The sequence below is a fragment of the Simochromis diagramma genome, unplaced genomic scaffold, assembly GCF_900408965.1.
Source record: "Simochromis diagramma unplaced genomic scaffold, fSimDia1.1 OVJJ01000596.1, whole genome shotgun sequence".
In the NCBI taxonomy this organism is placed as follows: Eukaryota; Metazoa; Chordata; class Actinopteri; order Cichliformes; family Cichlidae; genus Simochromis; species Simochromis diagramma.
In genome coordinates, this window is record NW_024387245.1 from 10,699,861 (window position 1) to 10,771,949 (window position 72,089).

General features: G+C 38.9%; 2 protein-coding genes across 3 annotated transcripts; both read left to right on the top strand.

Annotated features, from left to right (window-relative positions):
- The first annotated feature begins 4,867 nt into the window (after positions 1–4,867).
- On the top strand, positions 4,868–13,532 carry tbx3a (T-box transcription factor 3a). 2 transcript variants are annotated; one of them, XM_040000648.1, is made up of 7 exons: positions 4,868–5,984; positions 7,166–7,448; positions 7,827–7,973; positions 8,966–9,042; positions 9,336–9,493; positions 10,045–10,688; positions 11,631–13,532. In XM_040000648.1, the coding sequence occupies exons 1-7, from the start codon at positions 5,593–5,595 to the stop codon at positions 12,075–12,077; spliced, it is 2,148 nt and encodes a 715-aa protein (XP_039856582.1). In that variant the 5' UTR covers positions 4,868–5,592; the 3' UTR covers positions 12,078–13,532. The 2 variants fall into 2 exon arrangements, with proteins under 2 accessions (XP_039856582.1, XP_039856583.1); XM_040000649.1 differs by having other exon boundaries at positions 7,166–7,433.
- Positions 13,533–36,208: 22,676 nt separating this feature from the next.
- Positions 36,209–53,553, top strand: tbx5a (T-box transcription factor 5a). The gene is made up of 9 exons (XM_040000981.1): positions 36,209–36,698; positions 37,404–37,577; positions 38,375–38,469; positions 39,815–39,934; positions 40,876–41,023; positions 46,566–46,718; positions 49,527–49,618; positions 51,062–51,294; positions 52,925–53,553. The coding sequence occupies exons 2-9, from the start codon at positions 37,434–37,436 to the stop codon at positions 53,515–53,517; spliced, it is 1,578 nt and encodes a 525-aa protein (XP_039856915.1). The 5' UTR covers positions 36,209–36,698; positions 37,404–37,433; the 3' UTR covers positions 53,518–53,553.
- Positions 53,554–72,089: the final 18,536 nt, after the last annotated feature.

Here is a 72,089-nt window from a genome sequence, read left to right on the forward strand (position 1 = left end):
CCTATGGTTTTCCATTTCAAAGCCCTGTGTCTCCATGTAAATACAAAAACACAGTAATCCAATCTGACCCCATTGCAAATTTTCCAGAAACTATTGGGGGGTAGTGGGGTTGACATGAGCCACACACTTATCCCACTTAACCTCTAGAGAGAAGCCACCCTAACCCCTTAGTCCAAGATTCCCTTGGTTGAGGAATGCACTGCTTTATACCACTCTGCTCTTAAAAGCACTATGTCTCGAGGTTGCACTCAATGGCAAAACCTTCTAACTTTGTGAGACCATAAACCCAAAGCAGCAGAGAATGGATGCCAATGGTGGGGAAGCTAAATGGACAGCAGATACCAACATTGGGGCCTTCCCTGGCCACCGTTGTGCCCAAACCCAAATACTTTTTGATTTAAACCCAAAATAGTCCCTAACAGTTACATCTCATGAACATAGAAGGAGCATATTTATACTGTGCTAACTTGATGACAAATAACCTGAGGAATTTTCTGTTCCCCATTTACTATTGTTTGCTTTTTAGCATGCAAAACTAGTTCCAGTAGAATTCCCATTGCTCAGGATACAGCGGGAAAGATGCTTATCTCCCACGTTGGCGAGTGGTGGCACGTAAAGCAAGCTGAAGACTTTTGACACATGGTCCACATCTGAGGCATTTGCCATGAGTGTCTTGATCACACAGCGTGTAGCTACAGAGAAAGCCTGACGGCTGTTTATGGGGTTGAGCAGACAAATCCCCCGCATTATACTTTACAGGTGATGCATGCCACTGGACTGGTTTTGTTCTAATAGCGTTGTGTACATTGCACTTTCAAAACGCAGCTGTCAGTTCTTACTCTTTTCTGCAGCAACAGGAATAATAGGCATGGCCTGGTTTATGTAAATAGGAAACATTTCACAAACTTTTTTTGTGGGCTCCTTTGGAAAACGCAAGCCATTTTAAACAAAACACAAACTCCTGTGATTTCTTGATCTAAACACGATTATACTGAAATGTTTGCATGTAAAGTTTCTCAATATCTAAACTGGCGACACTGATTTCATTCCTTTCACGTAATCAATAAATGTATAAATTAATCCGTTTGTTTTGTATACCTTGTGTCAGATTTGTTTGGGTTTTTTGCTTTGTTTTTTTTTTTTTTGCACCCCAGAGGTCTTTAAAGCATGCCCTGTTTAAATTATGAATATAAAGCTTTATGCTTCCCCCCCATCTTCCAGCTGCTTCATCGTTAACTGTGTGGCAATAAGGTAAATGTTATGAGCCTGCATCACTGCTGATTAACAACCTTAACCAAAAACAGCAAATATCTCCCTAAGATAAAATTTCAAAAATAACATTTTCCTTAGTCAGCCTGTAGTAAATGCTTTGCTATCAATAGGCACATCTTCTAATTAACTAAAATAGTATTCAATCAATACCCATAACTGGCCATTGCAAGAATTGATGAGAGCAAGGGTTGACTTGACAAAAAATGATTGACATGGACATTTCATCAACAGGTAAAGAGCTTATCAATCTTCCAGCCAATTGACTAAAACATTTGTGTTATTCTGGCTATGCAATTTAGAGTCTGCACTCTTTTTGGGAGGCAATATGGTCTTGGTTAATCAATTTTAGCCCCACCTAAATGTCTGAGGTAAATGGTTTGTATTCAGAAAGTCATTATGCTGTTAATTGACCCCCCCTCTGCTTCTTGTTGGGGTGTACATAATGAAGTTTGGGGTCATTATACTTCTTGGATATACCAATCTTGTGATGTTTCCTTTTCCTATCATGTTCTGTTAAGGCTGATGATTCTCACCAGACAATCTCCTCTATCCAGGAGTGGTGCCACCAAGTCTGTCCTTGCTTATCATTAACAATCTGCAAATAAACAGGACAGCATACATTACATCACTTGCAGCTCCATGATCAATTCCAGGAATGTCTTTGAAGCTTTGCTTAATGAACCTACACAGTGTACTGCTCTGTGTAGTTAAGCAATGAAAGCTTCATAACCCATGACATCAGTGCAGGTTTTTTCATCCCTGATAATATTTTAAGGCTTGCAAAGGAATATAAACAAAAATAAAATAAAGTAATAAAAACACAGAGTGGTTGTAGTTTTCTCTTCTTCTTCTCTACCTTTTTTCCAAGAATCTTAAGTCACATCGTTCAAGGATCATTTCCGTAAACTGTGTGGACAGTACAGCATGACAGCTTTAAAACACAAGCCATCCCCGAAGCTTCCCAAAATCAGGCAAACCACACACCCACCCACACACGTGGAGTGAGAAATTTTAGAGGCTGTCCAGTCAAATATACTACCCCTTCTGATTTTGATATGCATGATCTCTGTACAAAAGGGAAGCGCTGACAAAGTTGGCTTCATCAATCAGTTGTGTCAGCTCAGTCCTTTTTATAGCCTCCTGAAGTCCCTGAGAGCCCTAACCCTGTAAAAGTTTATAAGTATTGACCATTCCCTACTTGCTTAGCTAATGAAGGCAGCTTGGCCACATAGCCTGGAAGGCTGCCACAGTGTCAACACTGCTTCCTATTTGATGACACCCTGCGCTAAATTGAAATGTGCCGCTAATGGGGGCGAGTGTTTAAAGAAGAATAAGCCCCAGTAAATGACACAGACCTGACCTCTCTTACACAAAGAGATGACTGCAAGCTCTCATATAGAAAACAGCACCTTAATGCTGGACATTGCACGCACTGTTTAGCTACTTAGCTCCAGGTGTTCTGTAAGATCTCCATTCAGTCAGAAGTTGCTGGAGCTTATCAATAGTGGCGCATTTGTTTTCTATAGCAAATCAATAACAGAGAAAATACGCCACATCCGAGTACATCTCCTGGGGGTATATATGCATGCACTCCAGTTTACGTACTTGTATACAGTATCTACACAGGCAAGAGGGGCAGGTTTCTAAGACAGCACCTAACAATATTTATGATGAAAAGGACATCCGACCGACAATAAACAAAAACCTGCACAACATGCGCGCGGTGGTCTCACACTGATACTTGCGAGCACGAGCGCTTTTTGCTGGCTCCCACAATAAGTCCCTGAGCACTTGTTTTCAATTCAGTGCAAGCTTTTACAAATTCTAACAACCAGTGTGCGACAAACAGGCCACATTTCCACGTTGTCAAAATATTCAGAATGGTGCATGCAGAATCATCATAATTCACTACATCCCTGTTGATTTTTGTAAGAATTTGCTCATTCCCTCAAGGACTCTCAGATCCACGCGGTCCCCGCCTGGATCCATGGAGACAGACAAATGACTGAGAATTGATGGTCAATGTTTGCCCAAGGCTGCTGACTGGCCACTGCACTCTAGTTTACTTGTGAATTAGTGGTTAAATTGCATTTTGGAGAGCACTAGCGTGGCTTTGTCTTGGGTTCACTTCGACGCTGTGCAGAAAAAACTGTCACTGCACCGACTAATGAGCTGCTTCTAATTGACGTTTTAAGCATCTTATAAGTATATCAGCATTGTTAATAGGCGCATACTGCATGTTACCGTTATGGAAGTGCACTGTGGACCTTAGGCTATAGCGGTTATGGAAAATAGGTTATGACAGCTTGTACGGGTGTAACAGGAACAACACTGGCTCAGATAGCTTAAAACAATACCCGTGCATTATCAATAACACCTAGTTGGTTATCCAGCGTGAGCAACTGTCATTTTGCAGAGGCAGGCTATAACGGAATTGTTTCCCAGAGACAGTTGTGCCGGGAAAGTGTGCTATATTTAACAAGAGAATTGATTGGTAGGCTATGATTCAAAACATAGACGTTTTGTTGGGGAAGTGATAATGCAGTAGCACAAGTGAGCACATCCTCCCCGAACTGTGCTCCTCTGGGTATTTGTGCGCAAACTTGTGATACGGGATGAGCCTCAGCAAAGATGAACTTGGCTGTTAAATAAAACCCTTTTCAAGTCGAAATGAAAATATTTATATTCACTGGCTCATCAAAATAATGTATTTCCACATCATATGTACAGCAGGCTTCTCCCACACCGAGTCAAATCCAAACATGGCTTGATGAGGAAAAGTGGAAGTGAAGACCTCATTGTAGGCAGTATAATCTAGGAAGATAATAAATGGGGAAAAAAATGAACACACCTTACACCCGTGAGCTTTCAAATTTTTAAAAATCAAAATAAAATAAATAGCCTAATAAGCCAATTCAAGTTAAAATAACTGTTAGCGAAAGCCTCAAAGGTGTCATAATATTCGCCTAACGTTACATTACTGTCAGGAGCTTATCATAGAGCGCTTCATCCGTAACTCGGTCATATTTTCCTGAACTTTGATTTCAAAGGAGGTCGTTACTGGAAATGTTCCTCTGTTTTCCGGTGCTGATAAATCTGTGCTCGCAGACTCTGTAAACTGCGAAGTGAAAAAATTAAATTGTTATATTAAATTATGACATAAATCTGATTATAACCCAGCAGGACAGTCTTCGTGGTATTCAAACCAAAAAGAAAAAAGAAAACACGGTGATACGGTGGGGAATGGGACAGAGAAGGAATTCAGCAGCGCAACACAACAGCCGGCCGACAAAGCGAGCCGGTCTCCCGGCTTGGCTTGTCTGCTCTCTCCCTTTCGCTGGGTCTCACACACCGACCAATAGCGCAAGTTCTATAACGATGTTGACATATTCACACAACACTGGCTGAGCAGGGTGGTGTTTCACGGCAAAGCCCTTTTTAGTTTCCAAACACCTTTTTATAAGTCTGAAGTCTGTCCCCTCCACCCGACCTGTTAAAACCACGCCCACGCAGCCACACAATTGGTCCGAAAGCGTCAAAGAGCCAATCAAACCGAGCGCTGCTACTCTCTGTTGCATACACATCCATACAGTATGAAGCCCTATGGGCCACAGAGGCGCTAGGAAAATCACGGAGCTGGGACCTTACCACCTCTCTTTCTCTCTCTCTCTCTCTCGCTGGCCGTCAGCGGACTCCTTTCTTTTGCACACGTCTTTCCCTGAAATGTGTGTGTGCGTGAAAGGGAGAGGAGGAATAAAGTGTGTGCGCGCGTGTGAGGGTACATGTCCGGAGCGAGTAAAGGCAGGGGGATTATTCGGCGCTATCGAAATATTTCAACACGTCGCTTTCGCTGCAGGACTGAAGCCAATAAGAAGGAACCCATTTTAACAGGAATGCCGATATTGTAAACAGCAGCAGAAGAGAAGGAATGCACCGCAGTCAATTAAGTGACTCACCTCACTCGGTTTAATTCGACTAATGTCCGAAAGACGCAGAAAGTTGTCCGATGCGCGTTAACCTCCGAAGAAAATCGGCCTGGCAGCACTCTTGAAGATTAATGGAGAGCACTTATACATTTCACTTTGCAGACTTTTGACCAACGATTCGGCAAATGACTGCAGAGATTTCCCGGCAACTTGGGAAAAAATAGTGGATGCTTGTTCCCGTCGAGTTCAAGGAGGAATTTCCAAAAAGCTTTCCAACTCCAGATTTGTTTTGATTTTTGCTTCTTGTTTTGCCATCATTTGGCTCTGTCATACGCGAGCCTTAGTGTTCTAAGAAGTATCCAGCCAGTCGTCTACGTTTGTTGCCTGCTCTTGGATGAACTTCCTGATGAGAGATCCAGTCATACAAGGATCAAGTATGGCATATCATCCGTTTATACCTCACCGGGGTCCGGAATTTGCCATGAGTGCGATGCTGGGTCACCAGCCTCCCTTCTTCCCGGCCCTGGCTCTCCCTCCCAGCGGCTCCCTCTCTCTGCCGGGCGCCCTTGGAAAGCCGATCATGGACCAGCTGATGGGAGCCGCGGAGACCGGCCTCCACTTCTCCTCGCTGGGACATCAGGCTGCTGCCGCCCACCTCAGGCCTCTGAAGACTTTGGAGCCTGAGGAAGAGGTGGAGGACGACCCAAAAGTTCACTTGGAAGCCAAGGAGCTTTGGGAACTCTTCCACAAGAAGGGCACTGAGATGGTGATCACAAAATCCGGAAGGTGAAACATGTTTTTGTGTTTATTCAAATAATTTAAAAAACAACAACAACGCAGAATCCTGTTGTGTGTGATCAAAATGTGGGATGTTATGTCATAGTCTGCACACATACAGATACATTACAATTACTACAATTGCTTTAGAAGAACAAGTATAGAATAATCCTTTAATTGTCCCACAAGGGGAAATTTGGTTGTAACAGCAGCCAAAAAGACACATATACAAGCAAACAGTACACAGGACACAGAACAGAAACATACACAATTTTTCTTACATATTTACATTAAGGACAATGGTTACTATATACAGAGAGTACTGTACAGTTATTACATTAAATAAAAAAGCCTTTACATTCCTCTAAGTTCAACTGGTTACGTTGACATTTCAGTCTAAATATGCCACAAATATAACGCTGAAACTGCATTTTTTAGTTATAGAGTAAAACAGCAAAGATCGGCCATTTCTGATATCTATTTCTCTCTTGGAAAATAAAGAGACCATCTGTAGCTACAGTGTAAATTTTCGTGTTCACACAGCCTGCAAAGACACTTTACTAGGACGTCTTTATTGGTGGAAAACAGCATACACTCGCATAAAATAAAAGGGATTATGCATGCAACTCATGAATTATTAATATTAAACCTTGTCTTTCATTAGTTTTCACTTCAAAGATCTATACACAGCTTATGATATAAAATATGGCTTGATAATATTTTTTTTACCCACTGCCCTTTTTATCTAAATTTTCTGTTGTCAGAATACTCTATTAGTGTGGCTCATAGAGCTCTGACTAAATTAATTTTATCATCACGGTAATCTTATTGTGTGTGTGTGTGTGTGTGTGTGTGTGTGTGTGTGTGTGTGTGTGTGTGTGTGTGTGTGTGTGTGTGTGTGTGTGTGTGTGTGTGTAGGCCTTTCGTGACATTAAGAATCAAGACATCATTTATTTATTGGACAGTATATACTCATAATATATTTGTTTACCAACACATACTTACATTAATTAATAGCAGGCTGTCACATTGAGATTATAGCGGTGTAATACACTTCTTAAAATCTAGACCTTAGTTTATTTACGTGTACCTAAAACACATTGTGTTTTTTAAAATATCGTTGGATATTTTACCCCGTGATTTATTTTGTAACGCATTCGTGTTCATAATATATTTTTGTTCTGTCACAGGCGGATGTTCCCTCCGTTCAAAGTGAGGTGCACTGGTCTGGACAAGAAGGCAAAGTACATACTCTTGATGGATATAGTTGCAGCCGACGACTGCAGGTACAAATTTCATAACTCCCGCTGGATGGTGGCAGGAAAGGCCGACCCCGAAATGCCAAAGAGGATGTACATTCACCCGGACAGTCCGGCTACTGGTGAACAGTGGATGTCAAAAGTCGTCAATTTTCACAAGCTCAAGCTGACAAATAACATCTCTGACAAGCATGGATTTGTAAGTTCAACTAATGTATGTCAATTTCCCTATTTATCAACTTACCGCTTTAGTAAACACATGTCGTCATGATTTAAAATTGATTGTTTTATTTTAGTACAGTTTGTTTGTTTTTTAAATGAACACCTAAAAGACCCGTTTACAAAAATAAAAATGACAAACGTGGTCATGTTGAGATATTTTGCAAGAGTTATTTTTTATTTATTGCAAATATTAAGCTTGACATTTAAACTTGTTTTAGTGCAGATATGGCTCGATTTGTCTATTTTAATACGAAGAGAGCTTATGTTTTAACTAACTAGCGATCCTAAAAAGTAACACAGAATAAACAAATCTTTTTGTATTGTGAGCCTTTTATAATTGCTCATGTTTGTGACTGTGTGTGTGTTGCAGACCATTCTTAACTCGATGCACAAATATCAGCCCCGGTTTCACATTGTGAGGGCCAACGATATTCTCAAACTCCCGTACAGTACCTTCAGGACTTATGTTTTTCCTGAAACGGATTTCATTGCTGTGACCGCTTATCAAAATGACAAGGTAAGCGCAATTATTGCCCAGAGGTCTGCTAAACTTATATTCTGAATTTTTTTTCTCAAATGTAGCCTCCCTAGCCGCGCCAGACGCGCTTTCCTTTCTGCTCTGCACCTTTTTGTTGTCATAAAATATGAAAGACGTCATATTTGTTTGAGGCTGGGAGCTTGGAGTATCATAGCGTGGGTCAGGGTTTGGCGAGTGTGGGGTGGGGGGTTGCGACTAAGTGCCACATTCACCAGTCTGTGGTAGGAAAGTCATAATTCAGAGGAATGTTGTGCAGGTTATCTTTCTTTTATTTAATCACGTGGAAGGGATTTGGCTCAGACCCAGACCCGCTCTCGTTCTCCCTGTCTTTGCATTTGTGATTGCAGGCTGTGTGTGTGTGTGTGTGTGTGTGTGTGTGTGTGTGTGTGTGTGTGTGTGTGTGTGTGTGTGTGTGTGTGTGTGTGTGTAGCAGCTACAGTGTGGTGTGTACAGCTACAGTATGTGTACAGGGGGGCGAAGAAACGTAAAGGGGGAAAAGAGGGAAATTGCTTCAGACTGTAGTGCATGGTAGCGTTTTATTTTTTGTAAGAAAAAGAATAAATTAAAATAAAATCAAAATCGTCTCAGTGGCTCTTTGGAAGAGCTGGAAACCCCTTGGCACCACATCTGCCCTCCCATCTGCAGTTCTATCACTGCCAGCTGGAGGGGAAGTGGTGAGTGAATAAAGTTTTGCAAAAATCACAAACAACGCTGCATACTTCACACTCGTGGAGAAACGTGCCAATAGTAGGACTCCTGCTTCCTTTGTGTTCATGCGTCTTTTTGTTTATCGCGTGTTTTACCTCTAAAACCCCCAAAAATAAGTTCCACAAAACTTTGGCCTTTGGGACCAGTGATCATTGTGTCTTGTAAAGTTGGAACAATAACTGGCTTAAAGCGGCACTGAATGACTTTTAGGGATGTTTCCTTTCCTATTTACTGTTATTTACACACAGTTTCAATTATTTCAGATAACGCAGCTGAAAATCGACCATAATCCATTTGCTAAAGGATTCCGCGACACGGGCAATGGGAGAAGGGAAAAGAGGTAAGCTAGAGGGAAAAACGGGAATATATGTGAAAATAAAGGGCGAAAAGACTTACTGCATTTAGGCTACATGTAGACAGACAGTGATCTTGCTGGATTAAAACTACGTCTAAGCTTCCACATTAACCGCAGGGGGTCCGACTCTTCACAAGATTACTCTAAATCTATAGGCTAATTCTAAAGTCATAAATCTTTTGAATTAAAATAATCTTACTAAGCTTCTGCATTGTTTGTTATGTTTTTTAACCTGAAATGTGGCTACCACCTATAATAACCTAGCTACTTGCGCGCAGGAAACAGCTGGCCCTGCAATCCATGCGTTCGTACGAGGAGCATCAGAAAAAGGAAAACGGGGCTTCAGACGACTCCTCTGGAGAGCAGCCTTCTTTTAAGTGTTTCGGCCAGGCCTCGTCCCCTGCCGTGTCTACAGTGGGCCCCCCACACCTGAAAGGTAGGCTGACAGACCCCACCACTAGTCACAGCTCTGATCACAAGTTATGTGTCAACTCGTAAAATTTCCACTATGCCAAGACTTTTTCAGGGTAGCTGAACGTAATGTGTTCAATTAAATCTGCGAAGCCAAGCTATGAATGAATAGCTGATCATTTACATGAGGAAAATTGATAGGGAAAGTCTCTACAATTACCGTCTCGTTCAAATTAACAATAAACAATTAAACAAGGATTAGCCTCAGTATAGTTGGTGGTATACTGTTGTGTCTGCTACAGCTGTTTTGGAACAATTTGCAAAAAATACATTAAAATACTCAAAAAAGGCCATGTGAGAATGTGTAACACACCGCCATCTATTATTGGAAGCAATGCAAATAAACCTCATCGGTGTGGATTCCTATTGTGTAATAAATGTCCTGCGTGTTTGTTTTCTATTCGACCTCTGAGGGTCAGCTGTAGCGGGCTACCTCAGATAGTAGGAGTTATTATTATTGCCATGATTCACCCATGTGCGAAAGGGAAACTGATATTCTACTCCTCCTACTTACAGACTTCTGCGACAGCGATGAGGATAGCGACGACGAGAGCAAAGATGGACACAATAAAGATGGTCCGGACTCCAGCAAGATTTCCACCACCACAGAGGACGGGAAGGATCACGAAGCGAGTCCAGCTAAAGGGCATCCGTTCAGTAACAGTGACTCTACTAGTAGGACCCGCGAAAGCGGTCCCAGGACTGAGAAAAGCCAGGCAGACTCACGGCAGAGCCCCATCACTGTTATCTCCAGTACCACCCGCTCTGGAGAAGAACTCAAGAGCCCGAACCAGGACCATCCCAAAACGGACGAATGTAGGTCAATAAGCAAGGACAGTTTCATGCCTTTGACCGTTCAGACTGACAGCGCACACATAGGTCACAGCCACCTGCATAATTTTGGATTTCCTACAGGCCTAACAGGACAACAGTTTTTTAATCACCTAGGGAGCGCGCATCCGTTTCTCTTGCACCCCAGTCAGTTCAACATGGGGGGCGCATTCTCAAACATGGCCGCAGGCATGGGACCACTATTGACAGCCGTGTCCACGGGAGGGGTGAGCACCATGGACACAGCTAGTATGGCATCACCTCCGCAAAGCTTGACGGGGGCGCCAGGTCTGCCCTTTCATCTGCAGCAACACGTCTTGGCATCACAGGTAAAACCCGTTTTCTCTGGCCTGTGGGCCTACCGCCAGCTTTGCGCAAACACGTGATTGGCATTTCAACACAGCCGACTAGGCCCAGATTTAATATCGTGTGAGATAATACTATGCATTTAATGCTCATAAGTTAGCGTGAACACGATTTGAGAAAGTGTGTGTGTGGTTGTGCGTGTGCGGCTGTATTGTTCTTGCGGGGGTTTGTTTAATTTGTTTTAAGGCCAAATGGGCTAATATTCGAAGTGAAGTCATGCAGCTGTATTTTGACTGAGCACGGTGTCGTGGGCATGGTTTTACTAGATTTCACTTTGGACTCTTGTTGTTAATTCTGGAGTAACTATGTCTGGTTAAAAAAGGCTGGATTTGAGGCAACCTTACAAAAAGCTTTTTAACATTTCTTCTGCTAGTTTTGTTTTCATAAAAGGTCATTATTATTATCATTTTAGTATTTTAGAGCCACAATGGTGAGTAATAATAAGGAAAAATAACTCAAATAAGGAAAGATCATTGTGTTTTAATAGACAACAAAGTGTCTATTTCCCCCTATTTATTGTCAAAGCAAGCCTTATGGTTTCTTTAGCGGAAGCATCAGGGAACCCGATTTTTCTTAATTCTTAAACAAGTGCAAAAGGTGTTTTTAGAGTGGATCGTAAAGCTTTCCGGCTGAATATTTTGTAATGCATGGAAGTTACTACGATCTTTACAAGTCAAATCCTCGTTCTGGATCAGTGAACGTAAAATCTCCAAGCAGATTCGATGAAGTGTGATAAAATGAAGCTTTTAAATTTTGGGAAAATCATAACTCAAATGCATTTCTCTTGCCTTTCCCCCTCTTTTTTGGGAGGCTCACGTGTTGTTTTACTCTGTTAGAAGTGTTTGAATGGTGTGATCAGCGGTGTGATATGTGGCTCACTCTCAGTTTCTCCCATTTACCCGCAGGGCATTGCCATGTCTCCCTTTGGCAATTTATTCCCTTATCCGTACACGTACATGGCAGCAGCCGCGGCAGCCTCGTCTGCTGCCTCCTCCACGGTGCACCGACACCCTTTCCTGAACGCAGTCCGTCCCCGACTCAGGTACAGCCCCTACTCTCTCCCGATGACGGTACCGGACAGCACGCTGCTCACCACTGCCATGCCCTCCATGGCCAGCGGCGGGGCCGAGCTGAAAGGGGAAGGCATCGTACCAGCGAGCCCAGTGTCCGCTGTCACCCTGGATTCCACGTCGGAAGTTACCAGTCATTCGTCCACAATATCCTCCGGATCGGTCTCCATGTCCCCAAAGACTTGCACGGAGAAAGACGCGGCCAACGAGCTTCAGAGCATTCAGCGCCTGGTCAGTGGACTCGACTCAAACCAAGACAGGCCACGGAGCGGGTCCCCCTAGGATTTTTTTTGTTTGTTTTCAAATCTGCTTCTTATGGGGTGTTTTGTTGTCTTGAAAAGAGAAACACATCGACACGTTGAAGGTGATTACATCACTGACCCTCGTAGACTAATGCAGGTTTTTTTTTTTAAAGAAAAGCTCAAACCGTGAACTGTTGGACCTTTTTCGTTTCTGAAATGCACTTTGTTTAATAATCATCTGATCTGTATATTTCTTTCTCTTGCTCTTCTTTTTTTGTTAAATTAAACATCACTCGTATCCTGTCATATGAATACCGTACAAGTATTGAAACTGAATCGCTGGCATGGGTGTGACTTACAGATTTAGGAGAAGTTGCTGCTGTGTCCTGTCTCCTAACGTTATTGTACACACATGGGGGGTGAAGTGTTTTTTTTTTTCAATATGCACTCTGATTTGATTTGACTTATCTGCATTCACTACCGTTTGACCTACCTTTGAAAGACTGCTGTATTTTGTTGTACGCTCTTAATTCATTGAAAACGTTGCATGCCCTCTAAAAGAAACCGAATGTCATTTCAACACTAAAAAAAAGTTAAACGAAAAATTGTGGGAAAATATTCCATTTGAATATAATTATCACGTATTCATTTAATTTTATTTTCAATTAGGTTATGAACTGTAAAAAGAAAGAAAGAAAGAAAGAAAGAAAGAAAGAAAGAAAGAAAGAAAGAAAAGAAAAAAATTAGTTTTTCTTCATGCGTTTTTTTTAATGAGAATAGGCCGATTCTAAAATGACTGGTGCTCCGAGACAAGTGTGTGACCCAGGCATGCAGGCAAAGGGAAGCAGGAATTTAAAGTAAATATAAAAGAAAAAAGAAAAAAGAAATGAAATGAAAGGTGGTATTGATCATCGCTGTAAATAGGAATATATAAAATATTTATGTAATTATTTCATATTGTTATTGCTTGTAAATACAACTGAGTAGTTTGTTTTTAGGGATCTGTTCTTAATTTATTGTCGATATACCTGTGTAAAGATAGTTTGTGGACTATTATCCTTTTTTGTTGCCATCTGCATTTATACCCCATTTAAAATATGGAATTTACCCCCTTCCCAAATATCCACTGAGCTAGTTATTCACACTCATGTGCCATTGTATTTTCACCTGTCCTCGTGTGTGAAGTCCTACTGTTTAAGACGAATGAAAAAACGACAACGCACTGCACCAATGGCTTGAAAAAAACGTATATATTATTTTTGGAGAAGGGTTTTTAAAAGAAAAAAGTGCTGTTGAAGTGTGAAAAAAAGTGGACAATCTTTCTGTTATTAACATACTTTGCGAGTCTGATCTTAAAAGTGCCGCATACTCGAAAAAATGAAGGTTTCTTTTTGTGTTTCTTAAGTTGTCAGTGGGTTATGTTGTATTGGAGTTATGTCTAGTTTACAACATCGACATCGTGTTCTTGAAAGTTTCAATAAAATGTCGAAATGCCTTTCTTTTCTTTTCTTTTCTTTCTTCTTTTTTTCTCGTTTTATCCAATACAGCGGAAAACTATTTTAAACTACAATTCGCAATTAAATTCGCATCGTAGAAGGCTGGGATTGTGCGATACAGTCCCAAAACTTTCTGCCACCATGTTTTTGATTACTTTGTGAAGGTGAGTGAAGTCTCTCTAGGCTGTGTTCAAAAAGTCAAATTAAGATAAGTCAGAACCTGGGATGGCTACCTGGATAAGAGGCCTCACGGTGTAATTCAGCGCCGTTTTTATGGGTCTCACTTGACGTCTAATGCAAGCTAGAGTTTTACAAATGTACTATGAATGAATCTTTTTGTGGAAATCTGAAAGAAAGGTGGTGCAGTTTAAAAGAAAATCTTGAAATAATTTTACAAGCTATGAGAATTTGGGGGTTTTCAGACCAGCAATTTTTGGATTTAATATCGCATCTTGAAAAAGTTCATTTTGGCCAAACAGGTCCGCAATTTGGTTTCGGTTTAGTAAAAGAAAAGAAAAGGAAAATGACAGCATTAGAGGAGCCACATGAAACTGACACTGCTGATGAGGCAGCGTGGTGAAGGTGTGTTACTTTCGGACAGAGACTAAGACTACGACATCCCTTGATTACCCTCTATATTGCTCTTCGTGTCGTGAGTTTATCAGCGACACGATATTTGTATATTGTCTGGTTAATATGTAGCAAACCTGGCGCTAGTGAATAGGTGTAGACATCATACAAACTGTCTCAATTGGCCTGTCTTATTGCTCACCTGGCGCCTTCGATGGGCATATCTGCCATTTTATTGCACGGAAGGCGACAATGCGTCTGTAATAGTACCGAGATACGACGCCCCCAAGCGGCTACAGCGCAGGTTTATTAACTGCACACTAGGCCAAATGACAAATCTTGGGTGAGAGCTCTCTGAGGGGCCAGTGATAAAGTGATAACGATTGTTTGACTTGAACATACAACTACTGTAATTTCAATAATTTGTGACATTTAATAGCTAATAAAGGAGTGTGTAATGACTTTGTTTAATACAACAAAAGTAGCACACAAACACACTGAAATAAAAGCTGTGCGCTTGATAGCCCCATCCCACGTGAACGACCACAGATACTGTAAGGGACATATAACAATATAACAATATAACAGTGCATGATGATGAACAATAAACAGTGACAGTAACAAAAGTACCGCATGTAAACTACTATACCTGGCTACTATATATATATATATATATATATATATATATATATATATATATATATATATATATATATATATATATATATATACATATATAAGAGAGAGACAGACAGACCGACAGACAGAAGGAGGGTTTTTTTTTAATAAAGTGCAGAAATAAAAAATATTTAGGGAACACTCTATTTATGCATCTCTTTCTGGAATAAATCCCTCAAACGGTTGATGCTTTTCGTTTACATTAACCTTTGTAAAGTCATTTTGTTATTACTGAATTTGGCTGTTAATAGAACTTATTTCTAACATTTCATTCATCGCGATATGATGTATGATTTAAATGTTCCCTTATTTTTATGTATTTATTTAGTTTGTACCGGTTTGCTCAAATGCCTATATTATAGCCTGAACTTATAACAGTTTGGTATTAGAAGACGGTATTAGAAGTATTAGAAGTTTCCTAGAGTTGCCTTTAGTGAAGAGGCTCAACAGGTCGCTTTTATGTACGTGCCAGTTATGCCATCTAGTGGCAGGAAATCACGAGTCACTTGAAAACCTTCAGTGTCCACTGCCAAAGAAATATTTGAACCACACTTAAACGAAAAAACATGCTTAAGTTGAATTACAACAATAATAATTCAGAGAATGAATTTCAGCTAGATCTTTGAAATTTGCAGAATAGGTATGTTTGTGTATACAATTAGAAATTAATACAAAAAAATAGAAATGGAAATGCTAAACTCTTTGCTTTTTTATATAACATTTCATGAAAAATATTTTTTATCATATAGTACAGTTGATCAAATCTTTCACATCATGTCCAACGACTCAGTATTCACAATATCACTCTAATCATTTGTAATAATTAGCACTATAACCAGTATATTAATCTACATTTTGACTGTAAAGGTTTATAACTGCACATAATCCACACTTATGGAAGAGCAAACTGCAAATTGAATTTTTAAATCTGCATATATTTTTTCAGCAGTAAGTGGCCCAGTCACACTATAGTCTAACTTGTGGCCTACGTGGAGTTATACAAGAAAAACTAGCTTTTAAATCTTTCATTGTTGATGTTATTTGCATCATAAAGGTTTTATATCTGCGGTTGTAATTTTGGTCTTCTTTTAAAAGCCCAGGAGTCTGTTAATAACGCATTGTTCTCCACACACACACCCAGAGAGAAACAGAGAAATAGTGGCTTGCTTTGAGTTACACCTTTCTCTCGAGACTAGATTCTTGCCGTTTCACAGTTCTACATGTATTTATGAGTATATGTGTAATATGTGTATGACTTTGAGTATACATGCAAAGGGAAATTGTAAAAAGAAAAAGAAACATCACAACTAATCTAATTGCAAGTTGGTGCAGTCTAGTACCACCTGAATATTTTGCGCAAATACTAATTTTTGAAATGATAAAAATCGTGTTCACAAATGTGCTTCTATGGAAACTTGTTTCCACCACAAAAAATAAACTTCTCAGAAAATAACTTGAAATTTTGAGTTATTAAGTCAAAAATTTGAGATAATAACCCAAAGGTTTGACTTATGAATGACATGGGGAAAAAAATCAATGGTGGACAGAAGCTTCCTTTCTATTTATTTTTGCAAACACTGAAGAGTATTATTGTAGTTTGAATCCCAAAATAGTACATATATTTGATGTACTATACAACTCAGTTACATTTGATACACTTTGGTTGTTCGTCACTTCAACATTAATGAACATGATGTTAGTGGATCTACACCCTCCTCCGTGTCATTCTTGAAGCACCTCAAATGGTATGAGTGAATTGGGAAAAATGTTTAAACTTAGTAACTTGCATTTCCACGAAAAGGAAAGATCTGTGTGTTCCTCTCATGTAAAAATAACCAAAAACGTATATTTTTTTCTTTTAAATTTTCCTAAATAAGTTGATTTTTCATGTCCACTTCCCTTTTTTTTCATGTGGTGGCACTGCACTCTAGTGTCCAAGGAACGTTACTGCAGTTACAGTTTTGACACAAACAAAATTATTAAATGGTGTTTCTTTTTTCTTTTAATTTCAGATAATGCCGTTTTTCAAGAATTACTTGTAGCACTTTAGTATTTTAAGTTATCGAATACAGTGACACACTATTCTCAACCTGCAGTCTCCTGCTTGATTTCTGGCAAAACATGCAAAACAGACCTGGAGTGTGAATTTCACTTAAACATCTTTTGCTCACAATCTTGTTCTCGAGGAATAGAAATATATTTCTCCTGTGTTCACTGTATTGGTTTACATAGAGAGGTACAAATAATTTATTTCTATAGACAGCTTAAGACAAAGGGGCAACTGAGATTGGACACATTATTTTAAAATAGATGGAAAGAAAGTGCAAAAACCATTGTGGGCAATCTAGTGGCAAAGTGGTTAGATGCAGGGAAGGAAAATACCTTCAGTGGTTTGACTCTTGAAGGGTTTGGCCTTGCACGTCACACCCATATTCTATTTTCTGTCTTACGTGCAACTGAATCTGTAGATGCATGCAATTTATGGTGTCACAGAAAATGTGGACAACTACATTTGGTATAACTGATGAATAGAAAGTATTCTAGATGATCTTTGTGTGCTTATGTAAGTTGTTGCCTGAAGGAAAAAATAATAACACTGCGTGTCAGGCTTAAACAAATATTGAAAAGAAGACGATACTGAAACGTTCCAGAGCGGTTGTGGGATGAAAGACTGAGACCTAGCTGCGTGATTGCTTGTTTTAAAGGAACAAGCCCGGGAGGAGTGCACTGGACTTTTGTTGTGAGAAGGTGTTGCTCATAATCTCACCTCTGAGGATCAAGTTGCATTGATCTGAGACTTTTGCAGCTTTCTAAATTTGCCTACCTATCAGTCAGTGAAATTCTCCATGTCTATTGCCGTCTACTCCATCACAATGTGTTACCCCGGGGCTGTGGAGGTGTGTCATGGCTCGCTCAAGAACATGATAGTGCAAGAATCTGCAGTTGAATCTGGTCAGATCATATTACACAATGTGCAAGGCAACTTCCTTTTCTCGGATAATACCAGTAGGTATGCCATGTCACTGAGATTCAGTATGTTTACCTTTCACTATAAAGGCACATAGATAAGATTTTCCTGGCTTTTGTGGGATTTTGTGAAGCTATAAACAATTTTTTAAAAACTTTCTATGAAATAGTTATTCAGTTTTTGTTTACTTAAAGTAGCAAAAAGGTTTTACATAAGCCATCAAATTGTCAGAAATGTTCAATTACTGAAGTACAAGCCTGTAAGTACGTATAGAAAATAGATTAAACCAGTTGTAGGCAAATCCTCATTTGTCACATTACAAGTATATAATGCTTGCCTTAACGCAACATAATACTTTGATTAAGTCAACATTTGAAGTGAACAACTTATCATGGAATATGAGTTAATAATTATGCCCATGTTATCATCACATTCAAACGTAGTGTTCATGCAAAGGACTAAATAACTAAATATTAATCATAATAATGGTTCCTCCCGTTGGATTCTAAGTGATTCGAAACGTCTTAATGACTTAATTGTTTTTAAGTATTCAACTTAACATTAATACATTGTATTTCGATCTACTGTATTTGTGTATCATTTTAAAGCTGATTTCTTAAAGATAAATGTAAGGATGCATATAAACATTCCAAAGTATAATGTGTGCATGTTATTAAATTAAGAAGAAACTACACCATTTTTTATTCTGGCTTAATTTCCAAATTTTAAGTTTGGAAAATCCAGAAAATTATTTTTTATCAACTGAATGTTTCTAATGAACATAAATTAATTGTTGAGCATTACAAGATTTACAGATGCAGGAAATGGTTTGTAAACCTTTCCAATAGAAATAAATACCAGACTCGCTCAGTGTGTTGTGAAGTTTAGACTTTTAACAAGATTTCTGTTCTTTAGAGCACTCACTCATGCCTGATATTAATGTCATGCATTAAATGAAAATTATTTCTACCTTCAAATGAACTTAGTGTTCATAAGTAAATTGCTAATTAGTTTGATTTCTTTAACTGGTTTTACCCGGTCTTTTCCTATGATGTTTTATGTAGAAATATGAAAAATTACAAACTTTTTTTCTTTTAATTAATAACATATAAGACAAACTTTTTTACCCTGTGGTATGTGTACAGGGCATCTGCAAACCCTAAAAGTAGATTTCCAAATCAATAGGAAAACCAGGCCACATGTGTGGTACTGTATGTCGTGTGAGGCATGATACATTGTTTGCACATGCAAACCCACTGCCGCTCTCTTGTCTTTTACTAAATGGGTTCTTTACATGCTTTTCACTCATTCGAGTTTCTTAAATGGAGCCGAAATCTCGCCACAGAATCCCTCCTTCTAAGAGAAGACGTTTAATCTCCACCGTGAGATGGAAGTTTAAATGAGCTGTGGGGAACAGGAGAAGACAGAAAACTCTCCTTTCACAGACCTAATAGTCTCCACCGTCAGCAGCACTTCATACACAACCACTGGCTGGCAGATTAAAAAGAAGGTTCACCACACGCACAGACACACAGACACACACACACACACACACACACACACACACACACACACACACACACACACACACACACACTAGTAAATACAGGAGTGGAGTCACAGTATATGCACAAGCCTGAATCCCACGTATACAGAGTAAATATACAGAGTATAGCATTTAAACAAATACACATTTGCATGTGATTTTACATGTGATGACCTTCTTGTGAGTAACGCAGCTATCCACCCACACGGAAACATACCCACAAACACACATGCACTTCATTTGTGTTGAATGTTGGTGGCTGCGTGACAGCAGCTTTTTTCACTCCATCTTTGTAAATTGATATCACATGTCCAGGTTCTCCTTTTTGGATATTTGTGGCTCTTTCATATTTTTACCCATCATCTATCTATAATATGAAGGCTGTGACAGAGAAGACGTGCACATCTTCTTAAAGCAGCCACGTTGATTCTGAGTAGTAACACCAGTGATCGTTTGCATCTGAACGCTGCTGAAACCACCCAACTCTCTTTACTCTGGAAACAAGGTGAAGTGCTTTACAGCTACACATACCCAAAGATTCATTTTCTGCACTTTACTGTTTCACTTGTTCTTCTTTCTTTTTTTAGGATCTTGGGATGTTCCCCGTCTTCACTCTACAAACATGTTTGGTCTTGTCTCTGTCAGGCTTTGATGAATGTAGCTAATTTGAACACACAGGCTGCCTCCCACACATCTCTCCATTCATTCCGTTTGTTCCCAACACCAGTAAACAGCAGTGTGTCAGTTCTATTTGAATCCATATATACCCAAGCTATAAATAAACCACAGTTATCTTTGATGGATTTTTTGGTCATGTACAGGACTACCTCATTTGTCAGTTTCTAGTTTTTCTTTAAATAAACCCAATTTTTGGCCAGTCAGCAACTATTGACATTTCCCCTGTGCTAAGAGAGTTATAACCCACACACACTTAAAAAGGATGTTGTCAAACATATGGCATGTGGGCCAACTCAAAGGTCCAGTCCAGCTCTCTGGGTGGTTTTTCAAATTGTCATATTAACAGAGAAGTCCGTAATATTACATTTTTCAATAAAATAGACTCCCATTCCTCGAGGACTCCAGTGTTACTACACAGGGGTGGAAATGTATCTAAAGGTCAGCATTTTTAGATCTTGAAGAGTTGTTTGAATCGCAAGTACTTGTACTTTTATTCTGTCCTTCTCTTTTCTTTCTTTCTTTATCTTTTGGCTTTTGCAGCTTTGCTGTGATGTGAAAATTGTAATATACATGTACATATACATGTACACTGTTTAAAGTGCATTCCAATTTCTTAAGTGATCACGAGCTGTTCATCACCTGTTTCGTAAATGGGTGGTTTCATTAAACCCAAAGAAGTTTCCTTTAGGTTATTGAGCAACTGTTTTATTGACTTGGACCACATCTCTAACGTGAGTTTGACACCCCTGATTTAGGCCAACTCTAATTAAAGGTGAGACTTGGTATTTTATTTCTTATTGAGTGTGCAAAGGCTGAAAGAAAACCATGCGTGACTAGTGTGCTGGGCTGGTCTGTATATTTTATTGTATGATCTTGTAGCGCTTTGAAATGAAGTGATAGTCTAACCCACAGTTGCCTCATTCCGTATTTTTTTTGCCTGCGCAGTTGCCTCAGGGCGTATCACTGAAACCCACATCACAGAAAAATATTTCCTCAATGCTGTTTGATGGCCCGCACACTGAACAAAAAACAGGAACACCCAGCACAACTCCCTGCAACGATTCTTGATTGTAAACACATATTCATCATTAGAAACTGATCATGGCATGATCTGAGCATACTGGTAGCCAGAAATGTGTCACAGGTAAACTAGACATAAATCACACACACTTTCAGTGTGTGACAATACTGTGATGAATGTTTAATTAGGGTCTGGCATCAAACAACTCTGGCTTAAAATCAGAAGTTAAAATCGGATCTCTGCTTCGTTGGGGTTAGATGACACCGGCTGTCATGATTACAGTTGTAAATGCAATATTAATAATAAATGTTTTATCAGTCCTATTCATTAACCCAAATTTCTTGTTGTCACATTCGTGGCACTGTATCACCTTCATTTCACTTTGCCCTCTGCTTGTATTTCAGGTACTAAGCCACTAGAGTGCACTGTCACATTCCCACAACCATCATTCTGAGGGTGTTTGCAGACTGAACTGCTGCAAACAATTGCAAGCTTTTATTTAATAGATGATCTTTTATAGCTATTCCCACTTCTTATCATTTGCAGAGTTCAGTGTTTATGTGTGCTGTATGAGTGTTTCCAAAGTAATTTTTTCCCTTAATTTAAAAGATTAATTTCTTTTTTTTATTTATCATTTTATCCTAGTTATTTTTTTTAAATGTGTTTCTGTCATATCAGCATTTCAGTATCAGTTTTTTTGACACATGGGTTCATTTGTATTTTCTTTTTGCCAGGGTGCGTGTCATCTTTTACAAGACTGAGACACCACACCTATAGTGGAACTGTTCTTTATTTTTGGTAATATTTTAAAATCTATGTGCCTGCACACATAAAAAGCAAAAACCACAGTGGAATTAAATTCAGGCCGCTCATTTGATGTAGTCTCCTTCTTTGCACAAATACACAGCTCCCAGTGCTCCTCCCACACTTGGAACATTCCCTGGAAGTTCTGTTTTGTGAGCATTTGCAATGCATGCTCAATCTCTTTCACATGTTAAAATAGCAATTCTTCAACTTGAATTTCCCTTTAATGAAGAAGGTGAAGTTGCCTGGACCCAAAACTGCAAAATAAAGTTGGTAGGAGCCACCATTATGTTGGAGGAACAAAAGAAACTTGCATGTTTTCAACATACTGTGAAAGAGCAAGTTTTTATGATGGAGGTTTTGTGCACTGAGCAATTCAGGCTTTTTTACTGAATTTTCTTCCTCGGATGTCTAAAGGCATTACTTAGTGCTGGCAGTCTGTCCTTTGGGAGTGCATTCACTTTGCACAAACTCTGTGAATGCCAAACAAAACAAGAGCAATGCTCCTGGTAACACTCCTAACCTGACCCATCTTCTAAGGTCTTGGAGACTATAGAGGCTCTTCCACTGTAAAAATCAGCTTTTCGGTCTCTTGGATAGAGTTGTAAACACAACACTCATCACCAGTGATCCTTGACAGAAAGGTTGGACATCACAAGCCTGTTGGTAGAGATGCACACAGACTTTTGCTTCAGCTTCATTCTGTAAGAAGGTAACACAGATCTTGATGCTGAGTGTGGAATTTAATATAAAAACTCAATGAGCAAAACTTTATTCTAGCACCTGTTACGTCTTTGCGAACACTTGTCATACACCCAGAAACTGCGTGTGCAACAGTGGCATAGATTTTTTTTTGTTCTCACCTTGCTTATGACAACATTTCCTTGTTAGTTAAAAAGGAATGCAGAATGAGTCTTCTCTGCTATGCCTCCATAAAGTTTAACATGCAGCACTTCCAAAATAGACTTGGGTTCTTTGTCAGCACTGCAAACCCATCCATTACCTACAGTGTAATGATGGAAGACAAAAAAAAGAAGCTTGCACTGTCTCCTGTTTGCATAGTCTGATTCTTGCTCTGCACTCCCATCTCTGTGTCAATATCTCCCAAGGGATTTCTGGTCGTTTTTTCAAGCACAAGCCCCCTGCTCAACTTAACTAAGAGCTGTTTCAATATGTAAACAATGGAGCACCCATATACTTAAGTACTCTTTTAGTACACTCACTAAAGGCCACATAGAGACATACATAAGTACTGGGAATATCCTGAAAAACATAATCAAGGTAATATGAAGATGCTACAGCAGAGTGTTTCATTTGTGAAGGAATAGTTGTCCATAACATATAAATGTCAAAGTCAGAGCTACAGTTCTTGCTAACTAACAATACAATGAAATACCTGCACATGAAAGTGAACATTGGCTGACCAGAAATGCAAGGCAAAACCACACAAAAGCACTGTTCTACTGTGCAGTGACACAGTCTAGAAGGAAACCTGTGACTCATCACAGAGGTCAGTGACTGCAGAGCAAAACATCTGGATAAGCCAGAGCTGATTTGGAAAAAAAACGCTGCACAGATGAAAGTAAAACTAGCCCTTCATCCACAATCACCAAAAAGGAAAGTTCATTCAGAAAGTTTTGAGGTCCTTTTTTTCTCATCAATCTACAAAGAAAGTTTGAACAAAAATATGTTTTATGGATTTATTAAAACTGAAAGATTGAAAGCATTCAGAAGAGAGCCTATTAATGGTCTGTAGACCAGTGACCAGCTGAAATCACCAGACATAATTAGGCAGACTTCACAGTTGAAGGTGTGATGATTGAAATTTAAGCCACAAGTCTGAGAAAACTGTGGTTAGATCTTGAAGCAAGGACAGTGTTTATGCACAGATCTACAAGAAAACTGGTCAGATACCAAAAGTGCCCAAGAGCACATTAGCCCTCATCAGTTTATAAAACACTCCAAAAACATATTTCTTTTTTGTCATGGAGTATCGTGTGTAAATTGGTGGAAGACAATGAACTGAATCCATGGGAAAACACCTTTTATTAAAACAAGTGACTGGAAATAATCTCCACTGAAGCTGTGGGGCAATCACTGATCCAGGAAACACTGAAGAAAGAATTGTACTAACTCAATGTCAGCAAACGTAGGATTTCAAACTGTAAACATTTTAAGCATTCTTTATGTATTGATTATCTTTTAAAGAAAAACAATGTTTCCCCTTCTCATATTGTAACTACAGGTTACTGTATTAAGGATCCAGGCTTTATTATTATATAGCATGTCCTATACAGCCTGCACCTCAAAATATGCTCTACAACATAGACCATACCCCTAATAACTTAATAAATTCAGAATAATTACATGCTAAATATTAGGAAATGACACTGTTAGTGGCCAGTTGTATAATTAAATGCTTCCAAGTTGTTTTCCAAGTCAAAATACTTCAGATTTCATATCTGCTTCCTCTGCACCTGGATGAGGAGTGAGAATAAGTCTCAGTTCATTACAAAACATTGGTTGCTTCCATTGACCAATATGTACCACATGGGCCTTACCCGGGAAATGTGCCTAAACAAAGACAAGATCAAGTTACCAAAAAATAAATAAATAAAAAATAGGGGAAAGGGGGGAAAATCAAACAAAATCTTATGACCTCAGTGACTGTTTGGTTTTACTCATATTTATGCCATGAATAGGCTCCCGGATGAAAAGGATAAGCGGAAGCGAAGGATGGCATACTATATGCAAATCAAATAAAAGAAAAAAACGATTTCTAAGCTGGGTGTGAGCTTTCTTTAAAATCCCCACACAACCCCAGAACAGAACTTTATTAAGCAATCGAATTTAAAAAAAAAAAAAAAAAAAAAAAGAACTGACAGGAAAACCCATCAGAGGATAAAAACCAGTTTTGTAGAAATTAAACTGAAGTACAAAGAAGCAAACATGATAAAAGATCAAACATGAGGTGGAAAAACTGGAGCAACAAAAAAAGCATAAAGGGTGAGCATCAGATGATCTAACAGAGAGCATGAACACATAGACAGAAACCTCTACCAATGCAGCTCACTCTCTGGGTAGAATTTACTTTTAAAGGGAATAGTGTTGTATTTTGTATATATTAATTTTTTTCTCGGTTTATTTGTTTTTAACATACACAGTTTGTATCACAATAAAAATGGGTGCAAAATGCAGGCTTTTGTTATTTGCCCTGTTAAAATCGTTTTTACTATAATTGACATAATTTTGAGCACAATTATTTTTATTTGTTTTTATTTCAAGTTTATTTTGTTTTCCAAAAATATATATACTTGGAACACTGTACATATATTGAAATTGTTAAATCCGGTTACTGTAACACAAATAACAAAATCATAATAAAATTATTTAACTATACCGAAAAAATACCCCATGCCAACATGTTCTTGTCAGTCTGAAACCTTATTGTCATTTTAATTATCTCTATATACCTATTTGACATTCAGGTCAATCTACTGACCATGAAGCAGAGGTCAGAGGTCAAATATGGCATGATAATTTATTATTATATTTGCTTAGCTTCCTCTAATCATTTTTGTTACAGTGTTTTCAATATTTAGCCCTATAGACATTTTTGTAATGAAGGAACATAATGATGCAAAAGTATATCGGTCAAACATTGATAGTGGCCATTATCTGCCCTGTTGACTGCAATAGTCCTGTCAGCAAATAAAACAAATGTAAAAGTTTGCTGAGGCATCTGAAGTGCCACATTGGAGCAGTTAAATTTTCGAATATATTTATGAGGAGCTGAAGAACAACTTTTCTAAAGTTACTCAGCTTATTCTAATTTACATTATTTTCCATTCTCATTAAAACCCCTAAAAGGATAAAAGAGGATTCAGTGTGAAATTCATGTGATACATCAGATGCCATTATAATCTCTAAAGTGCATTTTATTTAATGATAGCCAAGTTCCTATTGTTATGTTGGTGTATTATTGAGGACTGTTTTGTTCTAAAAAAGAAAAACATAGGTGATTGTTTTAGGTATTCAGATTGGGTTTTAAAGTCCCTATCTCAGTGCAACGTCATTGTTTATGTGTGCTTTTTGTTTAGATTATTATTGTAGTGTGTGCTGTGTGGAAGTGTTGTATTGTTTTGTTGCCCCTCGATGAAAATGGAAAAACACCTGGATTGTCAGCAGCAAATTTTAACAGACTGTGTGTTGCCTAAATGAATCTTGGAATGCCACAACTGCTCCTTAGCATCTCTGTAAATATATTTCTTGGTAAATAAATTACAAAAGATCATTTGCACTATGAAATGTAGGCAGGTGAAAAGAGGGGAGATAATCTCTGAAAGAGAGTAGTTGGGGAAAAAAAGTCTGCACCGTACTCTGTGCTTTCACTGATTGTAACCCAGCTGCTCAGTGGTCATTTGTCACAGGATGGACTGTCAAAAGCAATCATCAGGGGCGACTAAGGACATCTATGAAAAAAGCTTAACCTACACGATGGGCCGAACAACAGCAAACCCTTTTGTTACACTGTCTTCACACACTTAATAGTTATAACTTAACTTGACCAGCAGATGGCCAAGGCAGCACTAGTGAAAAAACTTGCCTTTTCGGGATGCTGTTGTTGTTCCTTTGTAAAACTGATTTCAGAAGGTGTACCAAGGATGTGCACACAGTGTACAGAACATAGCAGACAGCAGACAATACTGACAACAACACAGACAATAAAACACATATCTGTGGTGCAGAATGCAAAGATGTTGGAATAAATCATGGAATAAATAAGGGATGGATAACTAGTTACTATATATACAGTATATACAGTATATATATATATATATATATATATATATATATATATATATATATATATATAGATATATAGATATATAGATATAGATATATATACTGTATATATATAGGGATTGACTTAAAAAAAAATTATATATATATATATGTGGTATATAAATATGTGCAAGCAGAATATACAGCAAATGTGAGTGTCCTAAGTGTTCATCGGGGTGACGGCCTATGGATAGAAACTGTGCTCTGTGGCCCGTACCAGAGGGAAAGAGTTAGAACAGAATCTGATACTGATACTTATTTATCTGCAATTTCACAATAACTGTTAATATGAAAAAAGTACCCTATGATGAATCAACATAGCATAAAAATGTCTTGTGATTCTAGTATTAGATTCAAAGTAAACAAGAGTCTTCCAAAAGAAGAAACAAGTTGACTTTGTGCTCCCTGCAGAGTTCAAACTCATGCTCTTGTATCCCACACTTCTTCTCCCACCAGTATCATCAGTTTTGCGTTCTTCTTCTTCTTCTTCTTCTTCTTCTTCACAGCATTTAGGTGTCTTTACCACCCCCTCGTGGAAAGCATGATTACCGTATTATTTTCCAAATTACCTTTGATTAGTTTAAAAAATATGTATATTATTTTTAAAAAACTGCCCTGTGCTATATGACCCCTTAACACCAACGTTGTTTTTAACTTGCAACATTTTCTTACTTGTTCTGCTTTCTGTTGCTTTGACTCTGCAACCTGTCTTTGTGCTGCATACAGAGTGTTTCTATTATCTATGTGCATATGTGCTGTGAATAACTGGAGTGCTTGTAAAATCGTCAGATTCTCCTTGTAGATTATCTCAGATTAAACTTTGATATGTATCTCATTTATATAGCACGTTCACAATAGTCATCTCAGTGTACTTTATACTGGCATATAAAGACTCTACACCAGGGATGTCAAACTCATTGTACATCATGGGCCACATACAGCCCACTTTGACCTTAAGTGGGCCAGACCAGTGAAATGCCCCTTTCTGCCAGTGTAAAGAAGTTTAACTACACATTAAATCCCTTAATTATCTTCATATAAGAAAAAGGTTCTATTTCAGCAGCTCGTCTCAGTTTTTCTATATGATGAAGAAATGATTCTATAGTAAATGGAAGAAGTCTGACAGCACGACTCTTTGGGACTAAATTTTCGGTAAGAAATGTGTAAAAGTGTGAAAAAGTAGCTCACTGCCCAGGTTGTGCTCTAATAATAAAAGAAAGTTTTTGCTTAGCTTTTCCTTTTTTAAAATTCTTTTCTTCCTTTTTTGTTTTTTGTTTTTTAAACTATATGGACCAGCTGTAAAAATAAATAAATAAAAATAAAAAATGAAGAAATCTCTAGTGAAAAAGGTGAAACTTTTCTGTCGTTTAAATGCTCATCTATTACATTGATGTTGTATGAATGAGCAACCCAATATCACAGCAAGGCATATAATAGACATGCCGGTCCACCGTGTCCATTTCACACTTTGCCTCTAAAAAACGTGAAATGGACATGCATGCAAAAGTTGCAGTAAGTTGCAGTAACAGCAGAGGGAGATATTTTTTTTAAACCAACATGAAAATAAACACAGGGAAGCATTTAAACCGACACTTTTAACACATTTACATGTATATGCACATTTGCCACCTAGCTTAATGGTTTCTGATGATTAAGGACCCTGGAATGAATTACATACAATTTTTGCTTACTACCAACTTCATTGCTTTAAATATATTATCTCCACCCTGCTGTTACTGCAGTTTACTGCATGAAGTAATGCAACTTCTGCATACGTGTCCATTTCGTGTTTTGGAGAGGCAAAGTGTGAAATGGACATCCTATGGGGATAGATTTGGTGCAATTGTCAGCCCAGTCACACTCAGAGTAAGAAACCTTAAACACAACACATGCATTTAATATGCAGCAGTGTTTCGGGGATTTGGGTTTTTTTTTCCAATGGTATATTTTATCCCTCTTGTGGGCTTGAAAATAACTTACCAGTATTTCAGACCATTCTTGGACATACCAAGGGTTCAGACAGGCCAAAGGAAGTACCTAATGCACAACTTGTGGATTTGACAGTCATAATTTGTGCATTTGAACGTGTCAGAATTGAAGGTGCTTTGACCTCACCGAAGTGAGACGTGATGGCCAACAGACCTCCAGGTTTGTCAATGCGCCCGTGTTGGAGCAGACCACCCTACACGACTCCTATTCTCATTACCGCAGATTTGTAGGCAGTCAGATGACTGTGTCTGGTCCGTATTTGAATATATATATGTGTGTGTGTGTGTGTGTGTGTGTGTGTGTGTGTGTGTGTGTGTGTGTGTGTGTGTGTGTGTGTGTGTGTGTGTGTGTGTGTGTGTGTGTGACAAATATCTTGTTGTCACACACTCAGATTCAGATTCAAAGCAGTATAATGCACACCAGATTTAAGGATATAACTTTAATCACAAGTTAAGTTAATCTGAAGTTGCACTGTGCATATTTGCTTTGTTGCTATAAAACCTTAAAGCTTTTCTTTATTGCCCTTTTCTTTAATTTGGCGATCGTGGCTCAAGAGTTGGCAGTTTGTCTTGTAATCGGAAGGTTGCCGGTTTGAACAGTCTTGGTCATTGTGTCCTTGGGCAAGACACTTCAACTACCGCCTACTGGTGATGGCCAGAGGGGCTGATGGCGCGATACGGCAGCCTCGCTTCTGTGAGCCTGCCCCAGGGCAGCTGTGGCTACAACTGTAGCTTGCCTCCACCAGTGTGTGAATGAATAGTGGAATTGTAAAGCGCTTTGAGGGTCCCAAAAAGCGCTATATAAATGCAATCCATTATTATTATTATTAATTTGTAAGTTCACAAGATCACACAGCCTATCAACAGTCTTCACTATGTTCTGATGCAACATTTTAAATGTAATTTGTATAACTATTCAGAATATTTTTATACTAACTACATGGATACGTACATATTTGATTAAAAATATGAGTTTCCTATGTGCGTGCTTCATTTTATTCACTTCCTAACACATTGTGTGGCCTATTGCTAACTATTGCTGCTAAATTAAATCATCAATTAAATCATGAAACTGCATACATTTAGTATTTTCTGTACTTAAACGTTACATTCAGGTCAATGCCCACCTTACTAGTGTATTCAACAAGGTGGTGAACACACTCTCCTCAGAGATTAATGACATAACAGCATCACGCACTTTTTAAAAAAATTTTGGCTACACGACCCATGATACAAATCTCTGGTTCCACCACATCCCAAAGGAGATCTACTGGATCGAGATCTGGAGACTGTGGAGGTCGTTTGAGTACAGGGAATTCATTATCATGTTCAAACAAACCAGTCTGAGAAGAGCTGAGGTTTGTGACATGGTGTATCATTCTGCTGGAAACACTCATATGAAGATGGGTACATCTGGTCATAAAAGTATGGACATGGTCAGCAACAGTATTCAGAAATCCATGTTTAAACATGGGCCAAATGCTATTAAGGTCACCACAAGCAGGAGCCTGAACATCTAATACAAAGCAGGATCCACACTTTCATGTTGCTGATGCCAAATTCTGGTCCAAATATCCAAATGTCACAGCAGAAATTGAGATCCATCAGATCATGCAACGTTTTTTTTTTAATCGTCTAATATTCAATTTCATGAATTGATAAAAACTATGTTTCCTGTTTTTAGCTGACAGCAGATGTGATCTTCCGCTGCTGCAGATTTCAGTGTTGTGCAATCAGAGATGCTCTTCTGCATATTTTGGTTGTCTAGCCATTCTCATCTGACCTCTAATGTCAACAAGATACTTCTGCCCACAGAACTGTTGCTCATCAAATAATTTTCTCCTTTTCAGAACAATCTTTGTGAGTTAATAAATTTCAGCATCAAAACCTATTATGGTGAACTCATAAAAGGATCACTAGGGGGCAGTAGAATACACGACATGAAGTATAGCCGCTACAGAGGCGCACATAAGATTACAGCCCAGCTACACGTGAAGATGAACTAGATCCAGATGTGCTGCAATCGATTTATTTCCAGTCACTTTAATCTAAATTATTCCAATATTCGATCTAACTGTCAATCCTTACCTGCTTTAATATATGTGTTCAATTTAAGAGAGGTTTCCAAAAGTAAAACTCACAGTCAGTATGGTTTTGAGTAAACATCCTCATAAAAAAAAAACATAAAATCTTAGCTCTCCTAGATCTGAATACAGTCTGCTGCACTGCTGCCCCCAGCGCTGTGCCTGTGGGGGGAGGAGGACGACGACTGTTGATCAGGAAGTTGGAATGTGGGTCCTTGTGTGTGATGTGATTGTTAGCAGAAATGTGTCAGCCCCAAGCTCACCGCCACCATCACACCACCACCACCACCACCAACCAGCACTCCTGTGCGCGCAGCTCCGCTCAGGTTGTAAAAGTAGAGCCCTGTACATGAACATGCATGCCTTCGCGCGCGCACACACACACAAGTATATATATATATACACACAATATACAGCTCAGCCCAGCGTTGCCATGGAGGCTCGGATACCTTATCTTCGTTTCTTCTAGTGGAACAAGGGTAAACTCATTCACGAGGTCGACGGTGAGGAGGGGAGTGGATAACAAGACAGCCAAAAAAGACTCAGAGCGGGTGGCAGACCACAGGCCCATGTGTGGCTATGGAGGGTGAAACCATAGTGGATTAGGCTAGAGTTTGTAACTCTTCATCCTTATGCAAGAAACTGAAAGACATGGGAGGCTAGTGGTGGCTGAGTGAGGATGTGGACGTTACTCAGCAGCAAATGAGTCATCAGTCGGTGAAACTTAAGTCCGGTCACTCAAACAACGCAATCAGCAGTTCTGACACACATTTTGCTCTCATGAAGCTTTTCATCACGATGCTGCCACAAATTAGTACTTATAGTCTTTAAGGTTAGGTACTGATACTGCCTTGGCTCCCTGGCTTCGAACGAGGTTTTTCAAGGGTTTGGGTTTTAAAGGAGCAGTCAGAAAAAAATATACTCTCTTCTTTTATTATGAAGTAACAATTTTCTCCCGTGATGCTGAAATTTCTGCCGAATAAACCAACAGCTGAGTGCGGAGGATTAATAAGAAGGTGTCATGATATTCAGTTGTTTGTGTTTGGTAATAAATTAGTCATAAAATCCATCCCATGCTTCTGTGAGGCCCGTTAAATCTGCAGATAGGGAAGAGGTGTGTAAACATAAGCACTAACATTCTAAATGAAGGTGTGTGTGTGTGTGTGTGTGTGTGTGTGTGTGTGTGTGTGTGTGTGTGTGTGTGTGTGTGTGTGTCTGTAGATTCATCATTGTTTAATCACATTTAAAGCGCCGCTAGTTTGGTCCTTCAGATCTTGGAAAAGATTGCGCCTTAAACATGAAAGCGCCGCAACTTTTGTTTTCCTTCTGTCTCCTCTCCTCCTGGCTCAGCTCATGATAGCCAAACTGTGGATGGGTTTTCAGCCACAAACCTCACAGACGGTTTTTGGCGCTGAGCATCTGGGCAGCACTTTTCCGTGATCCAGGAGTTCCTGGTTGGACTGGTGGTTAGCCACACCAGCGCTTTCACCTGCCTGACTGCTTAAGTCTTACCAGACTTTAAACGGCTCCAAACAAGTGGCAACATCAGCTCACACACTCAAGCAGCTTGGGACAGTCAGGAAGAAGGTAGGGTGTGTCGCTCTGATTTGTTTGGCACTTTTTCATTTGCACCTGGATGAGTGGGATTTGTAGTTTCTGAACAGGATTTTTTTTTCTCATACATAATATTAAGGTCTTTGTGGACCCTAAACACTCCACATTCTGAGTCTATAAGGAGAGGAGTGAGGTGGTGGTCAGCATATTGTTGCTCGGATTTCTTTCGGGGTGTATTAAGAGTTTAAGTTGCAGAGTAAACACTAATTATCCAACATGGTCAACGAGCTTATTTAGATTTTAGTTTTGTTTTTTGTTTGTCTGCGAGGAGAGTTTTTTTCGTGCTTTAAAGAATACACTAACATACTCTGTGAAAAGCTCAGAGTGTCCTCTGTCTTGCATTTTCATCAGCTATATGAATATTATTTCCTGTTTCTCTTGATGAAAAATAACTTTATCTTCCCGGACTTTTCACGTGTTCTGTCATGCTCAACAAAGTACTCGTCGCTGTGTATGCAATTTCGGATTTCAAATGCATTGTATTAATTTCGATTTTTGAATTCTTAATTTTATTTTAATGTAGACGTGACGATTAGTCTCTCTAAATAATTTCGGTTGCTGATGGGATGTATTTTGTTACAATTACATTTATATGCAATGTTTGTCTAAATTTTGGACGTTTGTAAGAAAATGTTGCACATCTTATAATGTAAGTAAGGACATTTCATTTTTATAGCACGTTTATGTTGATTGATGTTTACATCAATGCTGTAACTGCAATAAGTTAGTTAATTAACCAATTCGCACTACAACCTGGTTTGCCTCTTACCTGTAATTATTTTTATTTAATTTAATAACTGTACAGTACTCTCTGTTTACAGTAACCATTGTCCTAAATGTAAATATGTAAGAAAAATTGTGTATGTTTCTGTTCCGCGTCCTGTGTACTGTTTGTTTGTATATTTGTCTTTTTGGCTGCTGTTACAACCAAATTTCCCCTTGTGGGACAATTAAAGGATTATTCTATTCTATTCTATTCTATTCTATTTACAAACAGAGTGCTCGATAAATTTTATAATAATAATAATAATTATTATTATTATTATTATTATTATTGCAGAAAATCATTACAGTTATTTTTGTAGTTAGCTCTGTAGTGGTTAACAAGAAACTCTAAACTCACCTTTTACCACGTGATCTAAAACTGAGGCATTTTGAGGCAAGCCAACCAATGTGATTGAAAGTGATATTCTTATGATAAGCAATGACTGTATTGTTTTCGAAATTCTGCCAATATGATGACAAATACTAATATTTTAATATATCACTGTTCAGTTTTTATGTTATTTTAAACGGAATAATTACAAAATAAAAGTTTTATGTTTATATTTTATAGACTATTTAACCTTTAAATGCATTTATGTAAGTATCAGCCTATCATTTATATATGTGCGCAAAGGCAAGACAAGCGGAACTTTGGCCCATCTGCGATGCTTACTTTTTAAGGATAAACTCGTTAATACACACGTTTTTTTTTCCTTGAATGGGCTAGAAAAAATACAATTAAAAATAAAGTAAAAATCAAAGACTGTTTAAAGACGCTTTCGTTCTAATTTTGATTTCTGTAGGCTTAAAAAATACGTCTTTATCCGCGTTGTTTGAGATGGCTGCCTTTAAACTTTAAATTCATGATTAGTTTTCTTTATTAATTATCTAATGATTATCGCGGACTCAAGGTTCTCCAGGACCGAGCTTCGAAGTGTTTTTACGTTTCATAAATAGCCTAAAACATAAGAACGTAAGATTATAGCTTTTTTCTCTTTCACACAGGCTTTAAATTTTGGATTTCATCTACCTGCAGCTCCTGTATCAGTACCTATCGTTTCAAGTGCTCATTAAAAAGTAAATAAACAACCAAAAAACGTTTCACTTTACAGAATGATATGCACAACCTCACACTGCTGGGTTGTATTCCCATTGCTGACATTTTAATTCTAAGACTGTTTTAATGGATTTTTGTTAGACTGCATTTCAGTTACTTGTATTTGTCAGCATCAGCGCGCAGACTTCTCACTGACGAGGCCAATAAATAAAGTACATATTCGTTTTATTTCTTCACTCTGCTCACACGTGGCTTGTAAACTCGTGGAGTATCCCTGAATAAATTTCCGTCTTTATCATTTATCAGTTATGCAGTAACGCTGCGTGATAGTCATGTCTGCACTGACAACAGCGTCAGTGTCATTTAAAAGTGCTGTCCGGTCTTCTCCTGCAAACTCTTCGTTTCGCCTGTTCGCTGTTTGTGTGCACACATGCTGTGTTAAAAGTTACCTGCACCCACTCGACCAAGCAAAAAATTCAACTTTGAGGCGAAAAAATGTGTGGCAGCTTCCCAAAATGTTTTGTTTATTTTACATTTCTTTGCCGGGTTGTTTTGTCTTTAAAATGTAAACAAATAAACAGCCCATCTGACGAACGCGAAGCTTCACGAAATCTGCAAAAACTTCACAGAAATGCATTTGAAAACTGGAAAATTATGATTACAAAGTTTAGACGATTCGTTTTTTCTCCGCGGGAAAATGTTGTTACACAAAGGCTATGGCATAACACTACATCCCAAAAATATGTGTATATTATTTTATCATATGGCAAAGACGAACCAAATTTTGCACTTTTTTCAGTCAACAAAATGGGGGTAAGTGAGCACATAGGCCCACCTTCGCTTTTATCAGGAACAAATTCAAATTAATTGTGTTTATGGCTTTTTCAAAGGCCTCTGTGAGCACTGCTAAAGTAGTGCAAATATCGACGAGTCGCTACGGAACAAACACATAGCTCGAGTGGTGTCCGTGTACACTGACTGGTGAGGAAAGTCACCCTGGGGGTGACTACGTAATGAGATAACAGCCTAAAATGCAAATGAGACATTTAAGTGGGCACACTGCAAAAAATGATGCGTTTGGAAAGTTGCAGATTGTCGTACTGCTCCCGTGTTTCTTCAGAACTAAATTTTGTCCTTAATGGTCGAGTTAAATCGTTATTCTTTTCTTCTTCTTCTTCTTCTTTGGTCTTATTTCAGGAGGAACATGAGAATAGAGGGATTTCATCTGCAAAATTCACGCTTAAAAGTTACTAGTTTGGCACTGTATGTACAGTATTGTAGATGTACAGTACAGATGTACAGTACAGATGTACAGTATTATGTATACATGGTGCAATACAATTTGATGTAATTTAGGGGGAAAATGCTGGGGTTTTTTTTACCATCTAATCCCTCTGTGGTGTGCAGGGTAAACCTGTGTGAAGCCAAAGGCCTAAAGATAGACTTCCCCATGTTCACCCCCCAACATGCACACACACACACACACACACAAACACACACACAGAGAAAGAGAGATAACTATATCCCAAATGTAGATGTATTTATTTTTTTCCTCGGTTCTATGAACCCAGCTTGGTTCCTTTTTCTTCTTGAATAATTAACTGAATAGTAAAATAATGGTTTAAAGTACCCAGAGACAAAATTCGGTCGGTAAATTGATATTGTTAATTGCCCAGACATCAGTGCAAGCACAGACAAAACATAGCTTATGATCCTTTTATTAGTCAGTTGTAATAATAAAGAAGGGCAACCTGTTGGCCTATGCCTACTAATGCATGCATGACTGAGTGTCACGCTTGATGAACTTGATTCTATTGTGTGTAGATCTACGGAGAAGAGACTGGTGCTTAACGGCGCACGAATATGTCAATATCAAATGAATTAGAGGCTGGAGAGTGGGATCAAGAAGAGGTTTGGAGTGGATAAATAAGAAGAACTGGGGTGTGTACCAGTAAGGAATTATTGCCGCGGACATAAACCAATGCTCTTCCTGCAAAGGCAACACATCCCCACCTCCCCACCCTCCTCCCTCATAGCCCCACACCGGCACTTCTACGTAGCGGACTCAGTTTCCGCTTCGCACGGTTGGTCAGCGACTCGCAGCGGAGAGTTGGAGAGGGAGCGCGCACGAGAAAGAGGGAGCTCCTGAAAAACCAGAGGCTGGGAGAGAGAGGAGGGACGGGGGAGGTGACAGACCTGCTCCGCTGGGAATAGGCTACAGCTTACTGCTAAGTGCCATCGGCAGAGTAGGCTCACAAAACGCACCTCCGCTGTAAAATGCAACAATAAAGCACAGAGCAGAGCAGCAGCTGTCAGCGAGCTCCGCGAGGATCTGCGTGGTTTTGACTCCGCTGTGTAGGAACTAACTGAGGGGAGAAACAGTGGGGATTCATGGAGAGTTTGTGCAGCTTCGTCGAGAAAAACGCCTGGATTATCTGATTTTTGATTGATTTCTTATTTTTTGGACGGGGCGCTGGACGTTTTCAAGGCGACACTGCGTTTCTCTGCTGGGCCAGCTGCAGCCTGCGACCTGTTTTTGGTTTTTAGGTAAGCTGATGCTGATCTGAACCGACTGCGTGTACCCACCGTGACTGCATTTCATAACTCGCCCACATCGTAGTAAATGCTACTCCACGTTGCAGGAATCGCAGCTGTCTGCTGAAGTGACACCGTCTGAGTGTAAATGATTTTTTTTTCTTTTCTTTAGGAGGCACCTCTGCGATTTATTTTTGCTTTGATCGCCGCCTCGCAGGGCAATACAGCTCATGTGTTTAGTTCTGGGAGCATGCAGGGGGGAAAAAGCGAGGGCCTGCTTCAGTGTGTCACAATAAAAGTCCTAATAGTTTAGTAATGTTGTGAATATTGAAGTTATTCTCCTAAGAATAACATATGCAGAATAAAATGACCTGTATTTGTGAAAAACACATTGCACTGAGCAATTATTAAGAGTATTAAAATGCTTTGGGTTTAAACGTTTAGCTCATGCCATTAACATGAAGGCTTTCTATCATGTGTGTTATATTTACATATGTTATGCTTTCATTTCTGAGCTATCAAAAAAGTATTTTCATTTCTCCACTTGACAAAATAGTAACAGCAAGAACAATAAATGTGATTACACAGTGCAAATGAAGCTTATTTGTGTGTCTCTAAATTCATATTAACACAATGTCCTGAAAGTCTGTCTTCAGTTATCCGGTTAGTTAAGAAGGTCGGGCTGCACACACTGACATCTCTGTTTCCGTCTCCCAGCAGCGACGTGTAGTTTTCGGAGCTCCGGTCATGGCGGACCAAGAGGAGACTTTTGTCCTCCAAAACTCTCCAGGTGGCTCGGATTCGAGAGAATTACAGAGCGATAATAAATCAGAGAAACAGAACGGGACCTCAAGCAAATCCCCGTCATCACAGACAACTTACATCCAGCAGGTCAGTGCCGGCTTGCAGGCCTCACACTCACTGCTTCAGGCTGCAAGCTGCGGACTTAGGGGTCACTTTCACTCATTTGCAGGAAAAAAATAGCCTAGGCGTTTTTGTCAGAAGCAAGCAGATACCCTGTTGTTCTTGGCGTTAAAAATATAAAATATAAATCATGACTTAAAAACAAATGTCCGCACAGTGAATGGAGTATTTCTGCTAATTTTAGTTCTTTCAGCGTATATATTTACGCTGTTTGGAGATAGAAATGTGATTGGATCTGATATTTAGTCCACTAGTGATTTTTTTTTAATTTGTGAAATGAAACAACTTCAGCAAAGTCTCAGCAAATTTTTAGTTTCTGTTAAGCTTCATAGCGTAACTGTGTGTGTTATAGTTTACAGTCATATAGGGGATACAGATCAATTCTGTGTGGGTTTATGTTCATTGCTACACATTAGCTTTGACTATATTATTATAAAATCGTGTTTGCTGCTCCAGTTCTCACGGCAAAGGCTGAACAAGTTAAAGGCTACGGTATTATGGCTGGTTTAAACTGTTAATTCATAAGCCTATTATCCTCTGCATTATTTACAGCTTAGCCCTCAGCGTACAACTCGGTTGTCCAAAGTATTCGCATTTTATTTTTTAAAGTGTTTTAATCAAACACTAAATATTAGACCTACAGTTTTGATTTTGATTTTTTACAACCTCTGAACTCAGAAGGCCTTAAATGCATAGTGCATGACACCTCTATCTATAATGCAACTTTAGAAAAACCATACACACTAGAATGTTTTACTTTGAAGGGAATGGAGGGAATAAAGGTCTACCTGCACGAAAGGGAACTATGGACGAAGTTTCACGAGGTGGGGACGGAGATGATCATCACCAAAGCGGGACGGTAGGAGCATCTAAAACATTTTCATTATTATTATTATCGCGATTAGAAAGATTTCAGTAGAACTAATGGGTTCATTGACTGCGTGTCTGCTTGTTGATGAGGCTTTTAGTTATCTTGGCCGATTTTCGAGCTTAAATATAAACTATAAACCAGACTGGAATTTTCTTGCGTGGGGATCTGGAACCGTACAGAACCACAGAGAAAACACAAGAGCATCTGGTGGACGCTTTAGTGTTCTGCAGCACTACCGGTCCATATTTTAGTCTGGGTGGCCTTGTTGGGAAATGGGATACAGCGAGAGAGCCAACGTGCAAAACGTGCCCCTTTGTGTAAAATGTTACTGATTGTTTCTTTGCGTTGAAATAAAGACATTAAAGAGCATAAGGGCTGCCTTTTGCGCCGTTTTCTCTGTATCCGCTGCAGGTGTGTGTGTGTGTGTGTGTGTGTAACTGCGTGCAGACACTTCTTGTGATCCAACACGTGTGCAACAGCATGTTGTGCAGGGACCGCGTGAGTGAATGTGTCCTGCTGTCAGCTCCACGGTCGCCCTCAGACTGTATCCAGTCAAAACAGCTCATGTCGCCTGAGTGTGAACTTTTATATGCGCCCATGACTTTTTATGTCAAATAGCTTCGGAGCACCGCTTGCACAGGCTCCTACAAATGAGGAATATTTACAGTTGAACATTGCTGCATTTCGATGTGCTCTCCAGCGCGGGCAGAAGGCAGTTGTTTTCTTACAGCTGCAAAAAGTATCCATTATATTCCCGTCAATCATTTCACTCCTGTTTTTGGCAAGAGATGATATTACACAGCATCCATCCTCGTCCGTTAGCCCTTCCCTTTCACTCGTGGGAGAGCTTAGTGTTTCTCTCCGTGTATGTGTGTGTTTTCTGCAATATGACAGCTACCAAATATCCAAAAGATTTACTAGAGGGATGTTGCACGTATAAAAAAAAGGTCTGGAACATATTGAATTTTTTTTTTTATAATGGCTCTTCTCAGATCCAACGCCCTGCCTTGAAAGTAAGATTTTCCTCTCCAAACACCAAAGACGGATATTTATATGTTTTAAATCCTCCCACTTAACCTTTCTCTATGCTTCAAAATATTATTTACTTTTGGTTTGCTTATTAAAGAGTGAATGGCACAGGCTTTATTACGAAAGCATTTGATTTCATATATACATATATAGATATATATGTGTGTGTGTGTGTGTGTGTGTGTGTGTGTGTGTGTGTGTGTGTGTGTGTGTGTGTGTGTGTGTGTGTGTGTGTTAATAGGTGTGAGTAGTCATGTACTTGTTTTTTTCTCGCGTGTCCACAACACTTTATTTTCCTGTACAGGAGAATGTTTCCCAGCTTCAAAGTGAAGGTCACAGGATTAAACCCTAAAACGAAATACATTCTACTTATGGATGTTGTTCCAGCTGACGACCATCGATACAAATTCGCCGATAATAAATGGTACGTAAAAACATAACACAGCAACGCTTCTCTAAAGGGATTTGCCTTGCCAACATATACTTTTACGCACCGATGAAAATCCGGGTCATTGGTTTTTTTTTGTTTGTTTGTTTCTTGGTATGTGTGTTTTTTTAGTTTTTGATTTTGTTTTGGGGGGTTTTGGGGGGAGGGGGATCTCAGCTAGTCTCTCGCTTTCTCGCTCTCTCTAGAGTTATTTGCAGCGGGGAGCGTTATATGGTCGTGGTGGACGGGAATCGGAAGTGAATATATTATTTCCGGGAGAATTATTAACTGTGTTTTTTCTAATATTTGCCAAGAAATGAAGTCAGCAGGCAGAAATGTTTCTGTCAGTGCTGAGTTTTCTGCGCTGAAAGCAACGAGATAAACTTTTCCTTGCACTGCATCAAAGATTTTTTTCATACGGCTGTTTGTCTAGAGTCGTTCTCCAAGCGGGTCTTTCTTCTTTGTGTCAGAGCCTTTAATATTGCTAGCTACATGCCAATGATGCCACTGAAGACGCATTAAGCACGGCCTGAAACTAATTCTCCCCTCGTTCCACATATGTTGCAAAACAGTGCCTTTAACGTCTAACGTGACTAGAAGCAATCAATATCCGACAATGGCACAGTACAGAAGGCTTCCTTATGTACTGAAGTTTAAAGTTAATAAAGCAAAGTTTTGAAAAAGAGGTAATCACCCATAGTTTAGAACTTTAAGTGCAGAAAGTCCCATATTGCGCCATTTTGTGCGTAATAATTAGAAACAGTGCCCCACTAATTAAACTTTTCCGTTTATAATAAAAATGTAATTTATTATTACATTTTATCCACAGTCATTATCTTCTGCTTCTTTCGACATGTTAGGACCGACTCAGTTGCGGCTAGCATGTGAGTGTTAGTCCAGCAAGTTTCAAAGCGTGTGACTGTGTTGCTGTGTATCAGGTCTGTGACTGGGAAGGCAGAGCCTGCCATGCCCGGGAGACTCTACGTTCACCCGGACTCTCCCGCCACGGGGGCTCATTGGATGAGGCAGCTCGTCTCCTTCCAGAAGCTGAAATTGACCAACAACCACCTGGACCCGTTCGGACACGTAGGTGCCTGCCTATCATCAATACTATTTAACCACATGATTCCTAACCTGGTGTTGCACTGACCCAAATCCCGAGAATCCGTTAAGGCCCGACGTGTTACATGATGGCACTAAATGCTTATCTGCAGGTCTCTGCATCGCCATTTATATAAAAATGCCTAACAAATTATTATTATTATTATTATTATTATTATTATTATTGCTACTGCTACTCGCAGCTAATTAAAAGTACGTTTTATTGTTTTCTTGAGGTTAAATATTTTACACACATTTTAAATTGATTAAAGATAATGCTCCTGCCTGGTCATATTTTTTAAAGAGAGGCAACCAGTTTATTGATTTATTTATTTGCTTAAAACTTTGCATTTGATCTGTTAAATGTGCATTAAAACTTAAACATAATCTTTCAGTCATTCTTTCACTGCACCTGTGGAGCCCAAACTTTATTAAGTTGCTTCTGTAAAGATGTGTTTTAGTGAAAGTAAATCGTTTGATAAATTCCATCTAAACATCCATCCATCGCTTTGGTGGAGGGTATACGTTTTATTATATAGATACGTTTATATTTTTTATGTTTTGTCCTTTTTTTCCATTTTTTGTTAAATGTAACTTGCAGTGTTAAAATGAATACGAAAATAGTAAGTAATGAAATGCATTCTGATGTTGAAAACGTCACAAAATTAATTTTAAATAGTGAAATAGTTGTGGTGTTCAATTAGATGCAAATACTTCTACCACTACTATACTACTGCTATAATAATAACAACAACAATAATAATAATAATAATAATAATAATAGTAAGCCTGATATACTTTAAACACAAAAAAAGAAATATAGAGGAAATTTTGTGCCATATGAAGGTTTTTTCTACTTTACTTTTCCAAAGTGGAATCTCCTGAGATTACAAAAAAGTTTGGTGATATTCTGTTTTTACTATTGAACATAATGATGTAAAGGTAATGTTTTGAAGAGTCTCTGTGATCTTTAGATAAATATTCCAGATTGAGACAAATATTTCTTTCTTATCGTGCCATCATCTTATTCTTTAATATGTAATATGTTTGCTATGAAGGTGTTAGTAACATACCTTTTGTAGCACAGTGTTATTATAGCACCCCCTAGGTGCATTAGCCATGGACCTCCTGGAATTCAGCTTGCATGAGTAGAAGAGATCAACTGGGAACTTTTTTAGGAAAAAGGAAAAGGGCAATTGCAACAACACCCACCATCTCCTTCACCCTTCTCAGCAGTAAGAGGCTGTATGGTACCTATTTCCTAGCTTTAACTCCTCATTATTCTAAACTCCCTATCTGGCCTCAGGCTTTTGTGATTCCTGTCTTACCCAAAGCAGAAAGTACAAACATCACTTACTTCATCAACAAATGGGCCCTTTGGCGGCAGGTTTTCATGAAGAAAGGTATCTCGATGGGTACATTTAGGCCTAATTAGATGTCTTTTTGTAGAAACAGAGCATCCGCACAGTTAACTTTCTTACTAACAGGCTTAGCCATTCAAGGAAAATACAATTATAAATTTGGCAAAGGTTACCTCAACAGCTGGTTTGCTTTCATGAGAAAACATTCCTTAAAGCAAGCTGTGTTTGTTTGGTTTTGCTTTTAGAGACGTATTACTCCACAATGCTCGATTGTCCACAAAAAACACGATCTCATTGCATATGACCAATTATTGTTATTATACTATATATTATTGTTGCCATTATACTATATTCCTATGTATACTTCTGCATCCACTTAAGGTGTTGGTTTCAGTGTGGTAATGAATCAAAGTGAAGCTGGTTTCAGCTTTCAAAGTTACCCACGGAAAAATTAATATGAATTCTAGCACACACAAGCCACTATCTGTCCACATGGCACCTAAAGGAGCTGCTCCCTTGCCAAAGCACAGCCGGTGAGATGAAACTGAGTCTCAGTCGGAATGTGAGCAGCACTGTGAATTTTGGGTTAAAGTGCGTTTTTGATTGGTTGCAGTGGTTCCTGGCTCGGCCTCTTTCGTGCTGGGAGAGAGCACCATGGGATTCATAAATGAAGCACTGGTGGCTGTCCAGAAATATACTCCATCAGCTTGTTGGTCCAGCTGGTTGAAATAACTTGTAGATGATTTATAATTACTAGCAGTGAGACATGAGACCAAAACATATTGCTGATGCCGATTAGACCAATACAGGACTGGCCTGAGGTTTTCTTCTAGAAATGTCTGTAAAACATACACGTCAGTGGGCCGGGCAGGACTGAGCTCAGCTTAGGAATTAATCTCAGAGGATGTGGTGCCTTTGTCTTAATGCAAGGTTAATTGTTCTGTTTTTGGTTTGTGACAGTTTTATAACCCATTGAACTGTATTGCATAACCGTGGAGTGTAACCCTCACTCTTAAAACAAATTTGTTATAACAAACATTTTAGTGCGAATCATGAAAGAAGGTAGTTTAAGGAGCTTTGGAAATGTTATGAGAAAATCTTGTAGATATGCTATTTTATTAAGTTTTGTGTAGAAATATAGTGAAGAATAATGGGTTGAAGTGGGCAGAAGGATATTTGCAAGGAACAGGATTTTTAAATTATACACAACCTATACATACACAGTATGTATAGGTTACACACACATAAGTCATTTTTCTGATATTTTACATATTCGTCGTATGAAAGTGTTGAGGCTGAGGTCTGTTTCACTAAGCAGTTTATTTCAATGGTAATGTGTTTTAGTTATAGCGAAGCTAGGTACTGCATTTTAAAGAAGTGTGTATCTTAAAAGAGATTTATTTAAAGATACAATTATTAATCATAATGTTCTAATTTTGTGAAGTAACTAAGTATATATACTCACTGACTTTAGTTATATTACAGGGTAACAGTTTTGGCTATTTGGTTTTTAGTTTCCATGAGATTCTACTTACATAAGTATCTTCTTTAAAAAAAAGTTATACATTAAACTGCCCCAAAATGTAAAAGTTCTGTATTCTTATTAGTTAAAGGTTAAACTTTGCCATCTGCAACATTATAATTTTTGTATATAGCATATTTACTAGCAAGTGCTATTTTGTTGTAAGTAATTTTATTTGTGATTCAAGTATCTTAAATTTAATCCCTCTGTACTTTGGCTTTAACAAACTGTATTTGCTTTGTTGCTTGTTATTCATATCCGTCGATACATATCAAAACCTCCACAACAGCACTAGTTTGGTCACAAAATTACAGAATTAAGTGGTGTTTTTTCTGTATCTGAATTCCTGAATAGTTTGTTTTTGTTTCTGTTTCATACCAATCTGTAGTTTTTGCTCTGATGTCTGTCTCAACTCCCAGAATATTTCTCAGTGTTATTTGTCTTACCCATCAGTTTGCTGCTGCACTCGTCTCCCAGTCTTCCCACACATGTTTTGTGCATGAGGGTGGAGTGTGAGGATCACACTGTTTATATTTGAATGGCAGTGTGTGATGAGCAATAGATGGTGGTGTACAAAGACTGCTAATCCTGAAGCTTGGGGAAACTCTCTGATGTGGAGGAACTTGAAAGTAAAAGGGCAGCAGCCCGGGACCCAAAGTGATCCTTCACTATCATTACATGCGATCATCCAGAAGCTAAGAGGGGGGGGGGGGGGGGGGGTTGAGGCAGAGATACAGGGAACCAGGCAGGGCAGTGACTGGGCCACGGAGTTGAGGTGCATGCTGAGTCCCCAGTGGGTGGTCTACAGCTACCCCCTCCTTACTACCACATCCCATCCTAATAGCACAAATACTGGACTTTAGGAACCCACGGTTAGTGGGCCATGCTATTTTCCATGGTGAAATGTGCATTTAGACATCTATGCAACTTCTAATATGTCTTTATGACAGACATTTTTAGCCTCTTAAACCGTACAGGGTGCTGTATGACATGTTTGCATCAGTGGACTAGTTGTTGTGGTTTGTTCCAATCTTGGACATATATGCAAACTAAGAAATAAGCAGGCAATGAATGCATGAGAAAACCTGCCATTTACCCTGCTTTTTCTTTGCACAGTTTACATAGTTTCGAGTCGTGTTTTGAAGTCTCATTAATGATTCTAAATATTAAGACATAGGGACTGCTGCTTAACAGACACGTGAAAGAAGTTTTTTTGTTTGCTTGTTTTTTTGTTTTTCAAATACACCATGACAAAACTGCAATACTGCAAAAATCCACAAAAACAAAAAGCCGCGCCTGCTTATGTAACTGAAGTGATCCACTAAACAAATCCTGACTGATGTTTTCTGTCACTTACTTCCATTAAATAGTTTGCATCTACAAGGTGCATGGCAGGCAGCTGAAAAACACTTTCTCCTGCCCATTACAAAAACCTATTCCAGCATGAAATGAGATCAAGTTCAACTGGGAATTAATAATGGATGACTATTGTATTATCTATGTAGGTCTCTATGGTTCATTCGCCTCTGAGAAAAGACTCTGGGTTATGTCTGTGTAATACTGCAGGATGCCCCCATAGGTACTGGAGGTCAGGGCAATCCCCCGGCTCTTCTCATGCTAGCACTGAGACGCAGGTTCAAAAACACTCTTTCAGATAAAGTATTGAAGGAATGGGTATAGGACCGAATGCAGGGATAAGTCAATTAAAAAGCAATTACCGTCGTTTTTATTAGAAGAATTTAATGGGAATTAAAATAAAATAAATAAATAATATTTCTTCAAGATTGATGGCCTTGACTAACTTTCGATAGTGCCTCAAAAGACAGGTTCATTCTATTCACTGTAGTTCTCATAGGCTGGTTTAGTAAGGTAACAGAATATAAAGGAAGAGGGCATGCATATGTCTATCTCCTGCATTTATCTGTGTGACTGTCATGAGAAGTGCTGTATAAATAACACGGTAAATCACTGTCACTGCAGTAATAATTACAGTGAGAGACAATTTATATTTTTAAAGGGTTTAATTAGAACATTTTAAATCTTTATTCTATTTAAAACACGAGGAATGTTTAAATGACTGTGCTGTAAAAAAAAACAAGAAGAAGAAGAATGCAAATTGGTCGACTTTATTTTAAATATCTATAAAAAGGTAAAAAATAAAACTTTCATTACAATTTGTTGTTCAATAAAAGTGTTTTAGCCAAACAAGTGTTTTTCAGAAACTATAGCTCAGCTTAGACGTTTTGAGAGGAAAAGTGGATTCCATTACAAAGTAGACAGAATTCGTAAAATTACAGGGACAAAAACAATTTTATTGAGAAGTATAAGCAGACCAGTGCGTTGGTGAAAGTACTGAAATAGACCTTTTGCAAAATAGACTGTAATCTTATCAAGTCAGCATGTTGCTCATGCGTAAAAATGACTAATGTCTTACTAACATTTATTATTTTTTTTATTATTATTATTATAACAAATATATGGTAAAGTGTTTTCTTACAAAAGGAGATTTTTAATCTTTAAAAAAAAGCGCACTCAAAAAAAAAACACATTTGAGGACTGGTAGGGTGTATCTCATTTTGTTTAATTTTATTTTTAGAAATGACGCCAAATATATGTGTGTAACGCCACTTTCTCTTTATTGCAGATCATCCTCAATTCGATGCACAAGTATCAACCGAGGATTCACATCGTGAAAGCGGATGAAAATAATGGTTTTGGTTCCAAAAACACGGCCTTCTGCACTCACGTCTTCCCGGAAACATCTTTCATTGCGGTGACATCCTATCAGAACCATAAGGTAAAACCTTGGGGTGTTTTTGGATATTTTTATTCATTTATTGTCGCGAAAGGGGCAGCTTTAGGTTTACGTATTTTATGGGGTGGTTAAAATTCCACAGTGTTTCAAACGGAGGTAAATATAAAGAGGGAAAAAATCAGTTGTGCAAACAGAACCATGCAGCCTGTTGCGCTCTCAAAAATGCCCCCGGTGCAAATGCAGGATTGCGCAAAGGTCGATTTCACATTGAAGTTATTTTTTAAAATGTGTTTATAATTTTTGCACAAATTATTTTTAATAATAATTTTTTTTGTCAATTTTTTTATGCAGCTCTTGGTCTTCTGTTGGCTTAAAGGAGAGGGGAAATAATAGCTCTTTGAGAGTTTAAAGTTTTTCACTAAAAATCGCTGATATTAAACTCAGCTGCTGGCAGGAAAACTTCAGATTCCTGACTAGAACACGTTTCACAGACCCAAGTCCGTGGCATGATTTTATTATTAAGGCTTTTGTTGGAGATAAATAACTACCTACTTTGAAACAGTTCTAGTAATTATTTTTTAAATTCATTTGTTGGTGTTTGATTTTCAGTCTATTTCAGTGTAGATGAGACTATCACTGCATGCTTTATTTCGAAGCTGTCCTTACGCATTGCTTGTATATAGACGCGCAAAAAACAGATCGCAGTCTAAAAACTTTGAAGATTTAATTACATATACCCGCACAAGGGAAACCAGATTTTACATATGCTATTCAAATGTTTGCCTTTTTCCATTTATTTTCTAAGCTTCTCTTTCTCGGTTAACGACGGAGCTTTAATTAACATTATTGAGTTATAAATTAAGTTTCTTACCGTGTTTAATTGGAAACAGAAAACCTTGGAATCACCCTTGTTTTTCACGTATCTGGAATCTGGAAACTTATAACATCAGATTAGAGTTAAAGATGTGATTTCTTGAGCCGCACAGCCTCGTATTTTCTTTTTGTTTTGTTTTTTTAAGTCGCCATTGCGTGTTCAGACTTGTGAAAGTAGCAGGAATAAAATTCAATATTTACACTGTCCACATTTCTGGGCGAGGGGAAAAAAATCTTGGGAATACAAATATCTGCAAACAGCATCTGTTTAACATCCTTTAACCATGCAGGCCTATATGTTTTTAGTTTGGGGAATATGGGAGAAAGGGGCGAAAGCTCATAATGTCCCCGCAGCCAATCCAGGTCTCCGGGCTTCTGGGAACAGGAAGCACAAATGACCAACATTCTGTAGAAACCATTCATTATTTCTGAGCCTGTTACTAGGGGCTGAGATCGTAACTGCGGGCTAATTATTAGGGCTTTCCAGACCTGCAGGAAAGAAAGGGGCATTTCGGGTTTCGAGGCTCTTTTTTTTTCTTGCCACATTTGTCTAATCAAACAGTTTTAAGCCTGCCAAAAGGAGTGGGCTACGAGCTGCAGGCATGTGTCCAATTCACCTGTTAGACTCTCAGCTAATGAAATGGTCAAAGTCTCTGGTTTCAGCTCTTTCCTGTCGTAGCTGTAATTAAAGCATTTTTTCCAGAAACTGAGGTTTCTGGAGTGGTATGTTTTCTTAAGAATTTTGTCAAACTGGGAAGATGAATTAAGACCAGCTCATATTTTTGTTCTTTTCTTTTTTTTTAAAAAAATCTTACTTGAACTACTTCACTTCATTTTGCATCTGGAAATGTGTTTATGTCAGCCTCAGTTATTTTAATGAGCACAGTTTGGACACAGCCTAGTCAAACTACAGTCTTTGAATTTCGACTCATTGTCTGAGTCTACTCTCAAATTATTTTTTTCTGTTTTTCCTCCTATCTGCTAATTCTAGTCAGAACAAAATCTTTTGTAAAATATTTAATTTTCTCTCTGTAAACTCAGCTGAGAATAAGATTGTTGGACTGGATAATTATTGGTCTAGGTGTATTTTTGGAAGACATGCAGGGGGGTAAAAAGGGTGAAATAGACTCTGAACTTTTAATGCCAAACTTTTAAAATGATGAGACAGTGTATAAATGATCTGACAGACAGCTCGTATTAACAAGAAGCTAGCGAAGTGTCACATGAGAGATTTTACAAGGTTTGCTGAAAGTGTCAGCCAGCGTGCACACAAACTTCCAGTCTAGTCAAAAAGCTGGAAGCACACGAGAGCTGCCAGCTAATTACCTGCCAGAAACCACTGCTCACGAGAGGGATATCCCGGGATTGGGTTAAACCACTCTGGGATTAACTTATTGTTTATGGGTGGCTCTGAAAGTAATTTCTGCTTCTATTTGTTTGGTATTGATAGAGACTTTTTTTTACCAAAACATTAAGTCATAGAATAAGTCTTATGATTTGTATCTGTCATGCACGAGCCAGCTATCTCCTAAGCTAGACATCATCTAATGTAACATCATAAATTAAGCAATGAAAGATGATTTATATAGACATGTTTTTATTGAACTATTGCACTCAGGAACTCAGCTCAGAAAGTATCTCAGGTTTCTGGAAATATGATCTGTTATTTCACTCTTGGGTAGCTTGTGAACACTTACATGCATCCAAAAAACCCTGCAAAGCCCCGGTTTTCTCCAAAAAAATATGTTTAATATTGTCATCATAAAACCCCTGAGTTGAAGAGGACTTGTCTTGTCTGACAGTCTGGCACACGGCGAAATGCTGCTTTTAAATAACTGCTATTTCAATGCATGTGTGGGTTGGCTGTAATTGGGTGCTTTTAAACGCAGCTGACAATGAAATGACATAAGCAGCACAACATTTGACTCTTACTGCAACAGTGTATGTTACTGACACTTCATGTGTTTGCTCTTACAGATAACCCAGCTGAAGATCGAGAACAACCCATTTGCAAAAGGATTCCGTGGTAGCGATGACATGGAATTACACCGGATGTCCAGAATGCAAAGGTAAATGTGGAAAAAAAACCCAATCAAAATGCACGTTATTCTTGCTTGCTTTTCTTTTTCTTTTCTTTTTTTTCTTTCATAGATCCTGCTTCTGACATATGGAAATACTGACCCATACTAAATGTTGTGAAATGAGTAGATAAATGTTACCTCAATTAGGCAGGGATTACTGACATCCTGGTCACACTGTCACTTAACGAGCCCCACTTTAATCCCTCAATCACCCAAATGCAAACCAGTCGTATGTGTTATTTTCAGTGAGTGTTATTTTCAATGATGTAAGTGTAGTTCTTGATAGTCAGCCAGTTTTCATGCTGAAGACTTTTATGGCTGATCTGGCAGAACCTCTGAAACACAAATGTAACATCTCTCTTCCATAGAGCTCTTTCTACCAGGATGTTCCAACTCCTTACGTGGACTGTGCTGTGTGTGTGTGTGCGGTGTATATATATGTGTGTTGGTGGTGTGTGTGGGGGTGTGTGGGGGGGTGTGGGGGGTGGGGGGGGGGCACGCATTTGTGCTGAACTGGTGGTATCTCTTGGTCAGGCAGCCAAGGCACTGCACGACCACATTGATCTCTCCCCTCCCTCGCTCTATTATTCAGTCCAGATGAGGAATGGAGCATGAGTCCGTACTGCGTGGAAAACACTTTTTCAAAGGAGAAAATCTGGTTTTGAAAAAAACCAACCCCCTTTGGGCAGCCAGTTCAGACTCTATGTGAATTCAAATGAGGAGGGAAAAAAAATCCCAAATCAGACCAAACAGGAAAGGTTGTTTGGCGTTTCCATAAGGTGTTAGAAGAATGCATCCACTCTAAAACCTTTACTCTGATGCACAGAATAATGATCAAGTACCTCACAATCCGTGTTGCAGCAAAAAAAGAAGTAGCTTTATAAAAAACTGCATGCCTGATTGTACTAGACGCACGTTAAATGTCTTTAAGTAGGTGCGTTCCACAAGCTAATGAAACGTTTCAAGTGAAATGCATTTCAGCTATCAAAACTTGTAAATCTATAGAAGCTGGTGAGAGTCCAAACCACACTATCAATCTTTCATGCCTTTGTCCAATCCTGCAGAGGACAGTAAGCAATGCACGTCTGCTCTTGGTTACAATATCAAGGGGAGAGCTTATTGCAAAACCAGGTCAGGTTTTCAACTGAATCTACCCCTGAAATCAAAGAACTAGAAGCAGCAAAATGATCTATTGATGGATCCTGAGGATTTATAGGGGCGAAATATTTTGGACTGAATATCCCCCCCCCCCGAGACGTTTTTCTCTGTGTCCTAAGTGGAAGTAAATCACTGATGGTGATCCTCGTTGGTTGTCTTTGAGAAATGATCTTATGATGAAATGCGGAAGATTAAAATTGTTCTGCTTTGTTGACAGCAAATTATAGTTGAAGATAATAACTAACAACTGTGATCGTTTGTGTGTGCACGTAGTACCAAGGAGTATCCAGTAGTGCCTCGCAGTACAGTGCGGCAGAGAGTGGGCTCCAGCCAGAGTCCATTTAGCGGGGAGGTCCAAGGCCTGGCCACACCAAACAGCCTGAGCTCCCAATACTCCCAGTGTGAAAATGGTGTCACAAGCAGTTCACAGGACATGCTGCCCCAGTCGGGTTCCTACCCCCTGCCTCATGAGCATGGCCAAGAGTACCACTGTATCAAGAGGAAAGGTAGGTGAATCTTTTATTTATAATATTTTTTTAAATAAATGTTTATTCTTGAACACATCATGTGTGTACATGAAGATTTGTAAACTAAAACAAATGACGTGAGATGTGTTACGTTAAACAAAGAGTAATTTAAAATATAGTGTCTGCTATTTAATATTGCTATATGTCATGTACAACCCCAGTTCTAGAAAATCTGGAATGCCATGCAAATAAACACAAAATGCTTTTATTGGAAAGTCTAATAAAGCTACATTTTCCTTCACAGTAGAACATAGGAAACATGTCAGATGTTTAAACTGAGACATTTCAACATTTCATGGAAAAATACAAGCTCATTATGAATTTGATGGCAGAAACATGTCTCTAAAAAGTTGGGATGGGACAACAAAAGGCTGGAAATGGAAGTGTTACAAAAAAGAAACAGCTGGAAAGGAAAATGAGGAATATTTTACATAAGATTCTAATTAGGCTAATTTGCCAGAGGTCGGTAACATGAGTGGAGATTAAAAAAATAAAAGAGAATCCAAGAGAGACAGAGAAGCCACATCAGCAACAAAATGCATGTACAAATTAGGAGCAATTTCAGAATAGTGTTCCTGAATGTAAAGCTACAAAGACTTTAAAAGTCTCATCATCTACAGCCCTACTGAATCAAAAGATCCGTAGAATCTGAAGAAATTTCTGTGTGCAAGCAACAAGGCCGAAGATCAATTGGATGCCTGTGATCTCCGGGCCATCAGGCAGCACTGCATTAAAACAGGCGTGATTCAGTCATGGAAAAAATTGCACTTCTAGAAATCATTTTCTGTGAAAAGAGTTCATTGCACCATCCAGAGTTAAAGGTCTATCATGGAAAGAAGTACCCATATGTGAACATGATCCAGAAGCATTGCTGTCTTCTCTGAGCCAAGGCTCATTTAAAATGGACCCAGGCAAAATGGAAAAGTGTTCTGTGGGCAGATGAATCCAAATTTGAAATTCTTTTTGGAAAACATGGACGTCAAATACTGTGAATGAAGGTGGAGAGTGGCTGTAGAGGCAAAGCCTAGGCGTTAAGCACGGTACAAATCTCAGAAGCCTTCATCTCTCATCATATGGACATGCATCAGTGCCTATGGAATTGACAGCTTGCACATCTGGAATGGCACCATCAGTACTGAAAGGTTCTACAGGTTCTACAGCAATTATGCTCCAATATATTTAGCACAACAATGCTAAACCCGAACTGTATCTATTACAACAGTATGGCTTCATAGAACAAGAGTCCGGCTGCTCAACCGGGCTCTGTGCAAAAACGTTCAGAAAAGTTGTTCAGCAGCTGATCTCCTGAATTCCCTCATATGTACAGACTGTCATTAAAGAAGAGGGGATGCTACACAGTGGTAAACATAGCCCTGTCCCAACTTTTGTGAAACATGTTGCTGCCATCAAATTCAAAATGAGCTTTTCTTAATAGTTTTCTTAATGTGGCACATGTTCTCAGTTAATCATTTGATATGTTTTCTGTGTTCTACTGTAAATTAAATACCAGTTTATGAGATCTGCAAATCATTGCATTCTGTTTGATGACAGTTTGTATTTTCCATCTCTTGAATAACACAATTGCTCACCTTTCTAATTCCACCTGCAGTGGATGATGACTGTCACTCAGGAGATCACAGCTACAAGAAAGCATATCTGGAGAGCTCATCGAGTGAGGAGGACCATTACTACCGCCCTGTTGGCTACGCTCAGAGCCTCAGTCTCTCCGGTGGGCCTTACCGCAGCGAGTCTAGCCAGCGGCAGGCCTGTATGTATGCCAGTGCCTCGCAAAGCGCTGAGCCTGTTCCCAGTTTGGAAGACATCAGCTGCAACACATGGGCCAGTGTATCACCCTATGGTAGCTGTTCTGTCACCACCATGCAGCCCATGGATCGACTGCCCTACCAACACTTCTCCGCTCACTTCACCTCAGGGTCTCTGGTGTCCAGACTAGGTGGGGTGGGAGGCCACGCCTCTCCACAGCTGGGTGATGGCCACCACGCTGCAATGTACCAGAGCTCTATGACCCATCAGACTCTGGGCCGCCAATGCAGTCCCGGGGCTGGGATCCAATCACCAGCAGCCAGTCTGCAGGGAAATGAGTACCTGTATACACATGGCATACCACGTACACTATCACCACACCAGTACCACTCTGTACATAGTGTAAGCATCATGCCAGAGTGGAGTGAAAACAGCTAAAGAAGTTGTCGTCCCCCCCCCCTCACTCTATAAATACAAAAAAAAAAAAAAAAACACAACAAAGGACCAAAACAAGGCAGTGTTTAGATGAATTTATATTTATATTTTTTTAAAAGGTCTTGCTGTTCATCCTAAAGAGACCAGTGTTGGTTCACAGTGGATGTGCATAGTAGGATGGTGCTGACTAGAAGAGAAGGCATCTTATCACTTACCTTGTTGTGACAGCATGTGCACTTATAAACAAACAAACAAACAAACAAAGAGGAGCTGGACAAAAGCAAAAGCAAAGACTGCTCAAGAGCAGAGCACGCAGACACAAAAGCGAAGGTCAGAAATGCTTCAGAAGCATGTGGTCCGCAGGTCGACTGCGTCCTCGTGCGGCGGTGCTTTTTCTTGGATGTCCGCATTTGTAGTCAGACCATTAAATGTGTTTGCAACCACAAGTACAAAGCTCTTTTTGGACTATATAACAACTTTGTGTAAAAAAACAAAACAAAAAAAAGGACACTTGTCTTCTGTTATATTAGCCCAAGTTCTCATTTTTAAAATAGTTTTTGTAGTTAACAAGTTACATTGTAAAACTGTTATAACTTAAACCATGAATAAGCAAGTGTGAGCCTTTGTTGTAGCTCTTGCTTACTCTTAAATCTGTCAAAAGGGTTTTTATTTTTTTTGTTTTGTTTTGTTTTTGTGTTTTTTGCTTTGTTTTGCTTTGTTTTTTTGTTTTTTCGCATACTTACATGCACTTCAAAAACCTTATATTAATTTAATGATGTGAAACGTGACAGAATAATTGTTCATTCGTGCCCAGACGTTTCAGGCAGAAACCGCCCTCACCACATGCAACGTGTGTTACAACCAAGCAGCAGCACTGAAAAACTGATACTGACCATGTTGAGAAGCAGAACCGCAGAACTTACTCTGGTAATGATTGTGATTGACCTTGGTAGCTGATTAAATCAAGATTTAATCAGGAACTTGTATAATTTTATTGCAATGTGCACAGCACTCCAGTGTTGAGAATTCAGGAAAAGCCCTAAAAAATCTTTACACCCACACTGCCCACAGGCGTGTACTCACACTACTATAAACTCCACTCGCAAAAGACAATGAAAATGTATCAACATATCATCCTGTTTTTCCCACGTGGCATGATCGAAAAACTAGCAAAAACAGAACAATGATAAGAAATCCAAAATTCTGTGTCAGCATCCACTAATAAATATACATTTTTGTCAGTGATAAATGTAGGCTACATAATATAATTAAAAGAATTTGACCCCGAGTAATCACATGGCCAAAACACAACCCTACAGTATCATTTTTCATTCATGCTGTGTGTTTGTGGCCTTTTTTGTGGAGTTCTTCTTGCCTCAGCCTCATTAATGCATCGTTGAATGTGTTAAATGTTTGATTACAGCTATTTAACAGTTGGAGATCGAGATGTAGTTAGCTCTACAATACACAAACTCACAACTTCAGACAAAAACAGCATTCTTTCTCCACCAAATGTATTATTACAATAGCAATATTATGACTGATGCAATTAAAGTGTTCTTCTGGACCTACACACTATTATAACTACATTATTACAACTTTCAGTAAAATCATTATGAGTTATAATCCCTGTTGCAGAGGGCTAACATTCTGCCATCAGTAAAGAATGTCCAAAATGTCTTTCCAGTGCTCCGGACACACAATATTATAGTGGAACTCACTCCACTGAATGTGTTTGTATGTTCTCTATATGTTAAATCATACTATTTTTTATTTACATTGTCAAGAAATCAAAAAATGTAAACATTTTCTCCACTCAAGTGTTTGATATTTTACCCATTTGTTACCTGACAGTCAAGAATGGCTCATTCCACAGCACTTTGTCATGCTGCCAAACCCATGCCACAGTCTACGTACTCATGGAGGAAGAGCTCATTATTTATTTGGACTGTGGAGCCTATACTTGGCGTAAGCTACACTACAAAAAATAAGGTTCTTGGTTGATGGTGAACTGTTGTGCCTCACTCACATCACAATCATCTGAATATGTTGAAACTTACTGTAGTAAGCACTACAACATCAGATAGTTTGACAAAGCTTTTTGTAACTGCAACACCATCAAATCTTTATTTTTTTTTTTTGGGGGGGGGGGGTCAAATTTTGATTGTGTGTTTTAATGCACAGTCAACACCATTATCTGGTAAGCGCTTAACGTGTGACAAGGAGACAGGTAAAGTAGCAGTTAGACATCAAATGGAATGTAAATCTGAGAATGCAGATAAAATATACTTGATTTCATTATGAAGCAAATGTCAGTTCCATCATAAAAATGAGCGTGGGTTAGCGGCCTGTTTCACATGTGGACAAAGGCTAATTTTTAAGTGCTTGTAGTCGATAGAATGTTATTTGTCAATAGTATTTATTTAACAACTATGGAAATCAGCTTGCTCCTGCATGTATCAAAGATAGATGGTTCAATTTCTTTTTATAGCCGGCTTTTTATGATTGTATAGGATTTTCTAATCATGCTTCTATAGAAAACAGGAGATTACTATACAGCTGTCAAAAAGTATCAAAACAAGAATGGAAAACATGAAAATGTGGATATCTTTGTAAATAAACATGTACATAACAGAATACCTGCAATAAATTTAAAAAAAAGAAAAGAAACTTGCTGGATCTTTTTTAAATTTTTTGGTTGCGTTTTGTTTCAGGTGTGGATTCACTGGCCACTTTATTAGGTACAGTTTGCTAGTATTGGGTTATACACCTTTTCTGCGTTCATGGCACAGATTAAACAAGGTGCCAGAAACATTCCTCTGGGATTTTGGTCCACACAGTTGCTGTGGATAGATGCCTGTTCCACCACATCCTAAAGGTGCTCTATTGGATAGAGATCTGATGAGTGTGGAGGTCATTTGAGTACAGTCAACTCACTGCCATGTTCAAGAACCCAGTTTGAGAGGATTTGAGCTTTGTGACATGGCACCATATCCTACAGGAAGCAGTTATGTGGGTAGATTAGATGTTTAAATGATGCTCTGTTCGTATTAAGGGGGTGGCCTTTTTGTGTAAGATTTTGCATGGTCTTTCCTGTGCCTTATGACTGAGTATGTAAGGTAGTTTAAGCATTTAAAATTCATAGAATCAAATGCTGTACGAGTGTTTGGTTAAACGTGACTTGAGCACTTTACTTGGTAAGTATGACTAGGAAAGCACTTTATAAATGTCAGTCCATTTTCATACATTTTGGTATATAAACTATCCAATCAAATGTACCGTCAATGGTATTTTGTTGTTAGTTTTTTAGGGATTTGCTCTTTCACTTACCGGTTATGTTTAATGTAAGTCAAAGTGTAGGTTTCCTCTATGTGCATTTTCTGCAGTTTCCATGTATAGTGATTTTATTGTGGTTGACTACTGGCTGGTGACAAAAATGTGCAAAGAGTCACATACCTATCCATGTAAATCTCCAAAGAGAAGGGTATATTAACATATGCTTTATTGGTCTAAGAAGTACATACATGGCTTACCTATTCTGTCTGCCTTTAAAATAAATGAAACAGAAATCCCAAACAAAGAATGGGGGAAGAAACTGCATGTCCTGGTGAGATTACTATCAAACAAGCAGATTGGTTGATTTACCTGACAAAGACAGAACAGTTCTTTTATTTCAAATTTGCAAAGCATTTCCAACATTATATCATTAGCAGGAAACACTTGTTATCACTGAGTCCTCTAGAAAGGTAATTTCTTTTGCAAATTTCATCATAAAGTATTGAACTTTTATTAACCTGACAGAGTAAAGTCAAAGGGTCATCACAGCTGATTGCATCACATCCTGAGGGGAACATGAATGCCTGAAGCAAATGGCATGGCAAATAATTCTGATAAAACAGAAATGTGAACTTCTTAGTGATAGTAAAGATAAAGTCACCCATCAACATAAAACGTTGCATGTCTTTACCAAATAATGGAAGAATTTCTGAGACCTTCTGATAACGCTACAGAAAAACTGTCAGAAGATGATTGATGTAATTAGAATTCATTATATGGAATATACTGTACCAGTCTTTACATTATAAATCCATCTAATAGTTGTAAAGACTTTTCATAAATATCTGATTAAAGTCAGGACTCACTTAAGTCAAAAGGCACTTTCAGACTGCAACATTGTTTTTGTGCCCCATGTCACAATCTTCCCATGAGTGGACCTCCCAGAAAATTCACCACAAGATCAGACCATGCAAAATCTTTCTACAGACCTCGGTTAGCGAATTAAAGATTAAAGTAGAAAAAGAGTGAACAAGTTTGGCTTGTTTTGAAGGGTTGGCAGAGAAAAAAGCACCTTTGCTCTAAAAACAAAGTTGCATCTGAACAAACCATAAGACCTCTGGAATAATGTCCTTTGGACAGACAAGAACAAAGTGAAGATGTTTGGGGAAAAATGTATATGTCCTGTCGAGATTAGTATCAAGCAACAGGATTGGTTGGTTCAACTCTGACAAAGACGGAGCTCCTCATACCAACTTTGGCTTCATTTACAGTCACAGGACCTGGGTACCTTGCACTGAGCCAACAATGAATTCCTCTGTATACCATAGTATTCCCAAGTCCCTCTTGTAACAAGACAATGATCCCAAGCAGCACAGTAAATTTACAGCACAATGAATCAAGGTGTTGCAATGAGCCACTTTGAGTCCAAACCTCAACCTGACTGAATTCATTTTAGCTGGCTAGACTGAGCTTAGTCTGAAATTGATCGCTGTTTGATTGCGTTTATTTGCATCTTCTTCACAGCTTCTTCTACCGGGCCATTGCTCCACCCCCGCCTACAAATCTAAACTATGGTCTGAGTAACTCTCATCCCTCAGGCTACTCACACAAAGACTCTATATTCAGACCAAATCCTTTGCACCAAATTCAAGCATTTTGCAACTTGTCCTTTTAATGTGTCCCTCTCTCTTGTTTTGTATACATTCTCTTGTTTTTTATTTTTCCCTATTATCCTACTATTTATTTTTCCTGCACAGCTGGTGTGGAGCACTCACATTTTTATTGTACATGTACAGTGACAATAAAGGGTTATTCTACTCCGACACAGACACATTTGTACATTTCTGCTTTCAAGTAAAGCAGGGGATTCTCAGACACTTAAGTTGTAGAAATAGAAAGTAATTTTTATTTCAGCGATGCGTGGCCAGTTAGGATGTACAGGACTACCCAAAAGTTGAGCCACTCTTTTTTTCCTTATATTTTCCTTCCAAGCAGCCAATCATGAGAAATAGTTTGCCAGGGTTTCTGAAGGTCTTTAAAGGTTTTTCTTTTGGACATTAACTGCTTTTTCACTCATTTTCAGTCCGGTTCTTTTACCTGACCATTTTCAGAGAAATGTTTTTTTCTCTGTTGAACTACTTAACATTGGCCTGTGAGTTATTCAAACATAAATAGCATCTAACTATCCGATTGTTCAGTCTGACGTCACTAGCCGTGTCTGGGCCTAAACTCTGCTGCAGGTCCATATATCAAATGATCACTGTGGCATTACTGAGAGTTGAAAAACTGTCTTAACTCTTTCATCTTTAATAAAATTATCAGCATTCAGCTCTACCAGGTGTAACAACTGAGTTTAACATCCAGGCATCCATGAAAACGGAATTTATGACATTTAACGGAGTTAGAAGTTAGCAGGAAGTTAGCTCGCTAGCTTCCATCTAAATACAATATAGCATGTCCTGACTGCGGGGTTTTGGAAACAAATTAAAATGTACAGCTCTGTTATCACTTCCAACATAAATGAAGACAGAAAACTAAACAGCAGTGACGTTTGTAGGGTTACTGAAGTTTGGCTGGCTGGTATATAATGATGTGCTACGTGACCGCTAGCGACACAGTTATGTTAGCATAATATAAAGAAGCTAACTTTTTTTTCACTCGATAAAAGTTAACGTGAGGGTTCTCAGTGGTCAGGAACAAATGTAATCACATGGCAGGATGCTGTAAAAGGACCAAACTTCAGCCAGGAGAACAACTGAGATAATCCATCCACAATACGAGGTTAGTCATTCATATATTGCTGCATGGGCTGGGCTGTAGTTACATCGTAAGGTTTTAAAAACTGAGCTTAAATAAATGATTAGCGGTAATAAAAGCCGAGGGAGGTCAACGGTGATCACTGACTTTTTTTAAGAGCTTTTTGAGATTAAATAGAAGACAATACAAAGCATTAAACATGTTAACAACACAAAAGCCATATTAAATGCAGACTACTTTAGGCCCGGAAGTAGGATTTGTCACGTCATCACTTAATAATCGGATAGGGATGAACAGTGTAGTGTCTGTGCTTAATAAATATTGCCAAAGTATTTGCTTGTCTGCCTTCACGGACATGAACTTTAGTGAGATCCCATTTTTAATCCATAGGGGTTTACTATAACATTAGCCCACACTTTGTAGCTATAAAAACTGGGAAGGTTTTCCATGAGGTTTAGGAGTTTGTTTATGGGAATTTCTGACCATCCATCCATAATATTGATATTGATGATTTATCCCAAAGGTGTTCTGTTGGGTTGAGTCAATCAAGTTCTCTCACACCAAACCCACTCATCCATGCCTTTATGGACCTTGCTTCCAACATGACTGTGCACTGTTACCAAAGAGTAGGAAGCATGAAAATGTCCAAATGTTTCAGTATGCATCAACGGTTCCTTTCCTCCTGAAAAAATATCCCACACCACACTCCCCCATCCACCAAACTTTACATTTGGCACAGTGCAGTCAGACAAGTACCATTCTCCTGGCAACCACCAAACCCAGACTCATCCATTGGATTGCTATAGAAGCGTATTTTGTCGCTCCAAAAAACACGTCTCCACTGCTCTAGAGTCCAGTGGCTCTGTGTTTTACACCACTACATCCAACACAGTTGATGGACTGTTTCTGAAAATCATGTCCTCAAAGAAATAAGATAAAAATCTAGCAAAGACCTCACACAAGACTTGAGCCTCATCAGAAAAGGAATAATATTGGTCAAGAAGCCATTTTGAAGAAAGGGAAACGGGGAAAAAGACTGGTGCATGCAAAATTACACTGGACTGAAAATCAGTGGAATGATGAATCCAAATTTATAATTTTTTGGTTAAAATCATCAACAATATGCATGGAGGAGGTCAAGAGAGACGTACAACAGCGAGTTTCTGCAGCCATCTGCAAAACATGGCTCTGTCATGGTTTGGGGCTGCATTTCAGCCGTGGTGTTAGAGCTTGTCAAAAATGATGGAATTATGAAAGCAGAAAAGTACCATCAGATTTTGGTCCACCATGCAGTACCATCTGGAAAGCATCTGAGTGGCTTCATTTTTCCCCTGTGACAAAGATACCAAACACACTGCCAATATAGTAAAGGCAAATCTGGATAGAAAAACATACAATGGAACCCTATCAGTCATGGATTGGCCCCTAAGAGGCTAGATCTCAATAGACTAACTTCTAATCCTGTCCCTCTTGGTTACTCCCAACAAAAATTTTAATATCTTCATGTCTGCCACCTCCAGCTCCATCCACTGTCCTTTTGTTGTGCCACAATCTCCATCCATAGCAAGAAGCTATCCTTGTCTCACAACTCTGTCACACAGTAATGCAGTTCTGCACCACTTCTGCCTTCATTCTTCCTTATTCTTATTCTTCTTTTACCCTCGAATGGTAAACATTTTTACCATTTCATCAAATTTTGCCCTTGAATGGTAGTTCTTTATTAGGATTTGTGTCACATTATTTTTGTTCATTTTGCTTTTTTGACATTCAGACCATTTTAGTAGCTGAACAGAACAGGATCTTATCATAAGTCTTAGAGATGCACAAACTGGAGACTAGCAGGCCACAGCTAACAGGAATCACAGGAGAATGGATCTCACTCATAATTAATTACTGATGTGACACAACCCAACAATATTTCCAAATCTTTCATACTCAGGAGATACATAGTTTGTTAACAAAAGTGTGCAAGTAAGCCATGACAGTGGGCCAGGATGCAGAATCCCTGGACTCCGAAAGGGGCTCACCTAGATGGAATGCAGTCATTTTTAATGTTAACAATTACATATGTGTCAAAACGTTTGCTGTGAGAAGGGTCTATTTGGAAACGTTGCTATTTTAGACCTAAAAGAAAAGCTGAGGTGCTTACATTAAGAGAAAGTGAACATGGATGTGGAAGTGAACATGAACAAATGAGACAGCTCACTTATGAAAATGACATGTTTACAGGAAACTAGAAAATACCAAACCTTGTTCCATCACTTTACCCTCCTTATCCCGTTCTATCGCTGCTCTATTTGTCTTTGTTTCTGTCTCTGCCCATCCTTGTGCTTCTTCATCTCCATTAACTCCCTCTGATCCTGCTCCCAATCCCTCTAACTACCCCACCACTCTCTCCACAACCCCATGGCCAAACACACTGACCTAGACTCCCAGCCTCCTTTGATGTGAGTGATGTGACCCCTGCGCTCCAGTTGCCCCTACACCGCCAGTCTTATCCTCTCAGAGAGCCGGCACAGCCCACGGAGAGGGCCAGTCATTAACCCCATACAACCCAGGCCTCTCCTCCACCGCTTAAACACATGATGTATCGCAACACCCACCCCCACACATCCCCCCAAGATTCACCCAAACATGCATGTGTGGGCGAGGGCCGATGATGCAATAGGCTCTTTAAACATTTAAAGAACGGGTCAGCTTTTCAAAGGGAGGACTTGAAACCTTTGGCCACTGCTTCAGTTATCATGGTCAGCAGTTGAAAGTCTGGAGATATGTCAGGAGGAAAACAAATGAATGTCTAATGAATGGAAAGCCTGGATAATAAATGAAACTTCATGCTGGAAAATCACTGGTTTATTTGGATTATGAGTGTATATCTTTGCCATACTGGGACCGACGGGGTTGGTAGGATGAAAAGAAACAACACTTTTATGCTGATTGAATATGATGAAATGAAGATGATGCATGCATGATGAGATGTATTTATTATAATACCGTCAAGCTTAGATGAGTGCAAGTACATTAAAACATCACTGAATTCCTATTTAAGTATCTTTCAGTTGACCCTAATTCATTTTGTTGCTTCTGGAGAGAGAAAATTAAAACAAGTCATCTCAGAGTAATGATGAGTCATGGCCTCGGTCAACCTTAAAACTTAAACCTAAACAAATCACAGTCTGGGTGCCACGCATGACAAAGGAGAAGAGTGCAAGAACAAGAGCATTCCTAGGAGCAGAAAAACGAGGGATGGGAGGGGGGGGGGATTACTTTATTAAGATGTACTGAAACACAGATAACCACAGATGGATGAGCACCTCGCACAAAGAGGGGTTTCAGAGAATCAAATCCATCTCTTGCAGGAGTTGCAAACATCTGTTTGAAAAGTCATACTGATGCAACTCTTTGTCTTTTTCTTAAAACAGTGTAGCTCCACTTTTGAAATCTGTAGAAGTCAACGTTTAAATGAAGTCTAAATGAACAAAAAGAGGAGGGGGCAAGGAAATTAGCTTGAACTTTGTGCCTCTCTGCGCAGTTCTAATAAAGATGAACCCATGTGGGCTTCAATCGACAGAGCATCTGGACCATCCACTTAAGGAGTAAATGCTAATATTGTTCTTTCTGGCAAATCAAGCAAGGTCTAGCACAAATATCCTGGCACATATCCAGAGCTGATATTTATGCCTAGCTTGAAGTTTGTGGTGGGGTAGCAGTTGTGGTCAGTCTGGAGTAGAGGAGATGGAGTAGAGTCCTCCATCAGATAACACATTTTCTGGTTCATGTAAAGATGTTCAGTGTATCAACAAAGATATGCATCAATGAGATGTGCAATGTGCATCTGTGCACAACAGCCGTTTTTGCCTTAATGGTTAGCTAAGACAAGTCCTGGCAACCAAGTGCTGACATGGGAGAACAGACCCTTCCACCTCCCACCATTCAGTCTTTCAGCACCACTCCTGGCCAGAATCCTGGGGAGAGCCAACAGGCAAATGGGGAGGGCTGGGAGCGTCCTCCAAGAGAGGCAGACAGGGATGTTGCAGTGTTGAAAGGGTGAGAACCAGAGAGTGACTTGGAGCCAGAGAGCAGTGCAAAAGCTGTTAAGCTGTGTCCGTGCACTAGAGTGGAACTTCCTACGTGCTATTTTGCACATCAGAAAACAATCTAAAACTATCTAAGCTGTCCTAGAATCATCCGCCAAGTCATAACTCTTTGTAAAGCGTAGAAATGTTAGTTTTATGTGTCATAAAATACCACATTGTGGAAGATTTGTGTCAGGGTTTACTGCTGTGCTTAGTTTGGTACATAAATTTGATTCTGATTATTCTCATTTCAGAACCGCTGGTTCTGACCTATGTTGTAGATGCCACGGCCTCGGAGTCTAGTTGGTATCAATAAAAAGCCCTCAGCTTCTTATTTAATGCAGTGGTGACACAATAATCAAATGATTTAATGAAAATATGTAGATAGGCAAACTTGTTGGCGCAGGCGGGATAAACCATCACTTTTTTTCATTTCCCTTTTCATGGGTTTTTGTGTCCAATCACAAAATAAATAAACATTAATTTTAACAAATTCCAGCCTAAAAACATCTATGGTTTCAATATATGCTCTATAAATATTTTTTCAGATGCTTTCAAATAGTTATTTCTAAACATTGCAAGACTGTTATTAATTTGTTTACACATGCAACATTGTTCTACTATTTACAACTGATTTACAATGGAGCTGTCTCATGCTTATGTAGAGGCCAATAAATTTAAACCAGAAGCTGCTTATTATACTCAAGCCAGCTCACTCTTAAAGTAATTTACCGCTATGAGTTAAAAAGATTTGAAAAAGACTGAATGGTCATCTCTGTCTCTGATATCTATCAGCATTCATGTGTTCTGTCAATATTTTCAACATATTTCATGGCTTTTCGAAGTTAACACCCGTGACACCAGATGACAGGATTAGTTAGATTTAAAAAAATAAGTCAGACATGGGAAGAACTAGTTTCCAATAGTTTGGAGACCAATATATTAAAAACAACATGTAGAAAGTCAGAAAGGCAAGAGGAGGGAATAATCTTGATGACTTTGATCTTTCAAGAAGGAGCTTGCAATACTTTTTTGAGAAAAATTGTTTTGTGTAAAAGAATATTGAGAAACCCCTACTGAATCTAGGGCCAAATCAATTTATAGTAGCTCATGAGAGATCTTTTCATGCCAGGTAAAATATGACTTTGCAACAAGTCCAATCCCAAAAGCCTGTGGACATTAGTGAATTATTGCTGTACCAGTCATGCTATCCAGTTTAGCACAAAGAACACACATCTGTTCATAAACTACACAGTGACATCTTGGCAACTCTTTTTAATCATTGCCTACATCAATCAGGATTTGCTTTTACCATTATGCTTCATCAAACAAGAACTATTTACTCCCCTCCAATGACAGCAGTTTTTTGTTTTTTTGTTTTTATTCAACCAACCATATCCCTCCTTGGTTGCAAGCAACAACTGAGTGAAACATCGTCATATCATTTGATAACACTGCAGAAGTCCCATCCATCCCCATCACAGAGAGACCAGACCAGGTAGATCATAAGTGTTTCAATGTCAAAACTGAGTCCAACTGAAAAATGGCCTCCAGCTGTCTCATCATTAGAGCTGATAAGGCACCAGGGCCAGGCTCCCTGCATGCCTCTTTCAGTCTATGGGAATTACAGGTAGAGGCTTTAAGTACTGGAAAAAACAACCCATTTTCTCACACACCTGGGTCATAGTTTCTCCATATGGAACACATTTAGACTAGGATTCCGAAGCTCTCTCAGTCTCTGAGAGCTTGGGAATCATGCTTTGTTTCTTTCAAACATTTTTTTTCTTACTGTAGCCTTCTGAGAAAGAGTCTTCTGGACTGTACATTTTTTAAGGTTATTTAATAGACAAAAAGCATATTGTACTTGCAAATTTAGACAGTTTGTGTGTAATTATGTCTTCCAACCAATTTTTACATTCTCATAAACTTATAATTAATCTATTAAAAATACATCAGAGCAGGTTTGAGGTTTGTGGAACTTACATCATTATTACTGTCATCAGTCAGAAGTGGGCGTCTTTGAGTCACTGACCTATATTTAACTCCATTCACAAAGTTTTACAGCCTCTTCCAGAGTAAATAAAGGTGGATGCTTCTCACCCGGCATTGACAGCTGAGGTAAACAGGACTGACTGAATGTCACTTTTATATGTACTGCAACCTTTCTTCTTGCACAGGCATGGTATACTTGGTACTTGGTCAGTAATAAGAAAGTAATGTCATCCTAAGGATTGCTTACACCCTCAATACATTCCTTTTTTCTTCTCATCTATTTTATGACTTCATGGTGTAGATGTAAATAAAGTTGTGGTTGTGGTACTCAGCGTCTAACAAGCAAAGGAGCAAGCTTAAATGAAGAGTAACTTAAAAAAAAAAATCAGGTATTTTCAGATTGAATTTTTTAAACATTTCAATATATCAGCAAACAGGCAAACTTTCTGTGCAGTTTGTGATTGTATTTTCCAGGGAAGGAAGAACAGTGAGAGATAGAGAAGGATTTAAGAAAGACAGGAAACGAGAGGAAGATCAGAGAATATGCAAGGACAAATGTAAATGTAAGGACTTCTCTCAAGTGCAGTTTTATGAACTTGTACGTTTAAATTTATAATTTATTTTAGAGTTTTGGTTGCATGAAAATACTATGCAGGTTTCCAAAAGTTGATTCTGTTCATCTGGACGTAGCGTTTTGTGGGAGAAACATTTAGTCACTCATCCAAGTGACTTCTTCAGTCTCAGCTGACTCCAGGTTTCCCCAATCTTATAAACAGTTTGTAAGTCTGTTTGTAAGTCTGTTTATAAGATTGGGGAAACCTGCAGTCAGCTGAGACTGAAGAAGTCACTTGGATGAGTGACGAAACGTACAAATCTAGTATTTTGCCATAGAATACTAGAATTGGCAGTTCCACCACTGGCACTCTGTGCTCTGTGCTTTTCACAAATGACAGCAGGGTCACCCTGAGCACATGTGATGACTGTGAGAAAATTTTGCTCCCTGTACGGTAATATCATTCAGCATGACTGGTTGGTGGTGGGACAGTGAGGGTCTGTGAAGACATATCCCTGGAGGGAAGCAAAAACCTCCACAGGCTAGGCACTGCCACCCTGACTGCCATTAGTCAGGGTGGCATGCTGGAATGAAATTCTTGGACCCATCGTCAGACTCTGCACTGGTAAAATAGGCCTTGGGTTCCTCCTGGTGCATGACAGTGCGTGGCCTCATGTGGTAAAAGTATGAAAGCAGTTCCTAGAGAATGAAGGATATTATATCATTGACCTTCTTCCAAAATATCATTGGCCAATATGCTCACTTGTCCTGAATCTGAATCTCTGGGACATTATGTTTTGGTCCACTCAGACTCTTTAGGAGCGCAGTGATGCCTTGGTCCAGATCTGGAAGGAGATTCACCATCTTATTAGGAGCGCGCCCCGACATTGTTAGGCATCCATACAAGCATGTTTTTTCTGTTGTTTGCTGTTGTTGTTTTTCTTTTTAAAACCAGAAAATGTTGCATTTACCACAGAACTATCAAATGAGAATAAAAATGAAAAATAAACAGGAAGGAACCAAAGGCTCCCGCACACTGTGTCGCTTTGACTTATCCAATAGAATCAAGTGAAGAAAACAGCCACACTGTAAATGTTTAACCTTTTAAAACCGGTCAGAGCGGCACGCTCCGTTTTGCGCAACTACTTTTAAATCCTTGTAGAACTGAAACCACGTAAGCTAGCGCAATAATTTTTTTTTGCATATGAAACCGGAGGAGTTGTACTTACATCTTGTGCCATCAGCTTGTCCTAGGTCACAGTTTCCTTCCACATATAGCTTTGCAAAAAAAGCGCTTGCAGAAACAAAAACATAATATTCCAGAAACAGGCTTTGCTGATCCGATCAGCTGATCATAACACTTCCTACGTTGGAATAGACGTCAGCGTGAACTATCGCATGTCCGCCATTACCTGCCCAAAACCGGAAGTGACATCATTTTCGCGGAAATGTAGTTTTTTACCATCAGGGCCTCATGAGCCTATAGTGGTGTTTTTAAAAGTTATGTTTGAGTTTATGACTTTCTGTGTCGTTTCTGGGATGGTTAGAACTAAAATTGCACTGCTGGAAATAGTTTATTTTGATGCATATGCTGCTTTTTTGCAAATTTGCATTATAATATTTATTTTCGTTTTTCCTGCAGTATATAAAAATTGGTGTATTTCAAAAATAAAACTATGAAGACACTCAAAATAAATTTCCTGTGATGGGAAATTATTTTGTGCAACTTTTTTGTATTTACAGTTTTGAGGGATAAGCCTCTTTAATTTCTCTAACTAGAAATATATGTTAGAAAAAACAAAAACGATTTAAAAAATTTTTGTCATTTATTGCACTTTCTTGCAATTTATGTAATTTCTATGCACTTAATGCATGCATATTATTAAAATTTGGGCTATAATGGTTGTATTGATGTATAGCAACTTGAAATGCTCCCAAAAATGACACTACAGCATGTAAAAATATAATATAAGCTCTGGCGGACTTGGTTCTATGGTAGGTCTTAAAGGGTTAAATTGACTGGTGGTCTATGTTAAAGCAAGGATTGTGAACATGTCACACCTAACGCAGAGGCAGCAGGACACACTGAGTATAAATAATTTGATCATACAAATCTGTCGATTAATCATCACAGCGACAACAATGTACCACACCCTGGCACGAAAACCCTGCCACATACTCTGTGCTAACTATGGGACACTTCAAGACTGCTGCCATTCATCTATAGGAATACTCAACAGGGAGCTCCGTAACTGCTGGGGGATCAATACTGTGCCCACAGAGTAACTGAACCTAAGGGTACTCAGGCAACAACACTGTCTGACCCCTCTATGTCTTGAGAGACAGTGTGCCAGCAAAGCAGGTCAATAAGTCTAGAGGAAGCAGTATGGGGCCATCACAGTTTGGGACAGTAAGCTGGTTTATCAAGTGTGCCACATCCTTGTGAAAGTAGTTCATTTAAATTAAGTTAAATCTGTAAACAAATGTAAATATTGTGGCTTTTCATGTTTATAGTTTGCTGAAGTCTGGGTTTTATTTTATATTTAGATTCACTGTTTTATTTAATTTATGATGAGTTTTTTTCTAAAATGGTTACAAACAACTACTATAAAGTCTTTCAAGATAATTGTATTATCTTTTACGTTTTTAATATTGTAACTACATTACAAGGTGGCAAGAATGGACCAGTCTCTTATGGGACTGGGTCAATTTTGCTCTAAAAACCAAAAAGAGAACAGAGAATACCAAATACATCGCCCCTCTCTATTAACACCAGCTGCAAATCGATGCATTTTATCCTCCAGAGGCAGTCTTAGCTGCTTGTGGCAAGGTATTGATCTCCCTAAATGCAAGTGTCTGCATGTTGCGCTTGGAGAGACAATATGGCCCGTCTGTGTGCCATGCACCGCCAAGCACACCCTTCCCCTTTTGCCTTTGCTTTGACTGTGTGTCTCCCTCTCCCACCAGCCAGGCAAAGCAGCCAGCGTAGCACCTCCACAGAGGCCGACGTGTGACTTGATGCCATCAATAAAACCATCATCTGAGATGGACTTTCATCGCACCCCTCACAGTTAGTCAGGTCCTCTGCGATGAATCACCTTGATAGAGGCGGGCCCTTGAGGAGACAAACACTCAATATCTCACCAGTAGGTTCCCTTGGATCCATACCAGTTTGTGTTTCTGTTTTTGTCTGTTTTTCTGCTTTGTACGCCAAGTCTTGAGGGTTCTCAATTAGTCAGCAGCAACATTCACCAGATAAAAGAGTGCTGGGTTAAAAAGTAGTGTGGGTTCAAAGTGAGCAGTAGAGGAATGGCACAAAAAGTTAAGAAGAGAGATTGCTCAATCTGAAAGCTTCTGAAAAAGAAAGCTGAGCTCCTCAGGGCTGTTGATTTGGTTCGCGGTGTAATTTAACACCACTGTAAAACTGAAGGTTAGGTTACAGCGCTAATGATTGCCAAGCCTTTTGTGTGTCTGTGAATCAGCTGTTCTGTTTTTATCTTATCACTGACAGGTTGTTTGGTTTTTGTAACAGCTTATTATCTATGCAAGTGGAAAAGGTCACACATTTGTTAACGTATGAGTGTGTATGTGTGTGTGGCGAGTGAGAGAGAGAGAGAGAGAGAGAGAGTCTTCTTTGATATCATGTTGGTGGTCCTTTTTATTCCCGTTCTTTGCTAACAAGCTGGCCTGTTGGCTAAATGCTTGGTAAATACTCATTTCTTTAGTAACTCCTCAGATCAAGCATGAAGTTATTACTTAAATAACTTTGCACCCACTACTAGAATTTCATTTGCATATTGAAAGCATTGGTTGATGGTTAGGTACTTGACAGCTGACAGTAACAGTATGGAAGACACCCCACGGTTCCATATCTTAAAGAAGCAGCCTATCAAGACAGATGGCTCTGAAAGGACAATAAATGGCTAAACTCACTGATAGGACAACCGACAGACACTACTTATGATAAATAGGTCTTTAAATGCTGCACGCAAACACATGCTAATCTCCACGTGTCATTTAGATTATACTTGTTTGGTCTTGGTGATGCATGTGCTATAAGTGACCAGAGTAGCTAATGAAAGCTTTTTTGGAAGAAATCTGAAAAATGATGGGCTTCTGATTTCTTTTTTATTTTGATTTTTTTTAGAAAATCTGGTGATTTATGAGGTCTGTTACCATCATTAAAGTCTAAGTAGAAAGTAGAAATTCCCTGTTATGTCTATGAATACTCTTACTAGTGTAGTTTATACAATCTTTTTTTTTTACCCTCTATTATCCAGACTGTAGGTAACCTACTTCTGCTCTGTTTGGGCTCTCAGAGAGCGAACTTCTAAACCCGGCATTGGCCCAGTATATAGCTGAGATGGATGAGTGTGTGACAGCACTCTCCCTTTAGTCACTCTATGGGAGGCTCACGATGAACTACAAAATGTGTATGTGTGTGTATGTGTGCGTGCTCGTCTGTGTGTGCACGTGTGTGTACTTGCTGTATAAACTCACCCAGAGCGACCCCAGGCTTGGGGGAGATAAAGACCTCTCCAAAAATGTAAACACTCTCTGAAGTGGCAAGCGGAGCAGCTGTAGTTGCACACACACATTTAGAGAAATGCAATCCCAATGTCAAGGTTAAGCGATGCACTCTTTCAAGACTCACTTTCCCTCTTGACCCTCCTTCTTGTTGTTGGATCTGCTCTGGAGATTGGGTGCTGAAACATGGGCCACCTTGACAAAAGAAAAACAGTGACAATGTGTAGAGTGCTGGTGTGAGAGAATAGTGATATCGCTGGCTCTCAAGTTTTGAGAAAAAAAAACTCTGACAAGGGTTAGGGGGTTTATCATTTAAAACATGGAACAAAAATGGAAGAATATGGACGTTTAAAACAAATGCATGTGTATTTAGGTTTTAGGTAGATTAAGATAAGAAATGTATGAAGTAAATTAATCAAACGTTTTTGGAGCTGTTTTAGAGTTTTGGGGGTTTTTTAGTAGTAAAATCTATTTATCAAAAGCAAATTTCCACTGTTAAAGTGCAGCCTTCACTTGAAGATTTTACAAACCTGATAGCTAAGAGGAAGTTGGTTAGTTGGAGTGCAGATCTTGCTAACAACTGCAAAGAACAGCAAGCACAAATATGAACTTAGAGCATAAATGGCTACTTGAGCACCCACAATATGGCAACAGTTTAATGCTCAAAGGTGTATGGTATTAGATCAGGGGTGGGCAATTCCAGGCCTCAAGGGCCAGTGTCCTGCAGGTTTTAGATCTCACCTTGGGTCAACAAACCTGAATCACATGATCAGTTCATTACCAGGCCTCTGGAGAACTTCAATACATGTTGAGGAGTTAATTTAGCCATTTAAATCAGCTGTGTTGGTTCAAGGACACATCTAAAACCTGCAGGGACACCGGCCCTCGAGGCCTGGAGTTGCCCACCCCTGTATTAGATCATTTCAGGTGATGTAAGTAAATGACTGTGATTTTTTTTTTTTTAATAGAAAAGAAACTACATTTACACCAGAATTTCCACAGACAAGCTTCACTGTAACCCAATATATTATAATACTCTTAGTTTATTTGAGATCTAACTTAACTATACATTGTTTTAAATCCAGGCAACCAAAATTCAAATGATTTTATGTCCTTCAATTAGATCGCCAACAGCGATGAACAAACTAAGTTCAATGCATGAAAAAGGTGCACCAACATAGAGCAAATTAACATGGCAACAAAACCTTCGAGTGCTGTGTGATTACCGAGGTGATATTTATGTGTTTAAAGAATAGCACTTTACAAGTAGCTAACAAAGTGCCTTCAAGTTAATGAGGATGCTATGAAAACTAAGAGTGAACTGGGAGAGCTCGCTCGTAATCTTTGCTTGAGTCCATCTTTATTATCTTGGTCAGCAGACAGAAGTGGATCCT

Bases quoted from the DNA above. Each gene is read 5' to 3' on its own strand.
- tbx5a (XM_040000981.1), top strand. From the start codon at position 37,434: ATGGCGGACCAAGAGGAGACTTTTGTCCTCCAAAACTCTCCAGGTGGC. The intron at 37,578-38,374 runs GTCAGTGCCGGC...TTTACTTTGAAG, and splicing joins AGACAACTTACATCCAGCAG to GGAATGGAGGGAATAAAGGT. The intron at 41,024-46,565 runs GTAGGTGCCTGC...TCTTTATTGCAG, and splicing joins ACCTGGACCCGTTCGGACAC to ATCATCCTCAATTCGATGCA.
- tbx3a (XM_040000648.1), top strand. From the start codon at position 5,593: ATGAACTTCCTGATGAGAGATCCAGTCATACAAGGATCAAGTATGGCA. The intron at 7,449-7,826 runs GTATGTCAATTT...TGTGTGTTGCAG, and splicing joins GATTTGTAAGTTCAACTAAT to ACCATTCTTAACTCGATGCA. The intron at 10,689-11,630 runs GTAAAACCCGTT...ATTTACCCGCAG, and splicing joins AACACGTCTTGGCATCACAG to GGCATTGCCATGTCTCCCTT.